The sequence below is a fragment of the Erythranthe guttata genome, chromosome 6 (assembly GCF_056151865.1).
Source record: "Erythranthe guttata isolate IM_541 chromosome 6, IM_541, whole genome shotgun sequence".
NCBI classification, from domain to species: domain Eukaryota; kingdom Viridiplantae; phylum Streptophyta; class Magnoliopsida; order Lamiales; family Phrymaceae; genus Erythranthe; species Erythranthe guttata.
The window spans coordinates 11,649,399-11,721,487 of NC_142538.1; the positions used below are offsets into that span (position 1 = coordinate 11,649,399).

Here is a 72,089-nt window from a genome sequence, read left to right on the forward strand (position 1 = left end):
TAGAGTTTGAATGGGATAAAACGGGTACAAAAGTGATAATATTCCATATAATCTCGAAGATTCCACTAAATTTGAGGAGTTGAGGGGTGGTTATAATTATCCAAACAAGAGGGGTGTTTTGTAATTTTACCATACCTCAGGGGGTGTTTGTAATTTACCCTATATTTTATTATTTTTATACTTTATTCTTCTCTGATCACTTTATAAAACAAGAATAAAAAATTATTAATTTTCTTTCACTCATCTCTCTCTCTCCTCTCTCTCTCTCCCTTCTTTCTTCTTTCTTCTTTCTTCTTTCTTTACTCCTCTCGTTTTTCACGCACACCCCCCCCCCCCATCGCCTTCTGTTTTTCCGTCCTTCTCTTCTCTTCCTCCTTGTTTATTCTTAATTCTTCCCATTTCCACCCAAACATTACTTTATTTTCCCACTTATTTTTTCATTTTTTTTTTCATTTTCATTTTCATCTTCTTCGTTTTCTTTTCTTTGGTGGATAGCTATGGCAGCTAACACTTGGATTGTGTCACATTCTACCTAGATCCGTTCACCAGCAACATTTTCGACAAGATTCAGTAACCCACGACTTAGATCCGACGATGCCATTTTTTTTAGCTAAAAACCGGTTTTTCGTGTTGGACCGTTGGTTTCCGGGTTACCCGGTTCTTACCGGTTGAACCGGATTTTTAGTGATTAACCCGGTTTTTTGAGCATTTTGGGTTTTAACATCTAACCGGATCGGACATGGCGGCGGTTCGCGGTTGAACCGGTCGGACCGGCCGGTCCGGTCCGGTTTTCAAAACATTGGTCCTTTTGGATAGTACATGTCGATGCCAATGTTTAACGTGTTAGAATTGGTCTTCTTTAGCACCATATGACTTCCTTGAAGTTCCTTTCGTAGCATTTCTAAGATGGGTTCAAAGATCCTCATCGATGGCTGAAAACAAATATTATTATTATTGTTATTGTTATTGTTATTGTTATTGTTATTGTTATTGTTGTTGTTGTTGTTGTTGTTGTTGTTGTTGTTGTTGTTGTTGTTGTTCTTATTATTATTATTATTATTATTATTATTATTATTATTATTATTATTATTATTATTATTATTATTATTATTATTATTATTATTATTATTATTATTATTATTATTATTATTATTATTATTATTATTATTATTATTATTATTATTATTATTATTATTATTATTATTATTATTATTATTATTATTATTATTATTATTATTATTATTATTATTATTATTATTATTATTATTATTATTATTATTATTATTATTATTATTATTATTATTATTATTATTATTATTATTATTATTATTATTATTATTATTATTATTATTATTATTATTATTATTATTATTATTATTATTATTATTATTATTATTATTATTATTATTATTATTATTATTATTATTATTATTATTATTATTATTATTATTATTATTATTATTATTATTATTATTATTATTATTATTATTATTATTATTATTATTATTATTATTATTATTATTATTATTATTATTATTATTATTATTATTATTATTATTATTATTATTATTATTATTATTATTATTATTATTATTATTATTATTATTATTATTATTATTATTATTATTATTATTATTATTATTATTATTATTATTATTATTATTATTATTATTATTATTATTATTATTATTATTATTATTATTATTATTATTATTATTATTATTATTATTATTATTATTATTATTATTATTATTATTATTATTATTATTATTATTATTATTATTATTATTATTATTATTATTATTATTATTATTATTATTATTATTATTATTATTATTATTATTATTATTATTATTATTATTATTATTATTATTATTATTATTATTATTATTATTATTATTATTATTATTATTATTATTATTATTATTATTATTATTATTATTATTATTATTATTATTATTATTATTATTATTATTATTATTATTATTATTATTATTATTATTATTATTATTATTATTATTATTATTATTATTATTATTATTATTATTATTATTATTATTATTATTATTATTATTATTATTATTATTATTATTATTATTATTATTATTATTATTATTATTATTATTATTATTATTATTATTATTATTATTATTATTATTATTATTATTATTATTATTATTATTATTATTATTATTATTATTATTATTATTATTATTATTATTATTATTATTATTATTATTATTATTATTATTATTATTATTATTATTATTATTATTATTATTATTATTATTATTATTATTATTATTATTATTATTATTATTATTATTATTATTATTATTATTATTATTATTATTATTATTATTATTATTATTATTATTATTATTATTATTATTATTATTATTATTATTATTATTATTATTATTATTATTATTATTATTATTATTATTATTATTATTATTATTATTATTATTATTATTATTATTATTATTATTATTATTATTATTATTATTATTATTATTATTATTATTATTATTATTATTATTATTATTATTATTATTATTATTATTATTATTATTATTATTATTATTATTATTATTATTATTATTATTATTATTATTATTATTATTATTATTATTATTATTATTATTATTATTATTATTATTATTATTATTATTATTATTATTATTATTATTATTATTATTATTATTATTATTATTATTATTATTATTATTATTATTATTATTATTATTATTATTATTATTATTATTATTATTATTATTATTATTATTATTATTATTATTATTATTATTATTATTATTATTATTATTATTATTATTATTATTATTATTATTATTATTATTATTATTATTATTATTATTATGATTATTATTATTATGATTATTATTATTATTATTATTATTATTATTATTATTATTATTATTATTATGATGATTATTATTATGATGATTATTATTATTATTATTATTATTATTATTATGATTATTATTATGATTATTACTATTATTATTACTATTATTATTACTATTATTATTACTATTATTATTATTATTATTATTATTATTATTATTATTATTATTATTATTATTATTATTATTATTATTATTATTATTATTATTATTATTATTATTATTATTATTATTATTATTATTATTATTATTATTATTATTATTATTATTATTATTATTATTATTATTATTATTTCGCCAAAATCAATAATAGATGACCGATGCCCCTTTTATATAGTACAAGTAGGGGTGGGTTTGGTAGGGCAACCGTACCAAACCCCTCGAATCACTACCAATACCGAAATTTCGGTATTATGAAATCCATTACCATTGCCCTACCAAAAACTTCGGTATACCGATTTCGGTATACCAAAAGTTCGGTACGGTACGGTATGGTATTGGTAATTACCAATTTATATTATCTATTATTTAAGTCTAAATTAAATATCATTTTTTTCAAAGCAATTCAAGGTATACATGTTTAAAACGTACAAAACTAATTTTTAAAATATAAGTGTCCTAAATATATGTTCTAAATTTACCTAATGTAAAATATTTCTTAAATAAAATTATAACATAAAAACTTTTAACATCAATTATATATAATAAATGAATTATTAAAATAAAATTTTATTTATTAATAATATTTCGGTACGGTAGGGCATTACCATTTTAATAATGTGAAGTGCCGTTGCCCTACCAAAATATTTCGGTATGGTACGGTAGGGTACGGTAATACTTCGGTAGAGATTTTTCGGTAGAGAATCGGTACGGTTCGGTAGGGCAACGGGTTGGTAGGGCAATTTGGTAAAAAAAACCCACCCCTAAGTACAAGGGCTTGATGAAGGGACAAGGGACCCGTGGTCCCCACCCGTCGCCCGAGGATTTCAATCTCATAAAACTTGATAATGCGCTCGCCAACTTGCTGCTTGCCAACAGCTAAGAGCGTTAACGCCCCTTTTATATAGTACAAGGGCTTGTGAAGGGACAAGGGACCCGTGGTCCCCACCCGTCGCCCATGAATTCTTAATCTCATAAAACTTGATAATGCGCTCGCCAACTTGATGTTGGCCAGCAGCTAAGAGCGTTATGGCATGCCACTTCGCCTTGTCTGAATCATCATCAGGATATGGATAAAGTTCCTAAGCTCGTACTTTTATCGCTTAAGTGCTTGGATGTTGGATTTTTGTTGGATGATTACAAATGAGGACCCTACCCCTATTTATACTAGACCACCTCCTTAGTGGACGGTGGATATCTATTTGATCTAACGGCTAGGAGTTGTTCATTAGAACACTCCAAAGAATTCCTACAAAATATCTACAATGGGAAGGTTCTAGAATATTTTCTAGAATCCTCCAAAAATCTCTACTTCTCCCTACACATTTGGGCCAACTTGGGCCTAACCCTATTTGGATTAAGTTTTTGGGCTTCCTTAACCTCCCAACCCAAGGGATACTGGCAAAGGGTTGGGCCAAAACTGGCGGGCCGTGATATCCTCCCCCACCTAATCAGGCAACGTCTTCATTGCCTCGAACAAGTGAAGACGATCTTGAAATTGCCACAAGTATTCCTTAGTCTCCCACGTTGCCTCGGACTCGGGTAGTCCCTTCCATTTGATGAGGTATTGGATACTCGGGGGAACACCACTACGTCGCTTCAGTTGTCGGCCGAGCACTTCCTCGATCTCCTTATCATATGACTTAGTCATTATGGGTGGTGCTCGGTGTGACTCTCCTATGCTTGGGTCTTCCTTGTCTTCGTGATAAGGCTTCAACATACTCACATGGAAGATCAGGTGGACTTTTAAAGAACTTGGAAGTTCTAGGCGATACGAAACTTTGCCGCCTTTGGCGATCATCGGGAATGGTCCCTCGTACCTCCGCACAAAGCCCTTGTGCATGCTACGCAATGCCTTGAACTGTTGGGGCAAGACTTTCACCATTACTTGCGCCCCAACGTCGAATTCCCGTGGTCGTCGTTTGTCGTCCGCCCATTTCTTCATACGTTGCCTAGCCTTCACAAGGCATGCTCGAGCTAAGTTGGCTTGTTCATCCCACGACTTAGCCATCTTCAATGCTCCGGAACTTCTTCCATCGGTTGTCGTAGCCAAAGTGTGTGGCGTAAGAGGTTGTTGTCCCGTTGCAAGCTCGAATGGATTCCTCCTCGTGGCTTCACTCCGCTGCAAGTTGTAAGAAAATTGAGCCACGTCAAGGAGCTTCGCCCAATCCTTTTGATTGGCTCCCACGAAGTTCCGTAAGTAGTACTCGAGTAGGGCGTTCACCCTCTCCGTTTGCCCGTCGGTTTGGGGGTGAAAACTCATCGAGAAGCAAAGCTCGGACCCTAAAAGCTTGAAAAGTTCCGTCCATAATCGCCCCGTGAAGCGTGCGTCTTGATCGCTTATGATGCTCCTCGGTAGTCCCCAATACTTGACGACGTTCTTGAAAAAGAACTGGGCTGCCTCCTCCGCGGTGCAATCCCTCGGGCAAGCTATGAACGTTCCATATTTTGAAAAGCGATCTATCACCACCATGATAGATCCGAACCCCTCGGACGTCGGCAAGGCACTAATGAAGTCCATCGAGATTGACTTCCATGGTCGCTCGGGGATTGGGAGTAGCTCAAGTAACCTTGCCAGTTGTTTATTCTGCACCTTGTCTTGTTGGCACGCAAGACAAGTCTTTACGTACACATCGACACTGTCCTGTATGTGAGGCCAAAAGTAGGTCGTCTCAAAAATGTTGATTTTCAAAAATACTTTACCAAACACGGCATCCTAAATCGTTTTTCGTGTCCCCACACCTCTCGTCAAAACGGACACGCAGAACGGATGATCCACACTATAACCAATATGATTCAATCCCTCATCTTTCATGCTTATGTTCCTCCTACTTATTAGGTTGAAGCCCTTCATATGGCCACCCACCTACTCAATATTTTACCTACCAAAACCACACAAAACCGGACCCCTCACAAAGCTTTTTACCTCACCAAACCTACATACTCCCATCTTCGAGTGTTCGACTGTCTCTGTTATCCCAACCTCACTGCCACCACACCACATAAACTAACCCCCCATTCTACTCCTTGTGTTTATCTCGGTCACCCTTCTTCTTGCAAAGGCTATTGTTGCCTTGATAGATCAATTGGCCGAATCATAAATTCTCGTCATGTCACCTTCGACGAAACTCACTTTCCTTTTGCTGAGTCAACAACACCCACAAACACACTCCCTATCTCTGACTTGGAGAAAAACACACCCTCACTGTTCCTCCTCCCTCAGCCTCCGTCTAACTGTTGCAACAGTTCATCCAACTGTTCCAACAGTGCACCACCATGTTCCAATAGTTCGTCCAATAGTCCTCCAACACCTGCTTCACCTGTGGCACCACCTCCCGTCCACGACCAGCTCACAGCCCCTTCTCCTACTCCCACATCTCCTTCTCCTACTCCCACACCTCCCCCTGCTCACCCTATGGTGACTCGCAGTAAAGCGGGCATCCACAAACCCAAAGTCCCATTCTCTCTTGTTGTGTCTTCTTCCTCCTCCATCCTCACCAACTATGGTCAAGCTCTTCTTGACCAAAATTGACGAAACACCACGATTGAGGAATATTATTCTTTAATTAAAAAAAATTCTTGGAATTTTGTTCCCCGCCCCCCATTCACTAATGTTATTTCTGGTAAGTGGATATACAAACAGAAACTCAAGTTTGATGGCTCCCTTGAGCGATACAAAGCATGGTGGGTTGTTCGCGGTTTTCACCAGCATGCTGGTATTGAATTTGACGAGACTTTTAGCCCAGTTGTCAAACGAGCCACTGTTAGTGTTGGGTTTCGGGCACGCGTACGCAGCGGAAAACAAAAATTTATGCGAATTAAACAACTTTAAAACACATAAGCACATGCCCGATAATTAAATCAATTAATTGCGTACCTTTGCGCTTCCAGCGAAATTAAAAACAACATACATTGCGTACCTTTGCGCTTCCAGCGAAATTAAAACAACATACATGCTTAATAACTTAATCGAAATTAAATCAATTAGCATGCTCGCGTTTAAATCAAATAATCATGCTCGCAATAATAAAACCAATTTCATGTAGTCACATAAAATCATACAAGTTTCTTATTAAAACGAACATGCATATATTAATTTAAACGTAACCGAATCGAATGACAATTGATTCGAAACATTACCTCTTGAAGCGTGAGGTAGGCGCACTAAGCAAAGCTAGATTGCCACGGAAACCAATCCGTGCAATCCGAGGCAGAAACGGCGATGATCCGAGCTACGGCAGCGCATGTGATTCACGCGCAGAGAAGATGGCTAGCTGCTCTTCCCACTCCTATTGATCCAACATGTTTGCTGATCTGAAATTACAGCCTTGCTCCGACTTCAGTATCTCCATGCGTATTTACTGGATGAACAATTCCTTCTGGACGATGGTAGATTTATGAGTCGTGAAGCTGCTGTCAAAATTTCACGTCCATCGGATGACCGGTTGATTTATGGCGAATTTTCTCGCTGGGCAGCGCAGAAAATCCGAGAGCAGTTTTTCGGAATTGCCTTCTCGCATCTTCGATTCTTCGATCTTCCTCCTCTTGGATTTCACCTCGTATACTTCGATCTACTAAACACGTGGCACTAGACACGTAATAGTCAGAATAACGGAAGAAAAGAAAGAAGGAAAGGAATACCGAAAGAGATCGGCCAACGGGTGGCCGATTCCGGCGAATTTCCGGCGACGGCGCGGTGGTGGTGGCCGTGGGAGAGGGTGGCTGATCGAGAGAGGCAGCGGCTAGGGTTATGAACGTGTGTTCTCTTAGTTGTGTTTTTGTGCAAGGCCTATAAATCATGTATTTATAGTCCCTTGCATAAAACCCTAGCGGGCTTAAGTTGGACCGGGCCCAACAGCTTAAGTCCGTTAGTACTTTCTCATGCTCGTCTCTCTTAATTCAATGACCGAAAAATTGCAACGATTACATTTTCGGAATCATTATAATTTCCTCGTCATTACGAGTGCCATCTTTCTTTTTCCAACTTTCCAAAAGTGGAAACCCTAGTTCAGTGCACTTTCTAAATTTGGAAACTTCCCGATTTAGAAAGTTCACTAACACTTTCGCCTATTCTTTTCCTTTTCTTATTCTCATTCATAATTCCAAATTACGAACGTTGGACTCAATCACATTGACTTCCAATCATGCAAAGATAAACTACTTTATCTCTGACCGTTTATTCAAAGATCTCATGTGCACGAGCAGTGTGACCCTCGATGGTTCAGGTGTAAGCTAGCCGTGGGCCCACAACCCTTTGTGGTCAAAACTCGTCCCCTTAGAGTTACGATTAAGATGAAGCTCGTTTCACCTTAATCACCCAACGAATCAAGATTGGCGTCTAGCAACTACGCGTCATGATTCCCTAGATACAAATGAAGTGCCTGCAAGAACCTTCAGATATAGTTAACGTACAGTACGGTCCCTTCGATGCATATGTCCCGATCGAACTAGAGGCATTGGTTCATCGAGACCTCTTTATATGTTCGATGACGGTGCGATCGTTCTAAGTATTGTAATCGTCACGTGTATGACTTAGAGAATCGAATCCTCTAATCATCACTTAGTCAGCTCTGGCCAGAGACTTAGAATGATTACTAACTATCAGAACACACAGGACATCCAAGACTATTCTAGCGATCGAATCCCCGACTACAATGCACAGACCTCCCACTAGATTTCGGACTGCACGAACACTGGCCCTTGGGATGGTCCTCGGTGGAACTCAGGGACAGGTCACGATACAGCTGGTCCTCTAGTGAAGTCACGGTGATGTCTAGGTCATAAGGACTAATGGTGTACAACTATACCATAGATATCTCTACTCGATTATTGGGAACCACTTAGAGATTTCTAGGGTGAGGGAGTTCAGTGAACTCGTCAACTTACGAGCACCCACTTATGCATGCCGATATCACAATACTGTTTACTGATGAGATGCAGTACACATACACTAAGTGCTAGTCTTAATGGGAAAGGCCGATATCCTCATTAGTGGCGTAACCCTTCGACTAGGAACACGTTTAACAGTTATAATACTTGAGTAAATATCTCACGATCCTAACGATCAATTACTAGTACTTGTAATAACTGTAAGGACTATATCTATGCTTGTGACAAAGGGACAAAGATATAGAATGCCAAGGTGTTTTATCATTAATACGAATAAAGGTTCGTTTATTACCATAATAAATATGAAAGACCACAGCCACAAGTTGGCTTGTTGGTCACCTACTCTAACAGTTAGAACAGTTCTCAGTATTGCTCTCTCACGATCATGGCCGATACACCAACTCGATGTGAGAAATGCCTTCTTACATGGCACTATCTCTGAAACTGTCTGCTGCGAGAAACCTCCCGGATTTGTCGATCCATCTCACCCCACTCACGTGTGTCGTGTCAACAAAGCCCTATACGATCTCAGGCAGGCACCCCGTGCTTGTTATAAGCGTTTTGCCTCTTACATTACCACCATGGGCTTCACAGAATGCTAGTTTGACACTTCACTCTTTGTGTACTGTCGCAACAGCTCCCACGCCTTTCTTCTAATGTATGTCGATGACATTGTACTTACGGCCTCCACACCAGAATTGCTCTGCTCTATCATTGATGCCCTTAATCAGGAGTTCGCAATGAAGGATCTTGGCGATTTTCACTACTTTCTCGGCATCTCAGTCACTCGCTCTTCGAATGGGCTATTTCTCTCTCAACGCAAGTACGCCGACAAGATACTAGAGAGTGCACACATGGCTTCCTGCAAACCTTGTCTCACGCCGGCTGACACAAAGAGCAAGTTTTCTTCGACCACTTGACCCCCGGTTGCTGACCCTACCCTCTAACGCAGCCTTGCCGGTGCACTACAATACCTCACTTTTACTCGTCCTGACATTTGCTATGTTGTGCAAAAAAATTGTTTATTCATGCATGATCCGAGGGAACCTCATATGGCTGCTCTCAAGCGTATCATTCACTTCATTCGTGGCACTCTCGACCACGGCCTTCTCCTCTCCCCCAATCCAGACCTCTCTCTTGTCACTTACTCCGACGCCGATTGGGGTGGCTGTCCTGATACTCATCGTTCGACATCGGGCTATTGCGTTTTCATCGACAACAACCTCATTTCTTGGTCTTCCAAACGACAGGTCACCATTTCTCGATCTAGTGCAAAGGCTGAATATCGAGCTGTCGCAAACGCCGTCACCGAAACGACTTGGTTACTCAACCTACTTTCTGAGTTGCTCTGCCCGCTTTCGATAGCCACCATTGTCTATTGTGACAACGTCAGTGTGGTCTACCTATCCAGCAATCCTATTCAACACTCTCGTACGAAACATGTGGAAATTTATATCCACTTTGTCCGAGACAAAGTTGCTTTGTGACACGTTCGAGTTCTTCACGTCCCATCCGCTTTGCCGATATCTTCACGAAAAGACTCCCTACTCAACTGTTTCAATAGTTTGTCTCCAGTCTTCACGTCCTCTCCTTTTCCGCTTCGACTGTTGGGGTGTATTAGCATATATATTATTGATTATTATTATTATTATTATTATTATTATTATTATTATTATTATTATTTATTATAGATATATCTTGTAATATGTGCATGTATATCTCTTAGTTACCTTATGTAGTAGGTTATGGTTTCTTACTTGTAACTATATATATGAATAATATACGTGAGAGACATAATTCTCTCTTTCTCTCCAACTATGTTTCTCCTATATTGTGTTCCAAAATAGTCACTAAAATGCATAGTTATGTTCGTTCCCTAGAATACATAAAACAAAAGTAATATTGAGTATTGGAATGTTAAGCATCTCTGCTACACATAGATGCAGCCAAATTGAAAATCCGATCCAAAACAGAGCCGTCTTGAGTGTTCTTCAAGTATTGAAGGAGGGCAACCATCTTCGTCGTTCACTGCTTGAGTCTTACGATTTCTAACGGTGAGTGGATCGGGAATGATGACTAGCGGTGGTCTGTGTGAGCAAGAAGAAGGAATAAGGGTAGTTTCATCTCCTAAATTATTAGAGTATATAGGATTGTCCTGATTTTTAAGGAAATTAGTGTAGAGGGGGTGTATAGCAAATTGCCCCTTATATAATAAAGTTTATTTGAGGTATTCCCAAGACTTTTTATATTTTTTAGTAAAACCCATTAGTTGTAAGTTTCATTTGATAAATTGGACAATTTGCTACAGGTCCATCTATATTATAATTTATGGTAATAGATTCAAGTCAAAATCTCCATGTTTTAATAAAGTAATTATATAATTTATTGTGACAAAATACCCTTAATCAAATCAAATCAATTCCCGCCAAAATTTTCACTACTTAAACAAATTTCCCCAAACCTTTCTATTCCAAATTTTAACAAAAAACAAATTAATTCGTAAAAAAAGGGGGAAAATTGACTAGACACCCCTTATTTTAGACTTATATAGGTGGAGATCAATTCTATTAGATGAATATAGGTGTAGGTACTTTAACCAATAAAATAAAATAAAATTATTAGTGTATAGACATAAATAACTCTCAATTAATATTTATATGTAAATAGTTATTTTACAAATTGAGGGAACTATTGGAGATCAGACACGTGTACGCAGCAGAAAACAAAATTTTATTTTATTTATATAAACAAACACGTGCACAGTAAATACTATTAATTGCGTACCTTTTCGCTTTCAATCACCGACAAACATGCTCGCATATATAATTAATTTAAATGACATAAATTAAATCATCATAGCATGCTCGCAAAATTAAATCAAATAATTAACATGCTCAACGAACGATTCACATAAACATATAATCGAACATATAGATACATGTGATTCAATAATCAATTAACATACATTAATCTCAATTAATATAAATTAATTAATACATGTATATTAATTAGGGAAAACAATATTTTACCCTTGAAGCATGAATCGAACGAAGACTCGAGAAGATGGCTAGCTGCTCATTCCCACTTCTACTGATCCAACCTGTTTGCTAATCTGAAATTACAGTCCTGCTCCGACTTCAATATCTCTATGGTTATTTACTAAATGGACAATTCCTTCTGGAATATTGTATAGTTATGAGTCTTGAATCTTCTGTCAACATTTCACGTCGATCCGATCATCGGTCTATTTATGGCGAATTTTCTCGACAGACTGCGCAGAAAATCCGAGAGCAGTTTTTCAGAATTGCCTTCTCGCATCACCGGCTTGTGGCGGCGCGTGGAAGCGCGTGGGGACGGCCCTGGTAACGGCGTTGATGGCATAATAATATTCTTCCTCTTAGGTTTCACCTGGTATATTCAATCCACTATCCACGCAACACTAGATAGTGTGATAGGCTAAGTACAAAGAAGAAGAACAAAGGGAAAAGGAAGATGCCGATGCGGCGGCGGCGCGGCTAGTGGCGGAGGTAGGGTTTCGGCTACAAGGTGGACGGCCATGACGAGAGAAACTAGGGTTTCAAGATTACGTTTTGCAATGTTTCGTCTGTCTTTCACATGGCATATAAATCCTATTTATATGCTCCTTATGAAAACCCTAACGACCTTAAGTTGGGCTAGGCCCAAAAGCTTAAGTCCACTCTCTTTCTCGGCTCGTTTCTAACAAACGAATGCTCGTAAAAATATAACAATTATATTTTGATAACGAGCACAAATTCTCGTCGATACGAGTACCACTTTGCAATTTACCAATTTCCGAAATTGGAAACCCTAATTTAGGACTTGCCAAATTGGGAAACTTCCCAAAATAGAAAGTTCACTAAATTTTCGTTGGAATCTTTTCCTCTACTTATTCTCATCTATAATTAACAATTACGAATTTTGGACTCAATCATATTAACTTCCAATTAAACTAAGATTAACTAATTAATCTTAGCTCGTTGCATTAAGGATCTCAAGTACACGAGCAGTGTGACCCTCAATGGTTCAGGTGTAAGCTAGCCGTGGGCCCACAACCCATTGTGGTTTAAACTCGTCCCTAGAGTTACAATTAAGTTGAATCTAGTTTCAACTTTACTACCCAACGAATCAAGATTGGTGTCTAGCAACTACGCGCCATGATTCCCTAGATACAAATGAAGTGCCTGCAAGAACCTTGTGATATAGTTAACGTACAGTACGATCCCTTCGATACATATATCCCGATTAAACTAGAGGCATTGGTTCGTTGAGACCTCTTTATGAGTTCAATAACTGTGTGGACGTTCTTGATTACATAATCCGTTTGTGTTTGACTTAAAGAAACACATTTCTCTAATCACGACACTTTCAGTTGTGGCCACAGACTTCATGGATTATAAATCGCAAGAACACACATGATATCCATGACTAATCAAGCGATCGAATCTCCTACTACACTGCACAGACCTCCCACTAGATTTCAGACTGCACGAACACTGGCCCTTAGGGCGGTCCTCGGTGGAACTCAGGGATAGGTCACGATACAGCTGGTCCTCTAGTGAAGTCACGGTGATGTCTGGGTCTTAAGGATTAATGGTGTACAACTATATCATAGAAATCTCTACTCGATTATTGGGAACCACTTAGAGATTTCTAGGATGAGGGAGTTCAGTGAACTCATCAACTTATGAGCACCCACTTATGTATGCCGATGTCACAACATCGTTGACTGATGAAACGCAGTACACACACACTAAGTGCTAGTCTCGAATGCGAAAGACCGAAATCCTCATTAGTGGCGTAACCCGTTGACTAGGAACCACGTTTAACAGTTACTATACTTAAATAAATAATCTCACGATTCTACTAGATATATTTATTGTAATGAAGTAACTGTAAGGACTACATCTATGCTTATGCAAGGGACAAAGATATAGAATGCCAAATGGGGCTTTTTATCATTAATACGAAATAGATTATTTACGAGTAGCGTGAGGAAACACAACAATTAGTTGGCTATTCGGTCACCTACTCTAACAGGAACAAATTACACAACTCTCTCTCTCTCTCACTCACAGTATTGCATTTTTTTTATTTGCTTTTTCTAACTAGTTATACTTCAGCAAACCTTAAAAAAAACAAAAAAAAACAAAAAAAAAAAAAAAAACTAACAACAAAACAAATTTGCAACATTTAATAGAAAACTGCAAATTACAATTTATAACTTAAAACAACACAAACAATAAATAACAAAGCAAAGAATAAACAACAAACAATAAACGGCAAATACGAACAATAAACACAAACATAATAGACACAAACACAAACAATAAACAACACTAACCTAGTGTATTTTTTACTCGAGCAATATGAAATAGTTTTAAAACACGAAATACAAAATTAAAAAGATGTTATAACAAATACCAAAAAGCTAATTTTTATCAAGTAGCAAATTAGTACGTTAATTATAAAATACTTCAAGATACAACTTCTCTGAAAATATTTAATGTGGTGTTCTTTGAATTTATGTCGGTTGAAGATGTGAACAAGTGAAACGAGGTTTGAGCAAATATTGTGGGATTGAAGGATATTCTGTAATAACTTGATCTGTGAGGACTTTGTTTGTAGTTTGATTTGCTCTTGTTTTTCCTCATTCGGAAGACGTTGAAGAGTCAATATTAGTTGACATTTGACATTCCATTTTTTTTATCTTTTTATATTTCCGGTGGTGGGTCGTCGGAGCTCCGGCTAGCTGACTCAACGTTAGTTTACTTCAACATTAGTTGACATCTCTTTTTTTTGTCTTTTTTTATTCCAGCGACAGTTCGTCGGAGCTCCGATTAGCTGACTCAACATTAGTTAACTACAACATTATTTGACATATAATTTTTTTTTCTTTTATCTCTTTTTTTTTATCTTTTTTTTTCCGGCGGCGAGTCGGAGCTCCGATTGTTGACTCGGTATTAGCTGGATTTTGAAATTAGCTGAATGTCAACTAATATTGAAGTTAACTAATGTTGAGTGAACTAATTAACCAGAGATCAGACGACCCGTCGCAGAAAAAAAAATGTCTACCAATGTTAACCAGAGCTATGACGACCCACCACCGAAAAAAATTGAAAAAAAAATGGATTGTAAATTAATTGAAGTTTAGCTAATGTTGAGTCAGCAAATCAGGACTGCAATCACCCAGTCGATCGCTGAAAAAAAAAAAAAAAAGAAAAAAAAAACATGACCGGTTAGATCGGACCGGACCGGGTCGGACCGGCCTGGTCGACGGGAGGGATGGGATGGCGCTGGGTTGGGCTTATCTCAAATAGAAATAGGTAGGGATGATTTGGGAATTTTATATTTTTATGGGTTTATTTGAAATGAAAATTAAAAGGTGTGTTAATTTGTAGTGAAACTTGGATAAGCAGACCCATGTTAAATTCACCGTATATAATATGTATCGCAAAATGAGTTTTTTAGTCCTATGAGTTTGCTAGTTGGAAGTTTTAGTCCATCATGTTTCAAAATCAGAATTTTATTCCTGTATGTTTCAAAAGTTGAGAATTTTGGTCATATGACCTGCTATAACATGTTAGGCAATAATTGGTTGAATGAGTTGGCATTTAATTTATAAAAAAATATAGATTAAAAATAAACTAGATGATGTGGCTGAAGAGTTGGACGATTTTGGAATGAAATAAAATATACCATCAATTTTTTTTTTATGAATGAAATAAGCATTTTGTAGGCTCTAGATAGGGGTGAGTTCGGGACGGGATTTCGGGATTTCGGGAATTCGGGATTTTCGGGATCGGGATTTCGGGATTCGGGATAGAAATTTTAAATCCCAATCCCGTCCCAAACTATTAAATCCCGATTATATCGGTATCCCTAAATATTTCGGGAATCGGGATTGGGATCGGGAAATCCCATATTTTGCCTATAAACTAAGAAATATTACATCTTTTTTCCATTAGTATTATTTTATACACTGAACCAATTACTTGAATATATTATATACATACTATTGTTCTTGCCTTATTTATTTTTACCACAAAACTTGGAACAAATAAAATTTTAAAAATTTAAAAATAAGTTGAAACAATATATTTTATATTGTATTTCTCATCTCCTTTACACTATATATATATATATATATATATATATATATATATATATATATATATATATATATATATATATATATATATATATATATATATATATATATATATATATATATATATATATATATATATATATATATATATATATATATATATATATATATATATATATATATATATATATATATATATATATATATATATATATATGTGTGTGTGTGTGTGTGTGTGTATTTTTTTATTAGTTTTTTTTTTCTTTTTTTCCTAATTCGGGATTAAAATATCCCGATCGGGATTGAACTAATTCCCTAATACCGATCCCGTATTTTTTCCTAATCCCAATCCCGAATCCCGTAATCCCGAATTCCCGAAGTTTTAGTCCCAAATAGTAAAATTCCGATCGGGACGGGACGGGATCCCGAATCCCGATCCCAAATGTCCAGCCCTAGCACTAGAATGTTTTTTTTGTACATTTAATTTAATAGACTTTTGAATACACTTTATTATTATTTTTTAATTCGTAAATGTGTTTTTGGTTTTTTTTTTTTTTGATAATTAATGTGTTTTTGGTTTTTTTATCCTAATTATGAATGTGCATATCATTTAACTTTACAACAAATTTTAATATAAAGTTTTTTTCTCGTGTTTTTGTTGAATTTGTTGTTGGTTCAATTTCATTGTGATCGTTAAGTATAGATTTGTAAAAATGAAAATATTTAAATAAATATGAATTTAATTACTATTTTTACCAAATAAAAATTAAGAAATATTAATTAAACATTAGTTATTATTATTTTCTTCATAAAAAAAAATATAATGGTATATTATAATCAATTCGAGGTTTTTGATTGCAAAAATGTAACAAAATATAAAATATATAAACATTTTCCTTTATTTTGGTGTTTTTTACATCGGGGATCAAACTTCTCTCCAAAATCATCCAACTCATTAACCACATCACCTAATTTATTTTTAATCTATTTATTTTTATAAATTAAATGCCCAACTCATTCATCAACCATTACATTACCTGCTATAGCATGTCACAGGACCAAAATTCCCAATTTTTATAACTTGCAGGACTAAAATCCTAATTTTGAAACATGATGGACTAAAACTCTCAACTAATAAACTTAAGGGACTAGAAAAACTCATTTTTCCTAATATGTATTGGGGATCGAGAATATCTTAGGAGATGATATTTGGCATTGGTCTGCACCATCCATTTTGCGAGTTAATCTTTTCCAACTTGCAATTCCACAAGCTCCTCATTTACACCCCCCTCTCTCTCTCTCTCTCCAATTGTTTGTCTCTCTTCGAAAGAATTTTGATGGTTGGCCCTTAAATACTGATTCAGCCGAATCCGTTGATATTGTTTTGACCAAATTCTTCCTTCATACCGGGTTCTGCAGAATAAGACCAGAAAAAGAAAAACCGGGCTGATGCCGGAGTTAGCACTCCGACAGTCAAATTAGTAGGTTTCTTTAATATAAGATGTTTTTGCTAATTAACAAGTTATTTTGAATTATGGAGGCGTGCCTTTCCTTATCTGACCTTTTACTATTTATAGAAAAAGTCCGGATATGAACCCGGATTTTACTCCAATTTAACCCGTCTAATCAACTTATTCCGGACTCCAAACAAAGATTCAATTGAGCTTAACTTGTCTCTTCGAGGAATAGTGTTGTGTGCTACATATTCCCAAGACTGTATATTCCCTGACATTCCTGACACATGAGGAGACATGCGTTAAATGCGAGGCGGCTATGTCGGACCTCTCGCCTGCGAGAAGTCAAACTCTTCCTCCTCGCTAGCGAGGGGCCGTCCTCCTCTCGCATCTATGTTGGGCCTTGCAGGAGTCTTCTTGTTGGGCCCTTGTTGGGCCATCCCTTAACGGGCCAAGATACTGATTTTACCGAATCAACTAGTCCCCCACTCGCGAGGAACAAGCTAAAGTTTTTCACGAGTAGGCTCATGAAATCTCGAAACAAGGGTCCACTGGAAATATTATTATATTATTTTATTATTTATTTTCTCCATCTTTTTTTTATATATAGAGGGGTCGATTGCGCTTCCCCAAGCCGCGGCTCCTCCCTCGATGTGACATCCGTCTTTTCGCATTAAATGCGACGCGTGGGCTGCCCTAGGTATCTGTGCATCCGTCCTTTCGTTTACCCACTCCTCCCTTTATAAAAACCTCTCTCCTTCTTCTTCCTCATTCCTTTCCTCTCCTCTTCTTCTTGGCATTTTCTTCTTTTTTTCTGCTCCTCCGGCGTGCGCTGTCCTATTTCCAGCGTACGTTATCCCATTTCCGGCGATTCTCCCAGCTTCCCCCCCTCTTCCAGGTACTTTTATTCCTTGCTTTGGCTTCTTTATTATTCACTTTTTTCTCCAAGTACCTATGACTTCTTCTTCTTCTTCTTCTTCTTCTGGGGAGAACCCTCCCCCATCCCCCGCGGTTGCCTTACCACGCGCCGTCGTACCGAAGAAAAACAAGAAGACGGTGACTTCAAAGGTCCGAGGTAAAGCTCCCTCTCGCAGGACCGAGGAGATAGACGGGACTCCCGCAGTTCCGTTATCCATGGGTCGCGGGATCTTGCGTGAACCCAAATCGAGAGAACCTACCCTACATATTCCCTCCACTCCTGTCAAGTCAATTTTGACTTCCGATGATATAGCCGATCTACTTCTGCGACAGGGTTTAGATGTGTTATACGATATAGCCCTTCCAGATTCTTTCCAAGATTCCCTACATCCTCCACTCGGTTTTACCACCTGGTATCTGGACCAATTTCTCGCGGGCTTATCCCTACCCATACATCCTTTCTTTCTCGAGGTGGCGAGTAAATATAAAGTCCCCCTTAACCAATTTCTCCCCAACTCTATTAAGTTTATGTCCGCCTTTTTTATGATTTGTCTCGTAGCAGGCCTTGACCCTACTAGTGATATGTTTCACTCTGCATTTGTTATAAATCATTCCCCTTCAGGTTTTTTTCACTTGACCTCTCGCCCCAAGCTGGGCCTTTTTAGCGGATTATCAAATAAAGTCCAGAATTGGCCTCGAAGATTTTTCTTTGTTCGGCCCTCTTTTCCCGAGGTTTTTCCCACCTCTTTTCTATTAGATTCACCGACGCCCGAGGTGGTGTCCCAGGGATGCAAGCCGCTTCTTTCTCTTTTATCGGCTTGCGCCCCTACCGAGCTGTGGGATGTTGAAAAATTGATCGCCACTCCCTCTCTCTTTACTCAATCAGGCCTGTGGGCCATGTCATGTTCTGACCCACGCCCACTTGGTACTTTAATTCCCCCGCGTTCTGCTCTCTCTATATAGCTTTTCACTATTCATTTATTATCATTATCTTTTTCTTTATCTCACTTATTCTTTTGCTCAGGCGAGACGATGCGAGAGGCTATGAAGGCCGCCCATGCCAAACAACGTGCACAAGCCTCTGCTCGTCAGGTTTCCGAATCCACCAGCCATGCACCCTCCACTACTCGCCAATCTTCCCCGAATAAGGCTGTGACTAGCGCTGCTCCGGGTGCTCTATCCTCAGTCCCCCCGATGGCCGTTTGGGAACCGGTGATCAAACTGGGCAGCGAGAACACGGCTCCTCAGGCTGTACCCGACCTTTTCGATCTCGGCCGAAAGAACTCCCTCGGGTTTGGGTGGCTCCAACCCGGTGTTTTTGCCGGAGAACGAGGGGACTTCTCTCGCTTCGAAGCGCTCTCGCATCCGCGAGGGTGGCTTTTTATCCTCCTACCACCCTAACATTCATCTGGAGGACTTGTCACTTCATTTTGATCTTCTGAGGTGTGCCGAAGACGCTCAGGCTCTCGAGCGATTATCTCATGAGCAAAAGCATGCACGCCTACTATTTCATGCATCTCAGGTAATTTTCATGCTTTTATATACTGTATTATCATTATTATTTTTTCTTATATATGCTCGCTTTCTCAAATTTCGATTTTATCACCTACGTGAATGTACTATTGGCCCACGGTTTTGGTGCTGAAGACTCTTCTCGCCAAACGAGGTTAACCGTCTGAGGCGCACGAGAGGTTAACATGGAGGTAGAGTGCATACGTGCGGTGGCACACGAGAGGGCCAAGGGGCTCTATGAAACGCTCTGCTCGCCCAGCGGGCATCATTTTCTGTTCAAGTATCGCGAGGCTCTGATCAATAATTATCCCCTGTCGATGCATTTTGCCTCCAAAGCTGCCTCCATAGGAGTTGGCTATTTCGAAAGTGGGATTCGTCTGTACGTGGAGAAGAATGGCTATCCCGATCCTTCCGAGGAAATCGGTTATCTGCTCGATCAGCTCGGCGACGAGATCCCCGGATGGGAGGGCAATCCTGCAGAACCTATCAATCATGATTGGTGGTCCCGAGTTTTAGAGGGTATGCTCGCTTCGTTGAATCGTTATGCCTCCCATGCTCCCTCTACCGTGGCACTTATGGATTCTGCCCATCCCCTTACTTCGGACTTGCCATCTTCTTCAGCATCCTCTCTCGCAGCCTCGAATCATGTAGCGCTTGTTTATGAGAATTTGACTCCTGCTCTTGCGAACGCCGCTCCCAATTCATGATTTTCTATTATTTTGTTTGTTATTCATGTTTAAAACATTCAAACTTATGTGGTTTTGTACTCGTAACTTTAATCTACTGCTTTCTTATTTTTCTTTTGCGCTTTATGGGATGCTATAGTTCAGCCTTTCATTGCATTATGCTTACTTTCGAATTCTCGCGTTTCTTTTTATCGTTTGATATCCGATTGATCGAATTTTCTTTCGAGTGTTCTAATTTTATTTGTGATTTTTCAAAGTCAAGGATCTTTTTAGAACTCAAGCTCGCTTCGTCTTTTCGTGCGATCTTTGGGTTATGGAGAGGATTTTTCTCGAGCTCGAGCTCTCGTTTCCTTTTTCGTATGGTCCTCGAGTTCTGGCGAGGATTCTTCTCGAGCTCGTGCTCTTTTATTTTTCGCACAATCCTCGAGTTCTGTCGAGGATCTTTCTTGAGCTCGTGCACTGTTCTATTTTTTGCATGATCCTCGAGTTCTGTCGAGGATCTCTCTTGAGCTTGTGCTCTTTCATTTTCTTCATGATCCTCGAGTTCTGTCGAGGATCTTTCTTGAGCTCGTGCTCTGCTTTATTTTTTGCATGATCCTCGAGTTCTGTCGAGGATCTTTCTTGAGCTCGTGCTCTTTAATTTTTCGCATGATCCTCGAGTTCTTTCGAAAATCTTTCTCGAGCTCGTGCTCTGCTTTATCTTTTCATGATCCTCGAGTTCTGTCGAGGATCTTTCTTGAGCACGTGCTCTTTCATTTTTCGCATGATCCTTGAGTTCTGTCGAGGATCTTTCTTGAGCTCGTGCTCTGCTTTATTTTTTGAATGATCCTCGAGTTCTGTCGAGGATCTTTCTTGAGCTCGTGCTCAATTTTCCGCATGATCCTCGAGTTATGTCGAGGATCTTTCTCGGGCTCGTACCCTTATAATATTTTTATTAATGCAAAAATATGTCCAAAAAAGAGGCTTTCAGTTCGTATTGCGTTGTTACGAGGAAAATTGTTCACCTTTCCCATGCGAGGTGAACGGCAATATCAGCCCTAACCATTTATACAGAATATCTACGGATTCTAAGTGCGGGGTATTGCTTTCGTGTTCCTCTATATCATACAAAATATTTTTTCAAATGACAGAAATTCCAAGCGCGTTCCACATGCTTTCCTAACATATCACTCAACGTATAAGCTCCGCCTGTAAGGACCTTTTCCACTTTGTATGGTCCTTCCCATTTCTCCATTAGCTTGCCCACCTGCTTTAATGCGTCCGCCTGCCTTAGAACCAAATCTCCTACTTGGAATACCCTTGCTTTAATTCTTTTATCATATGCGGCCTTAACCCTTGCTTTATTTGAGCCTGGCCTCCTCTCGCCTTTCAATTATTAGGTCCAGGTTTTCTCGTAAACGCTCGCTGTTGGACGTTTGTTGGAAATTCATAATCCTGCTCGAGGGCATTCCTATCTCGACTGAAGCTACTGCTTCAGATCCGTAAACAAGCGAAAAAAGGGATTTCTCCCGTTGACTCCTTTCGTGTCATTTGATATGCCCATAGAATTGCGTGCAATTCCTCTACCCAGTTTCCTTTTGCTTTTTATAATCGCTTTTTTATTCCTTCGTGTAGTATGCGGTTAATTGCCTCAACTTGGCCATTGATCTGCGGGTGCGCCACGGCTGCGAACCATTGTTATATTCCTAAACCCTCGCACCAGTCTTGTATCTTTTTCGAGTTGAATTGTGTACCATTGTCCGAGATGAGGTTTTTTGGCAATCCATAGCGACAACAAATATTCTGTCGTAAGAACTTCATGATTTTTGTTTATGTTATCTTCGCCACTACCACTACCTCTAGCTATTTGCTAAAATAGTCCACCGCCACTATCAAAACCTTCATTTGCCCGCTAACGAGCGACAAGGGTCCCACTATATTATGCCCCATTGTGCGAACAAATGAGGTGATGTGATGACCGTCATTTCCTCGCCTGGGACATGTATTAATGGTCCATGCTTTTGATTTCTTGACAAACTACATCGCATCCTTCCTTATGGTCGGCCAGAAGTACCCGCTCCTCAGCACTCGTATAATTAGAGCCCTCCCCCGGCATGATCACCGCAGCATCCCTCGTGGATCTCTCGCAAAACATACTGGCCTTCTTGCGTACCCAAACATTGCAGGTAAGGTCTCGTATAGCCTCTTTTGTATAATATGTCTCCATCGAGACAAAAATGTCTTGCTCGCTGGCTCAACCTTGCCCTATCTCGTGAGCTCTCCTGATTTTTACCTAGCAAATAATTCTTTATTTCCGTGCACCAGTCTTGGGTCTCCATCATCCCCAAGATTTGGTGTCCACCGCTCAAGGATAGCTCTCCTATGATTATTTGCACTTTCCGTGACTCACAGCCTATGTCCATGCTTCCTATTTTTGCGAGGAAGTCCGCTCTTGCATTCTCCTCTCTCGGAATTTGGGTCAGGTCGATTTTTTCGAATTCCTAAATAAGGACTCGCACTACCTCGCAATAGCTATTCATCCTACCGCTTTTAATTTCGAACTCGCCTTTTATTTGCTGGACTACTAACTGAGAATCCGAGAAGATGGTCACTTTTCTGGCACCTGCTAATGCAGCCAATTTCATACCATGTATTACTACCTCATATTCTACTTCGTCTTGGAAGCTCGAAAGAGCAATTTAATTGCATATTCTACTCCCTCGCACTCGCCTTTTTTTGCAGTACCACTCGCTCCACTCCCCATCGAGTTGGATGAGCCATCAGTGAATAGTCTCCATTCTGCCTTTTCATTGATTCTCGTGGTTTCTTGTAGGAAATCTGCCAGAGCCTGCCCTTAAATCGCTAACCGCGGCTCGTAGGATGATTAGTTCGGACTATACCTGTGTGCGAGAGGAAATAAGGCCGTAGTTTTCTTGCCGTGGTTACCAGTGCCAGACCGATTTTCTCGATTTTGGTATATCGCTCTTCAGGTCAACGCAAAAGTCTGCTCGCATAATATATTGGACTTTGCTTTCCTTTCTCCTCTCGGATGAGCCGAGCTCACTGAATATTCGCCCACGGATAAATGCACATACAACTTTTCTCCTGCATTCGGTTTGGTTAATAGTGTAACACCCCACGTGTTCAAAACACGATAATAAAACCTCTAGTCACGTAAATGCTAGATTTTCCAAAAACTTAGGGCTATACGTGAATTATTGATATCCGAATTATTAGATATCAAATTTATTACGTGACCTTATGTGCCTATGTGTTTCGGTAATTATGCATGCATATTAGGAATTATCATAATATATAATATATATATATATATATGTATGTGTGTGCCGTGTATGTGTGTGTGTGTAATTAGGGGTGGATTATTAAATAATTTGAAATTAAGTAAATGATTATCCTAAAGCCTAGCCTAACCCCTACTAAACCATTCCTACACTCCACCTCTAGCATGCTCCATAAGAAGGTCAAGAGTCTCTCCCTCCCCCTCATTTCGGCTGCACCAAGCCCCTCTTCTTCTCCCTTGTTCTTTCCTCCGAAACCACCATTGATAGCAGCTCCTCCAAGCTCGAACCACCCCCCGATTCAGCAAGATATTCCCCAAACCAAAAATGAGAATTCCCTATCTCACCCTTGCCCTTGAATTCTCCAAGAACACTATAAATACATGGTGCCCCTTCACAAATGAAAACACTTCCCACCTAGAAATCTATACGGTGTCTTTCCACATTAAGGTAGCTTGGCTGGATTTGCAAGCTTGAAGAAGGTAAGAATCCGCCATTCCAAGTTCTTCCACCTCTTCTTTCTTCTTCGTTTTTCCCCCTCTAACTTTCGGTTTTTCTTTGAAGGCTCCCAAGAACCTTCCCCTTTTCATCTAGCCTTTTTCCTTTCTGTTTTTTTAAGGTAAGGAATCGAAATCCTTGCTGCAAATGGAGGTATCAAGTATTAAGGATAAAATTTCGAAATTAATTAAAAGACACCCCTAATTCTTGTTTGTGTTGATTCTTGCATTTATTTGTTCCTTTTTGTTGGTTCATATGATTTATGTTATTGCATGTATGATCAGAGGTCTTAAATGGTAGATTTGAGTTGATTACCTTCAAAGAATTTTCAGTTATTTCGAAAATTGTGAAGAAATTGAATTTGAAAAAGTTTTGGGGTTGCATGTATAAATCGGCATATTTTCGGGCCAGATCTGCAATTTGTGAGAAGTCAGATTCATATAAGTTTTCAAAAATGATTTTTAGCATTTATTGAACTGAAATTTCAGATTTAGGGAAATTTTTAAGAAAAGAGTAATTTTTGAACTTCTAGTGGCCTTGCATGTATGGATCTAAAAGTTTTGGGGTGGAAAATGGAATTTTCAAAGTTGTTGCATAAATTAAATTTTTAACTTCGTTTTCTGCATATTTTGAATAAAGATTTCGGATTTTTGGGGATTTTTCATGAAAAGTGGATTTTGAAATTATAGTGTTGTTGTATGTGTTATTGGAAAGAGTTTTGGGGTAAATCTGTAATTTTCGAGAAAATGGGTCCAATTAGAATTCCAGGTCTGTTTTCCAGCATTTAGTAAAAGGAAAATATTCAGTTTTAAAGGGGTTTTACCAGAAAATGGAACTTGTGAATTTCTAGAGGTCTTGCATGTATAGATCTAGAGAATCTAGGGTGAGTTATGTAATTTCTGGAAATTCGGCATCAAATCATTCTAACTGAGTTTTCTGCATTAAAATTGAATTTCAGTTAAGTCAAGGGTTGATTTTGTGAAATTATGAATTTTGAACTTTAGATCATATTGCATGTGTGAGTTTTAAACTTTGGAGGGCAGAACTGTAATTTTCAGAAGTTCAGGGGTGTTGTGCTGAATAACCGAAACCTCCTACCCTAGCATGTTTTCCCTTAAATCCTAGAATCAATTAGCAATAAGATTGGTTTTGAATGTTTTGAGTATTATTTTGGGGTAAGTATGCTTTAATGTGCTTTTCGATAAAAGCCAAGTTTGTGTGAAACATGTGTTTAATGGTCACTTGATTGATATTTGTGATGTTTTGTGACTTTTATATTTCTTATGGGTTATTGTGGAATATTTATACCTTTATGTACTCAATCGAAATTCTAAGTACTTCAGCCGTGCCATTTGTGTAATTAAATAAAATAAATTGGGGAATTAATGAAATACTTAGAAAAGACGAGAAAGGATACGGGGGGCCGGTATTCCAACCATAGATACTACAGTTGGGTGGTTTGATTCCACCAAAACGGGCTCAGAATAAATTTCTCGTGTTCTAAGTAAAGGAGTTGATTTCTCATCGGATCCGATAAAAAGAAGAATTCTTATGTTTCTATAGCTAAGGAATTATATGTACTCTAAATGTAAGTTATGTCAATTGTTGTGATGCTTGTGTTATTATTATATAGTATATGTAGTATAACTATATTTTAAATTCTCGGTATCTTTCGATAACCTTACTGAGCTTTGTTAGCTCATATAGATATTCTCCGTTTGCAGGTACTAGTACTACTCACTCCACCGGATTGGACTAGTCGACGTTTCGAGAGGCCGATTCCGGGTTTTTGGTTCGTATGGAGGATCTACTTATAATGCTTGTAGTACTATCTTTTGTGTACATTGTCCTTAGGACAATTACGATTTCTATAGTAGCTCATGTGTATTATTATCCGTGGTGAAGGAGACTAAGTTCTCCGAATGTGGGCCCCTTTTTGTTAAACTATGGTCCATTTATTAATATGTAGTTTTAATTATGGACTTTAACCTTTTTCTATGCTTTATCAAGGTGACACCACTTAAAAGTCTATATTACGAAATCATTGGGTAAATAGACGTATGCTCCACCATCCCACTAAATCATCCCGCCGAAACCTTTTCCGAAGCCGACTCCGTCTTTAAATTCTCAAAAAAAAAAAAAATAATACTAAGGTGTAATCGATTCCCTAAACCCCTTGGAGTCTACCCACATACCCAATTACTTAAATAATACCTTTAAAGCTTCCGTGCATGGCAAACCCTCTCGGGTTGCTATATGTAGGGGTGGGTTTGGTAGGGCAACCGTACCAAACCCCTCGAATCACTACCAATACCGAAATTTCGGTATTATGAAATCCATTACCATTGCCCTACCAAAAACTTCGGTATACCGATTTCGGTATACCAAAAGTTCGGTACGGTACGGTATGGTATTGGTAATTACCAATTTATATTATCTATTATTTAAGTCTAAATTAAATATCATTTTTTTCAAAGCAATTCAAGGTATACATGTTTAAAACGTACAAAACTAATTTTTAAAATATAAGTGTCCTAAATATATGTTCTAAATTTACCTAATGTAAAATATTTCTTAAATAAAATTATAACATAAAAACTTTTAACATCAATTATATATAATAAATGAATTATTAAAATAAAATTTTATTTATTAATAATATTTCGGTACGGTAGGGCATTACCATTTTAATAATGTGAAGTGCCGTTGCCCTACCAAAATATTTCGGTATGGTACGGTAGGGTACGGTAATACTTCGGTAGAGAATCGGTACGGTTCGGTAGGGCAACGGGTTGGTAGGGCAATTTGGTAAAAAAAACCCACCCCTAGCTATATGAATACTAGGGGGTGTCACAGACATGGTATCAGAGCAAAATTTGTAGAAACTTTATACGAGCATCGAACCGGAATTCGGAAACCTCGAAGCGAGAAAGACTCAGTCGGTCCGGTAAATATGTGCTTACTTATGTTTCATTTTTTTTTATTATTGATCTAAAATTTTCGCAACACACATTAAGACATGGCAGGAAGACCATCTCGGAACACCGCCACCGCCAATAATCTCCCGGACACCGCTAACATTATTCTCGGTCTATCAAACCTCATCCGCGAACAAGCGCAAAATCATCACGACCAGATCCAACAACTCCTTCAAAGCCAACGCACCCCACCTACGCCTCAGCCAAATCCCCAAAGCCTATACGAACGTTTCCTCCGTATGAAGCCCTCCGAGTTCCACGGTGATCCCGACCCGGTCGTAGCCGAAGAGTGGATCAAATCCTTGGAGGTGATCTTTGATTACATGCAAATGGATGACCGTGAACGAGTGCACTGTGCCCTCTTTCTACTTCGCAACGAAGCCCGGAACTGGTGGGAAGGAGCTAAGGAAGGTATTGAACTCGAGAACTTGTCATTGGAAGCATTCAAGGTTCAGTTCTTCGAGAAATACTTTTCCAAGGACGTCCGGGCCAACAAACTCAAGGAATTCTTGGAGCTCCGCCAAGGGGATCTTACCATGACCGAATACGTTCGGTTATTCGAGCGAGGATGCCTGTACGCCCCATTCATCGCCAAGGACGTTGAGGAAAAGAAAAATCACTTCACAAGGGGTTTACAACCCGAAATTCGAAGGGACATCCGCATGTCCGATGCCACTACCTTTCGCCAAATGGTGGACAAGGCACTGACGGCTGCTCAAGACGAAAATGAAATTCAGCAAGGGAAGCGATCCCAACCACCCACACTACGACCATGGAAGAAGGCCAACTTTGGGAATCATAAATTCAAAGGAAAGAAGGTCCAGAGTCCAAACCCTAGACCGGTAACACCAACGACCAAGCCAACTTGCTCAAACTGCGGAAAGGCTCACTTTGGAATCTGCGTAAAGGACACCGAATTGTGTTTTCGATGCAAAAAGCCAGGCCATAAGGCGAGAGACTGCCCCAGCGCTCAAACTCGAGTCCCCGGCCGCGCGTTTGCCATGACCCGAGAGCAAGTACGTCAAGATCCGACGATGATCGCAGGTACCGTCATTATTCTTGGAGAACCCGTGTATGCTTTGATTGATTCTGGTTCTACACACTCCTTTATTTCCACCAATGTGTGCATACGTCTTGGATTAGTACCAACTCGAGTAAGCCACGAATATCGCATCTCTATGCCCTCGGGCGAAGAAATGATCACCGACAAAATAGTGAAGGATTGCCCCATTCAAATTAAATCTCAACCCATGAGGTTCGATCTCATCGTACTAGCAATCGAAAACTTTGACCTCATAATGGATTGGTTGACCAAATTCAAGGCCCAAATCAACTGCGCCCTAAAGACCGTAAGCTTTTCTCTTCCAAATCACACCCTACTGGAATTTCAAAGCGACGCCGAGATTCTAATTCCCATAATATCCGCAATCAAAGCCACCAAACTCATCAACAAAGGACATATCGGCTACCTAGTCGACCTTCTGGAGACTAGCTCAAAACCTCAACCGGTGATGTCCGAACTTCCCGTTGTCCAAGAATTTCCCGACGTTTTCCCCGATGACCTACCCGGGCTACCGCCCGATCGCGAAATCGAATTCGAAATTCATCTTATTCCGGGAACAGAACCAATCTCAAAGGCTCCGTACCGCATGGCTCCGGTGGAACTCAAAGAATTGAAGAATCAAGTTCAAGAGTTACTTGATAAGGGTTACATCCGCCCCAGTCACTCCCCATGGGGAGCCCCGGTACTATTCGTTAAGAAGAAAGACGGATCTTTCCGCCTTTGCATCGACTATCGAGAGTTGAATAAGGTGACCATAAAGAATAAATATCCGCTACCCCGCACGACGATCTATTTGACCAACTCCAAGGGTCGTCCGTCTTCTCCAAAATCGACCTTCGGTCAGGATACCACCAGCTTAAGATCAAAGACACCGATATTCCAAAGACTGCCTTCCGAACACGATACGGCCATTATGAATTCATAGTAATGCCGTTTGGGTTAACCAACGCACCAGCCGCTTTCATGGACCTTATGAATCGAGTTTTTCATCAGTACCTCGACAAGTTTGTCATCGTCTTTATCGATGATATCCTTATATACTCCAAGACCCAAGAAGAACATGCCTCCCAATTACGAATAGTACTTCAAACACTCCGAGATCATCAACTCTACGCCAAGTTCAGTAAATGTGAATTTTGGCTACCCCGAGTCACTTTTCTTGGCCACATCATCTCCGCCGAAGGACTTTCTGTCGACCCCAGCAAAATAGAAGCAATCTCAACATGGCCAACCCCAAAGAACGTAAAGGAAATACGGAGTTTCCTTGGTTTAGCCGGATACTATCGCAAATTCGTTCAAGATTTTTCGAAAATCGCATCGCCCCTCACTCAACTCACGAAAAAAGGAGTCACTTACCGATGGACCCCAGACCGCGAGGCTAGCTTCCAAGAACTAAAGAAGCGTTTAACCACCGCTCCGATTCTTTCACTACCAGAAGGATCCGGAGGATTTGTGATCTATAGCGACGCATCCAAACTCGGACTAGGTGCTGTACTTATGCAAAACGGAAAAGTGATAGCTTACGTGTCCCGGCAGCTCAAGGAATACGAGAAAAATTACCCAACTCACGATCTGGAGCTCGCAGCAGTAGTCTTTGCACTTAAAATCTGGCGTCACTACCTATACGGCGATAAGTGCACCGTTTACACCGACCACAAAAGCCTGAAGTATTTCTTCACACAGAAGGAATTAAACATGAGGCAGCGAAGATGGCTCGATCTGGTTAAAGACTATGACTGCGAATTTCTATATCACCCCGGGAAGGCGAATGTCGTAGCAGATGCTCTTAGCCGGAAATCAATAAACGCCCTAGTAGTTGAATCAGATTTCCGAAACCGCGTGAGGACAGCTCAAGATCAGGACCCCCAACTTCAGAAAATTCGCACAAATCCCGAAGCAAACCCTAATTTCCGAATTTCCAAAGACGGATTTCTCCTATTCCAAAACCGCACTTGCATTCCCGACGATGCCGAAATTAAACGGCTCATATTAGCAGAGGCACATCAGACCACATATACATGTCACCCCGGATCAACCAAAATGTACCAAGACCTGAAGAAACTATATTGGTGGCCGAGAATGAAAAGCGATATAGCTCGATTCGTTGCCCAATGTCTCACCTGCCAACAAATCAAGACTGAACACCAACGACCCGGAGGATTACTTCAATCGAACCAAATTCCCGAATGGAAATGGGAAGTGATAACGATGGACTTTGTTCAAGGATTCCCAAGGACCCGGCACGGTTCCGACTCGATTTGGGTAATCATCGATCGGCTAACCAAATCAGCCCATTTTCTTCCAATCCGCAAGACGTTTAGCTTAGATAGACTCGCAGAACTCTATATGCGAGAAATCGTCCGACTCCATGGAATTCCGACGGCTATTATTTCGGATCGAGACCCACGGTTCACCTCAAAGTTCTGGAAAAGTTTGCACGGAACTCTTGGAACCAAGTTATCATTCAACACAGCCTTTCATCCCCAAACTGATGGCCAGTCGGAACGCACGATTAAAACCCTAGAGGACCTACTTCGAGCCTGTATACTCGACTTTGGAGGCAACTGGGAATCTCGACTACCGTTGATCGAATTTGCGTATAATAATAGCTTCCAAACATCAATCGGAATGGCGCCCTACGAAGCACTTTATGGACGAAAGTGCCGATCTCCCCTTTATTGGGATGAAGTTGGAGAGAGAAAACTTCTTGGACCCAATTTAGTTCAACAAACGGTGAATCTAGTTCGAGACATCCGAGAAAACATGCGAGTCGCACAAAACCGACAACAAAGCTACGCTAATAATAGGAGGCGAGATTTGGAATTCGAAGTCGGAAGTTTAGTATTCCTAAAAGTAGCCCCTTTTAAAGGGATTTTGCGATTCGGAAACCGAGGCAAACTATCTCCGCGATATATCGGACCGTTCGAAATACTCGAAAGGATAGGCAGTCGCGCTTACCGTCTAGCACTTCCGCCTAACCTATCCCGAATCCATAACGTATTCCACGTCTCCATGCTTCGCAAATACATTCCTAGCCCCGAACACGTTCTCAAGGCCGAACCTATTGAGCTAAATCCGAACCTTTCCTACGAAGAAAAACCCCTCCGAATTCTCGACTCCAAAACCAAGACACTCCGAAACCGCGAGATTCACCTAGTCAAAGTGCAGTGGCACAACCACACACCCGAAGAAGCTACATGGGAACGCGAATCAGAAATGAGGAGTCTCTATCCCGAATTATTCGGGACAGGTAACAAATTTTGGGGACAAAATTTTAAAGGGGGGAAGATTGTAACACCCCACGTGTTCAAAACACGATAATAAAACCTCTAGTCACGTAAATGCTAGATTTTCCAAAAACTTAGGGCTATACGTGAATTATTGATATCCGAATTATTAGATATCAAATTTATTACGTGACCTTATGTGCCTATGTGTTTCGGTAATTATGCATGCATATTAGGAATTATCATAATATATAATATATATATATATATATATATATATATATATGTATGTGTGTGCCGTGTATGTGTGTGTGTGTAATTAGGGGTGGATTATTAAATAATTTGAAATTAAGTAAATGATTATCCTAAAGCCTAGCCTAACCCCTACTAAACCATTCCTACACTCCACCTCTAGCATGCTCCATAAGAAGGTCAAGAGTCTCTCCCTCCCCCTCATTTCGGCTGCACCAAGCCCCTCTTCTTCTCCCTTGTTCTTTCCTCCGAAACCACCATTGATAGCAGCTCCTCCAAGCTCGAACCACCCCCCGATTCAGCAAGATATTCCCCAAACCAAAAATGAGAATTCCCTATCTCACCCTTGCCCTTGAATTCTCCAAGAACACTATAAATACATGGTGCCCCTTCACAAATGAAAACACTTCCCACCTAGAAATCTATACGGTGTCTTTCCACATTAAGGTAGCTTGGCTGGATTTGCAAGCTTGAAGAAGGTAAGAATCCGCCATTCCAAGTTCTTCCACCTCTTCTTTCTTCTTCGTTTTTCCCCCTCTAACTTTCGGTTTTTCTTTGAAGGCTCCCAAGAACCTTCCCCTTTTCATCTAGCCTTTTTCCTTTCTGTTTTTTTAAGGTAAGGAATCGAAATCCTTGCTGCAAATGGAGGTATCAAGTATTAAGGATAAAATTTCGAAATTAATTAAAAGACACCCCTAATTCTTGTTTGTGTTGATTCTTGCATTTATTTGTTCCTTTTTGTTGGTTCATATGATTTATGTTATTGCATGTATGATCAGAGGTCTTAAATGGTAGATTTGAGTTGATTACCTTCAAAGAATTTTCAGTTATTTCGAAAATTGTGAAGAAATTGAATTTGAAAAAGTTTTGGGGTTGCATGTATAAATCGGCATATTTTCGGGCCAGATCTGCAATTTGTGAGAAGTCAGATTCATATAAGTTTTCAAAAATGATTTTTAGCATTTATTGAACTGAAATTTCAGATTTAGGGAAATTTTTAAGAAAAGAGTAATTTTTGAACTTCTAGTGGCCTTGCATGTATGGATCTAAAAGTTTTGGGGTGGAAAATGGAATTTTCAAAGTTGTTGCATAAATTAAATTTTTAACTTCGTTTTCTGCATATTTTGAATAAAGATTTCGGATTTTTGGGGATTTTTCATGAAAAGTGGATTTTGAAATTATAGTGTTGTTGTATGTGTTATTGGAAAGAGTTTTGGGGTAAATCTGTAATTTTCGAGAAAATGGGTCCAATTAGAATTCCAGGTCTGTTTTCCAGCATTTAGTAAAAGGAAAATATTCAGTTTTAAAGGGGTTTTACCAGAAAATGGAACTTGTGAATTTCTAGAGGTCTTGCATGTATAGATCTAGAGAATCTAGGGTGAGTTATGTAATTTCTGGAAATTCGGCATCAAATCATTCTAACTGAGTTTTCTGCATTAAAATTGAATTTCAGTTAAGTCAAGGGTTGATTTTGTGAAATTATGAATTTTGAACTTTAGATCATATTGCATGTGTGAGTTTTAAACTTTGGAGGGCAGAACTGTAATTTTCAGAAGTTCAGGGGTGTTGTGCTGAATAACCGAAACCTCCTACCCTAGCATGTTTTCCCTTAAATCCTAGAATCAATTAGCAATAAGATTGGTTTTGAATGTTTTGAGTATTATTTTGGGGTAAGTATGCTTTAATGTGCTTTTCGATAAAAGCCAAGTTTGTGTGAAACATGTGTTTAATGGTCACTTGATTGATATTTGTGATGTTTTGTGACTTTTATATTTCTTATGGGTTATTGTGGAATATTTATACCTTTATGTACTCAATCGAAATTCTAAGTACTTCAGCCGTGCCATTTGTGTAATTAAATAAAATAAATTGGGGAATTAATGAAATACTTAGAAAAGACGAGAAAGGATACGGGGGGCCGGTATTCCAACCATAGATACTACAGTTGGGTGGTTTGATTCCACCAAAACGGGCTCAGAATAAATTTCTCGTGTTCTAAGTAAAGGAGTTGATTTCTCATCGGATCCGATAAAAAGAAGAATTCTTATGTTTCTATAGCTAAGGAATTATATGTACTCTAAATGTAAGTTATGTCAATTGTTGTGATGCTTGTGTTATTATTATATAGTATATGTAGTATAACTATATTTTAAATTCTCGGTATCTTTCGATAACCTTACTGAGCTTTGTTAGCTCATATAGATATTCTCCGTTTGCAGGTACTAGTACTACTCACTCCACCGGATTGGACTAGTCGACGTTTCGAGAGGCCGATTCCGGGTTTTTGGTTCGTATGGAGGATCTACTTATAATGCTTGTAGTACTATCTTTTGTGTACATTGTCCTTAGGACAATTACGATTTCTATAGTAGCTCATGTGTATTATTATCCGTGGTGAAGGAGACTAAGTTCTCCGAATGTGGGCCCCTTTTTGTTAAACTATGGTCCATTTATTAATATGTAGTTTTAATTATGGACTTTAACCTTTTTCTATGCTTTATCAAGGTGACACCACTTAAAAGTCTATATTACGAAATCATTGGGTAAATAGACGTATGCTCCACCATCCCACTAAATCATCCCGCCGAAACCTTTTCCGAAGCCGACTCCGTCTTTAAATTCTCAAAAAAAAAAAAAATAATACTAAGGTGTAATCGATTCCCTAAACCCCTTGGAGTCTACCCACATACCCAATTACTTAAATAATACCTTTAAAGCTTCCGTGCATGGCAAACCCTCTCGGGTTGCTATATGAATACTAGGGGGTGTCACAAATAGTGTTAATCGAGAAAGAAGCGTCTTCAGTTGGGCAAAAGCGACTTCTGATTCTTCGGTCCACGTGAACTTGGCATCCTTTCTCTGAATTTTGAAGAAGCGGTAATTGGTTTCCCCGGATCTTGATATAAACTTGCTTAGTGCCGTGATCCTTCCCGCCAGCGTTTGAACTTCTTTAATGCTTCTCGGAGCCTTCATGTCTATAACGGCTGGCACCTTCTTTGGGTTCGCCTCCACTCCTCTTTCAGTAACCATGTAACCGAGGAACTTGCCTGTCCTGACTCCGAAGGCACATTTATTTGGGTTGAGCTTCATTCTGTACTGTCGTAAGGTGCGAAAAGTTTCTTGGAGATCTTTTAGATGTGTGTTCGCTTCCTTACTTTTTACCAGCATGTCATCCACATATATCTCCAACTTCTTCCTAACTGTGCTCGAAACATCCGATCCACCAATCGCTGATAAGTTGCGCCCGCATTTTTCAAGCCAAAGGGCATCACTGTGTAGCAGTAGGTGCATGTCGACATGATGAAGCTTACTTTGGCGTGATCCTCTCGATCTAGAGGTATCTGATGATAGCCTTGGGATGCGTCCATCATACTCAGCATCTCACAACCTGGCGTTGAATCTACAAGCTGGTCGATTCGAGGAAGTGGGTAATAATCTTTCGGACATGCTTTGTTCGGGTCCCTAAAGTCGATACACATCCTCCATTTACCGACCCTTTTTTTTACTAAGACATCATTGAACAACCAAGTAGGAAATCTTATCTCGCGAATTTGACCCGCACTCAGCAACTTTTGCACTTCCTCATGTATTATTCTATCTTTTTCAGCTCCAAAATGCCTTCTTTTGGGTTTTACCGGCCTGGTCCCGGGCTTGACATTCAACTTGTGAACAGCCAATAGGTTGTCAATCCCGACCAAATCATTTGGCGAGAAGGCAAACACATCCTGGTTGTGTCGCAAGAATTCTACCAACTGTTTTGCCATCGTGGCATCCATGTCTCTCCCAATTCTGGTAGTGCGAGTAGTATCCTTCTCGCACAGTTGCGCCGTCATTAACTCATCCATGGGCCGCACATGACTATCCTCCTTCTCAGGGTCGACCCCGGGGCGAGGCTCATGTCTTTCCATCGTGTCGGCTCGCCCAATGTTGATGCTATCTATTCTACCAGTTCGTCTTAATGCGTCATAATAGCACCTCCTCGCTGTCTCTTGATCTCCTCGCACTTCCCCGATCTGATCTCCAACTGGGAAATTTAGTTTCATATGATAGGTTGATACCACGGCTCGGAATAAATTCATGGAAGGCCGACCAAGTATCATATTGTAAGTAGAGGGGACGTCCAATACTAGGAATTTTATTGACCTGATAGCCCGCACGGGTTCCATCCCCAGCGAGATGGGGAGGCAAACATCTCATATAGCTTGGACCGTCTTGCCCAAGAACACCATCAAGCTGGTCTCTACGTACTTCAGTTCGAAATTCATATTCATCTGCTTGAAGCAGCTGCAGTAAATGACATCCGCAGAACTTCCTGTGTCTACTAGGATTCATGCAATGTCAAAATTGGCTACCATGGCCGTGATCACCAAGGAATCTGTATGAGGATGTTGTATCCCCTCCTCATCTAGTATTCCGAACATGATGAGAGGAACATGCGACACCCTTTGTACCTCGGCGAGCTGTGATTCCATTTCATAGAGGAGTTGTAGATTCGTGCGACTCACCAGATCAGCTGGTTCTACTTCTTCAAAGAGCTCCTCCGTTTCCCTTAACTGCCTCAGATGAGCTCTTCGGGCCCTGTTCAAATCCCCTCCCGAAGGTCCTCCATATATCATGTGGATGAAACCTCCCACCGGGGATGGTCATTCCTCTCGCTTGGCTGCTCCCGACCGTTCTCTGGACAATTGCTATTGGGCCGGACATGTGGGGCCGGTGCACTCGCCGGAGTCTGTCCTGGCTTTACGAACTCAGGTAGGTTCTTCGCTCGAATTAGTCTTTCTATCTCGTCCCTTAGATGCTGACACTCATTTGTGGTATGACCATAGTCATTATGGAAACAACAGAAACTTCCCGTGGATGGGTTTTTCTTGGGAATCTCGGAGTAGGTGTGAGGCCATTTTAATTTCGGGTGGTTTTCGATAGCCATCAGGCTCTCGGCAGGAGGTGCGACAAGCGACACGTAGTTCTCAAACCGGGGACCTACTCGCTTCTCCACAGGCCCCTCTTTTCTGATCGAAGGGGTGGGTCTCTGGATTTTTTCTTCTTGTCTTTCTTTCCTCCTATCAATTCCTTTCACATCAGCGGCTTTGCTCTGCTATGCTTCCTCCGCGTTCATGTATCGCTCAGCCTTTTTCAATAGATCATTGAACGAGAGGGGGGGGGGTTTGGATAAAGAGGTAAATAAATCTCCTACTCGCAACCCTTGCGCTAGGGCGTTGATCAAAACTTCTTCAGAAGTTATTGGTACCTCTAATGTAGCTGTTATAAAACACTTGATGAAACTTCGTAGATGTTCTCCCTCCCTCTGCTTGACCGCGAATAGAGTCAAGGTGCTCCTCTTCTGTTTCTTCGAGCTCGCGAAATGGTCGAGAAATACAGAGGCGAGCTGCTCAAAACTACCTATCGAGGAGAGTCGGAGCTAGCTGAACCATGGTTGAGTTGGTCCCGCTAGAGTCGTAGTGAACACTCTGTACTTTACCCCATCCAAAAAGCGATGCAGGTCAGACGTGTTATTAAATCTGCAAATATGCTCGTTGGGGTCCGTAGTTCCCAAATATTCGTTTGTGACTGGTCGAAACGACCCAGGGAGCTCGTCATTTAGTATCTTCGTTGTGAACGGGCTTCTCCTCACCTGAGCATGACCCTGCGGTTCTGTCGCAGCGAGAGCCACATTTAGTGTCTCTTGCTCCAAAGGAGGATCTTCCTCTGACCCTGTGTACTTCAGACGCCTCTTCGTGGGCGGTAGCCCCTCTTGTTCTCTCCTTTTACTCGATAATCCACCTTGAGCTACTGCCGTCAGGAGGGCTTGGAGTGATTCCATGGTAAGAGAGACCGTAGGGCCGGTTGTTGAAGCATCTGGAGTGTGTAAAAGATCTCCTCGCTGGACGGAGGTACCTCCTAGATAAACTCCCTGTGTATCAGGGTAGGGCGTTGGGCTAATTTCTGGATCTGATGGACCAAGTTGACCAATTTTCTCCACGGGGGTATTCATTATTAGATTTATCTTGGGTAGTATAGTAAGGAAAAGAAAAGGATAATAGTTTAAAAAAAAGGGGTTTGGTTATCTCAACGTTCCTATACTCAGAGTGTTCCCACAGACAGCGCCATTTGATTCAGCCGAATCCGTTGATATTGTTTTGACCAAATTCTTCCTTCATACCGGGTTCTACAGAATAAGACCAGGAAAAAAAAATCGGGCTGATGCCGGAGTTAGCACTCCGACGGCCAAATTAGTAGGTTTCTTTAATATAAGATCTTTTTGCTAATTAACAATTTATTTTTTATTATGGAGGCGTGTCTTTGCTTATCTGACCTTCTACTATTTATAGAAAAAGTCCGGATATGAACTCGAATTTTACTCCAATTTAGCCCGTCTAATCCAATTATTCTGGACTCCAAACAAAGATTCAATTGAGCTTAACTTGTCTCTTTAAGGAACAGTGTTGTGTGGTACATATTCCCAAGACTATATGTTCCCTGATATTCCTGACACATGAGGAGACATGCATTAAATGCGAGGCGGCTATGTCGGACCTCTCGCTTGCGAGAAGTTAAGCTCTTCCTCCTCGCCAGCGAGGGGCCGTCCTCCTCTCGCATCTATGTTGTGCCTTGCGGGAGTCTTCTTGTTGGGCCCTTGTTGGGCCATCCTTTAACGGGCCAAGATACTGATTTTACTGAATCAAATACAATCTCCCAATTCACTAATGGTTGTTCCGTTGAATTTTGTCATCACATTCAATCCCACTGTATGTCTTTTTTATAGCCTCCACTCGGTATCTTAATTTTCTCTTCTCGGTTAATCCGTGTTTTGTGTGTATTTTCTTTAGTATTATCCGTGTTACTCGTTGATTTTTTTAAGATGCATATTCAATTTGGTATGGTTGAATATGTTGTTGTTTGTTGTGAACTCGTTCTCCCTGATTAGATGTCTGCTAACTAAGTGATTTTTGTCCGTTCTTTATTCTTTATGAAAAAATTGACATGTGTATCTCTTTCTTTATTTGTACTTGGTTTCCAACTATTCACTCAATAATTTTTTTGTTGCCCTTTTACCTTAGGACCTCGTTTGGTTGGAAAGATTATGCATGATTAACTAAATAGTTGGACTTTGTTTGATGTTTGGTATCCTCAATAACTTGTCGGGTCGACCCGCAAAGATTACGTTATCATGGCTTATCCGGCCTTCTAAGCATGTTTTTTGTTGGTTCTTCCAAGGTCCAATACAATAATTGGGTTTCAATAGATTATTTAGTCTTATCTTGGCTAATGTTATCTTGGCAACCAAACGAGGCATAGTAAGAAAAGGAACCACCTGTCAAATTCTATCTGAATCCTTGTCTGAGTCTTATACTTTGACCTTGAATCTGTGATGCTACTGTAGTTTATATTATTTTAGAAATTCCTGACCATATTCTTGAATTCTCTCAGACTAGCAGCACATCTTATTTGTTGTTAGTTTTGGATTAGCAACCTCTGCTTTCCGCTATGTTGATGGAAAAATTAGCCAACGGAAATTTATTTTTGCGCTTGATGTAATCCGATTGCTCGATTATGGTGCTACATTACATGTATGATAATACTAAAGAGGCACACATAAACCGTTGAAACTATTTGAAATTATAATATATGAACATTATTTTATATTTTTAGATGTGAAATGCCTAGAAAATTCTTGTATATATATTCTCAACGAGTCGGGGTAAATCCTTTAACCAATCTACTACTGTTTCATTTATTATTTAATTTTAGCAACCGACGACATGTATCCGAAGAATCTCTTGCTATTGCTAAATAATGTTCTCATATACATTTATTTTATATGACAGTATCTAAGAGAACATCTTAGTTTTAGTTAGTCTGAATTGAATAATTGAGCATTCTTGTAGATTTCTTCCAGTTATTCCTTTCGATTTATACCATCTAGATACTTGGCCTAACATACTGAATCTTCGTTAAACGACACACGCAATTCCAGGAATAGTAATAACTAACTATTATCCAGTGAAATTCCCCAACATTCTGAATAAACATTAACTCGAATATTCCGAGCGACAATCTGATTTATTTTTTGGCTTTAATGATTAATGCATGCATGCATGTTGCATGTAAATTACTACCAGCAGGCGAGGAGAGCTAATAATAGGATATTATTAGTCAAGGTCCCTACCCTAACTTCTCTGTGAGCAAATTCTCAACCAGGGTAAATAGATACAGTAGAGTCAAGGAACAAAACAGACATAAAAGCACTCACAAAAGTCATCAAAGACATCAAACCGATAGCTGAAGTCAAAACTGTAACAAGAAATAGTATAAGATGTCCAACACAAAAAAACTTGCAAAAACAAATGCACAAGCAATGCAAATTATAGTAATGAGAATGTACAATGAGAAGAGTCAAGAAATATCACCCATTTCCTTCTCGTTCTATCCAAGGTCGTACGCGAGGATCATTAGGTGAATGACTGCCCTGATTTGGTGGTCTAGACGAACAAATAGGTTCCGTAGAAGATTGAGGCTCAGAATAATCATTTGATGCTCCTTCAGTTGCAGGTCCTTCATTGTGATGCACCTCATTTGGTATATGAGTTTCCACGTCCGAATGAATTTTCAAATTTTCTGGTGCTAAATTTGTATCGTCATCCAACTCGTCATGGAGGACTAAATGTGTTTTCTCACGTCTATCTTTATTTCAAGATGAAAAACGTGTATAGTGCATTTGTTGAGCTTGACTTGCCAATAAAAATGGATTATTTGTGTTCAACTTCCTTGTATTATTAACTTCCACTACGCCAAAACGTGGGTAGGCCTTAACCATTCTATCGGAAATATAAAACCACTCACAATTAAATAAAACAACCTTATTTGTTGTTCCATAGTAGTCCAACACAATCACTTCTTCTAAGAGCCCATAATAATCCGTCTCATTCTCACTCCATGAGCTACCTAACACACAAACACTACTATTTGTTGTTGCTTTATGACGGCCATAGTCCATTGTGTGAAACTTATACCCATTCACAAAGTAACCTTTGTGATATTTGACCCAACAACTCGGCCCTTGAGCTATGAATTTAATGTGTTCATCAACATTATTTTGTTGATTCATTACCTGTTAAAATTACATAAATATTAACAAACATATCACATATATTAAATCGTATGCAAATAAATAATTGAATTTCATAGCTTACATAAATTTTCAACCACCTTGGAAAGTTCTTATCACATAATAAGCTAAGTGCGTTATCAGTCAATATTTAATTTTGTCTCATCATCAAATATACAGCAAATGCTTGAAGAATATGATGAGATGATAATTTAAATATTATGTTTTTTTTTAAATATTTTTAATTGAGCACTTATTTGACAAATGGGTTGAGTTCATCATAATTTAACAATATATATCTATGAGTTGCGCGTAATTCATTTTCTTCGAACAACTGAATAGGTTGTTGAGGCCAAAATGCTCTTCCCGGGCTTGTGAAAATGGAAAGACGCCCCCTAGGATCTACCTCACCACCGTCATCCTTACGTAGAACTTGATTCAACTTTGTCTCTACATTAGGCTCAAAGTATAAAGAGCAAAATGTAGAAACTTTCTCAATACTATATGCCTCTACAATAGATCCTTAAACTCGACCCCAAATTTCACATTTTTTTTAATCAATGAAGAAACGTAAAATTGATAATTCATTAACTTGTGAATACCTTGTTAGGACAAATTAGGTTTTTTTTAAAGACATAAACAAATTTTACCTCTCAAACGTATACATCCAAGGATATTGGATGAGCCCTATGCTGAGTGAATAGGTAAAATATTCCTTGTAATCAAAGAATGCTGAAGGGCATATCTTTTCAAGCTTACAGATAATTTCGACAATGTTTTTTTCCAACTGCTCAACAGGGGTCGTCTCTTTCGAACCCATGATGGTCATTTCATTCATGGTTTCTCTCATTTATACGGTCCTAGTTCTCATATTTGGGCTGAAGCTTCAGCAATTGTCGATGGTTTGCAGATGTCTACGGAAATGGGTTTCGATCACATCATTATTGTATCGAATGCCAAGCTTGTGGTGGATATGATTTACCAAAGATTTGTTGTTGCTTGAGATTTAAACTATGTTATTCCGGGTATACGGCGGCACCTTTCGGCGAATCGACGAGTGCTTCATACGCTCAGGGAAGGCAACTACGGACTCGGCAGATTATTTAGCCAAATTGTCTCATGGACATCGTATGAAGATCAGATTTGGTAGTGAACTCCGTGCTTCGATTAAGCGGTACATATTAATGGATAGATTAGGTTATATTGTAATTTTTGTAAATGTTGCCATAGACCATCAAGTGTTTCTTCCGATTTTTTATTCCATTGTAGGGGTACTCTTTTTTCTTGTGTAGGCCTACAAGGTTTTAACGAGGACCCATTTGTTCAAAGAATGGAATAATAAAATCTTTTTTGGCCAAAAATAAAAAATAAAAAATAAAAAATAATATGCTATGAGCCCCTCAAACGAAACATAATTTAAACTAAATGACAAGTCCAAATGCAATTTTTAATTAAATCCTTGGTTTGAAATAATATATGAGCAACTTCCCTAATTTTTTTTATCTTTATCTTGCCCTTATACCCTAAATCCTATAACCTATACATTCATATCTGTCAATTCAGATTTATTTTTCTTCTCTCTCTCTCTTGTTTTCTCTCTATCTTCATTTCTCTCATCTCTCTATCGCTCTCTTTTTCTCCAGTAGTAGCACGAAGGATGCCGGTGGCGGCGCCAATGGAGGAAGCTGGAGCAGGGCGGTGGAGAGAGTCGTGGTGGAGGCGGCCACCACAGGGGGGCTGTGGTTATGGTTGGGATGTTATTGAATGCATATTTGAATTAATTGCATCTGATTTTCTTATCTTTTAAGAGATTTTGCTTGGTTTGGGTTCAAATGATAATCTAGATTTTTCCAAAGTTGGTAGGTGACTACGATCGTCGCGGCTGTGAGCGTTGGCTGCTAGGGTTGGCGATTGCTGAGAGTTGTTGGCGGCTTGGGTTTGGTAGTAAATCATAGTATACCGTAATACACCATAGTATACCATAATATAAGTACACCGTAGTATACCATAGTGTACTACAGACAAATTGAAAAATATATAAATTGACATAAAATAAAATAAAATAAAATAACAGTCTTTTTTTTTTTTTGTAATTTTCACTATTATGTAGAAAAAAAAAGTTTTTATAATAGTGTATAAAATGATAAAATGAAGAATGAAAAAAAAAAAAAAGAGACAACCCGATATTCTGTAAAAAAAAATTAAAAAAAGATGTTAGATGAAGATATAAAATATTAAATGCATAATAAATAAAACGATAAATGCAGTTTAAAATTTACTTAGGCGTATTTTGAATTTGTGAGTGAAGGTGCATTTTTTGAATAAAATTTTATAAAAGATGTTAAACAAATCTTTAGATGAGCTTATCATGTAGTTCTAATAAATTTTATCACGGCACCTGTATCCCTTTTATTGATTTATTATTTATTTATGGTATTATGGTTTATCGGTAAAGAAATTGTAAACATTTGGAAACACGATATAAAATGAATATCTTAGGAGATCATATTTGGCACTAGTCTGCACCATCCATTTGCGAGTTAGCCTTTTCCTCCAATTCGCAAATTCCACAAGCTCCTCTTTTACACTTTCTCTCACTTCCGTTCCATTACTCTCTCTCTCTCTCTCTTGGAAAGAAGAATTTTGATGGTTGGCCCTTAAAACACAATCTTCAAACTCATTCATGGCTGTTTCTTTGAATGCAGTCATCTCCTTCAATCCCACCGTATGTCTCTTTTCTCTACTCTTCCTCCACTCCGTATCTTAATTTTAATTTTCTGTTTATTTTCTTAAGGATTTATCTTAGTTGTTCGTTCCCTTTTAGATGCATATAATTTTTTAGATTTTTTATTTATTTATCTTGCTCCACTCAAGTTGCTGTTCTTTATTCTTTACTTAAAATTGAATGATTTCTTTATTCGCACTTGAATAAGTATTTCATTTTTTATTAAATATGGGTGTGTATGGTATCTGAACTCTGTGGTGTGTTTTCGGATGACCTTGAATCCGTGATATATATATATATATATATATGGTACTGAACTTTATATGATATTAGAAATTCCTGAAAGAAAGCTCGAATTTTAATTTTGCGAGTGGACTGGCTCCTAAACATTCTTGAATGCTCCGTATTATGCTTTACAATTTTTATTTTCAATATGATACGGGTCGGGTTGAGTCATTCAGAATATATTTCTTTGAGCAGTGAAAAATCTCTCTCGGAGTAGCCCATCGTATTTGTTGTTAGTTTTAGGTTTAGTACACGAGTCTCTGCAGGATTAGCAACCTCGTAATTTTAGGTATATTTTCATCATGGTTCGGTTTTGCGGTGTTGTCCTCTTTGATTTAATGAGTTCATAAAACTCCAGGACAACAAAGTTAGTAAGTAATTCCAAGGGAAATTTATTTTTGCACTTGATGTAATTCGATTGCTTTAATGAGGGTGGTAGATTACATGTATGATAATACTAAAAGGGTACACATAAATCGTTGTAACTATTTGGAATTACAAGATATGAAGATTATTCTTTATTCTTTATTCAAGTTCTCTTTAAATCCTTTAACCAATCCACTGTTTCATTTTATATTTAATGTTAGCCACTGACGACATGTATCCGAAGAATCTCTTGCTATTGCTAAATAATGTCTTCATAAACTTTTATTTTCTTTTAGTTTTAGTTAGGCTGAATTGAATAATAGAGCATTCTTGTAGATTTCTTCTACCAATTCCTTTCGATTTAGACCATCTGTAATACTTGGCCTGAAAATACTTGGCCTGAAATACTGAATCTTCGTGGAACTCATAATATACTTGGCATAAACGACGCACGCAATTCCAGGGTTAGTAACTAACTATTATCAAGTGAATTCTGAATAAACATTAACTCGAATATAACGAAACTCATCTGAACGACACTTTGATTTTCTTTGTTTTGAGGATAATATATATGCGTGGATGTTGCAGGTAAACTACCAGCAGGTGAGGAGAGCTAATAATAGGATATTATTAGTCAAGGTCCCTACTCCGACTTCTCTGTGGGCCCCACTTGGATTAATACAATCCGCACCAATTCGGAAAAGATCAAGATTCTACGTTTTAGCTGCTGCTGATAATAATGTTGCCATAGAGACTACTGATAATGACTCTAAATCTATTGAAACCGATGACGGAAATGCTTTATTAATCCCAGCTAGTAGTGATGAAGTTGCGCCTGAGGAGACTAATGAAGGGGCATTATCGGACACATCAAACTCGACCCCGAAAAGAGGACCGTTAACCGCAAGAGAGAGACTTAGGGCAGCGAGGGTACTGAACCGATACACGGATCCAAAGCCATCGAAAGCAGAGCTTGGTAGCAAACTAATGGAGTCCCTAAGAGAAACCGACAAGGGTAAAAGACGCCCGAGTCTTCCGGAAGCACCTACAAATATGTTGGACGACAACAAAAGAGGAAAGCCGGAAAAAGGTTGGACTATCAACATATCTGCTGGTATGGATGTCATTGTCGTTGTCTTTTCTTTTGTCTTTATTAGCTCTGCCATGTTTGCTACTACTTACTTAGTTTGGAAACTCGGTGCCATTCATTTCAACGAGTTGTAGAAGGCTCTATTTGTATATTTTTGCCTTTTTTTTTTGGGCTTTTGGATAATCAATCTTATTGTTAGCAATCTGGCTTTTGTATGTCTACAGGATTTTTACTATTTTTTTTTTTGCGATCAGAAAATTATGTACCGCGCTTTGCTATTCTTATAGATATCCGGAATACATACTTGTATGTTTGTATTACCATTATTTGCAATTAGGCATTGTGTGCATCGCTGATGGGGTCGCCGATTGGATCGAATTCATTGACATGATTTTCATTTAAAGCATAACTCTGATCTGTTAGCGGACTTTTGTTTAGGGATGATCCATACAATATCTATAAAATTCAGGTTTGTGGTTATGGTTTCGTTGAGACAATTGATGTTTTGCTCAAAATCTAATTTCTTGAATTATTCCATTTATATCTTTACTTATCTTTCATTTTTGGACGTAAGCCGTTGGTATCATAGAAATAACCGTATGGTAGTTTCACCCAATATTTTTTTGTTGAACTTTCTATTTTGTCTCTTGACCAAATTTCATTTTTTTTACGGACCGAGAGCAAACATAAAGAAGAGAGAGAGAGAGAGAAGTAACAAGATACTTTCAACTCTAATGGAGCTATTTAATGGGGTTATGAAATGAGCGTTGTATTTTGATAATTCACCTACTGGATGTAAAGAAAATGTTAGAAATTGAGTTCTAAAAAATTTAACCACATAAACATCCAATCATAATTGTAACATTACACATAGCAATTACAAATAGGGTAAATTACAAATACCCTCCTGGGGTATGGTCAATTTACAAAAAAACCCCTTTTGTTTGGATAATTACATCTACCTCTCAACTATGTTTTTTTTCTTACACCTCCACCCTTATGGTGTCAAATTCAACATAATCATCTAGATTTCGTGGAATAAGCTCTAGTTTGTACTCGTTTTGAGTAAAAATACAGTTTCTAGTGCACCACAATCTAATATATACAAGCCAAAACGAATGGGTGATCGGGGGGGGGGGGGGGGGGGGGGGGTGTTTGGATAAGTTAAATAGTTTATTTTGGATCGGGTAATGGGTTTAAGTTTCTAGAACCGAATGGGTGATCGGAAAACGAGTCTTATTGGAACCGACCCGTATAAATATATTATGTTTTATAATTAATATATATATATATATATATATATATATATATATATATATATATATATATATATATATATATATATATATATATATATAAATTAATTTATGATTTAATTTATAAAACTTTCAATTTTCATTGTTTTCATTCTCATTTACCCATTTTTTACGATTTTATTTTTTGGGACTTGCTTTTTACGGTTTGAAAATTTCTATTTACCGTTCAAAACTTCCAAAACACTCTCTCTCTAGAAAAAAACCTCTCAAATGCTTTAGATGTGAATTTGATTAAAAATCATTCTTATCGGTGTGATATACGAACACAAATGAGCTCATCGGATGAAGATCAGGATACCCGACATAACGAGGTAAAAATTCCATCTTTTCGATCGAAAAAACTGGGCAAAACGCGTAAAAGCCCAACTTGAGCGCTCATTCATGCTGTGCACCCCCAAGTTGGGCGTGCAGTTGGCTGATCCACGCCCATTTCGGGCGCACAACAGCCAACTGCACGCCCAACTTGGGCGTGCAAGCTGCATTTGGGCGCCCGAGTTGGGCGTCCAGTGCAAAAACGATTTTTTTTTTCGCACATACACCCACGAACGCTCAAGACGGGCGCCCACGGCATGTACGAACGCCCAGAACGTACGGGCGTTCCTACACGCCGTGGGCGCCCGTCTTAGGCGTTCGTGGGTGTATGTTTGGGGGTTCTTGGGTTTTTTTGGAGGTTTTGGGGTTTTAGAGAGATAAAGGGTTTTCTATTATGAACGGTAAATAACAAATTTTCAAACCGTAAAAAACATTTCACTATTTTTTTGAATTTCATTTCTCATAAGTAAAATCTATCACTTGTCGACCATCGCTAGCCGTCTTGCCCTTTGAACTTGAATATCATTAATTATATAATTTTATTATTCACTTTATATCACTTGTATAAGTATTTTAAAATTTTGTATTTTAATTTTTATATTATTTTGTTAAAATATAGAAGCAAAATATTATAAAAGTTAAAAATGATAATTTTTTTTTTAATATTAACGGGTTTAGCGGGTTTGGAGGGTCAGAACCATTTAATTCAGGTATAGGTTGGGGCGGGTCTGGGTCTAAGCTGAACAGGGTTAGAGCGGGGATGGGTTTTATATATTTTTCACTGGTTGGGTCTCGAGTTTAGGAAAACCCGACCCAGAACCGCATCGTTGTCATTCCTAGAGTGGCTTGCATGTTTATACAGAGTGATTTTGATAATTTCAAAAAAAAAATGGTATTTTTATTCTATACACTTTTCTTTCCGTAAATGTTATTTAACAAAGTATTTTTCAACAAAATGACCGATCTACATTGTTGGGTGGTCTTGCTGTCTAAAAAAATTGGTTTTTGTAGCATATTTAATAGTGTCAATTTATTCGTGGTTTTAATTGCAAAAGAGTGGCTTTGGTTGTCAGCAAATTTACTCAGAAAACTTCGACCGCCATTGTGGTGTGGGTCTCGATGTTGATGAATAAGTTTTTTTTTGATAAGTGATGAAGAAGTATGTTGATGATGAGATTTTCTCAAGTTAGTGGGGCGTGATTTTTGGGCAGTATTTATGGAGGAAATTTCAGTGTGAGGAGTGGGATTTGCATATATTATATGATCGAGAATGTGCCATTTGAGGATTTCCAACTATCCAACCCAACAAACTCTCAATACGATCTTATATACATATCAAGATTATATTATTGAGGACAAGGATATACGGAGCGGATGGGAATGATAGGGATAATAATTCTTAAGTCAATGGAAATAAATTAGTCAAATTAAATTAGGGGTTAGTAGTTGGGTTATTAGAGTTACTTCTTGCATTTTGGGGTTTAAAGCACGGGTTAATTGCAAATACCACCCCTGTGAAATCTCTAATTTTCAAATACCCCCTGTCAAAAAAAAATTCGCAAATACCACCTTGTGTAATACTTTTCGAAGCTCACCGCACCCATTACCATTTTAATGGTTGACCGAAGGTAAAAAGACAAGTGTACCCCTAAGTAGTATAACATAAAATTATATTAATTTAAGAGGCTAAATTGGAATTTTGTTAAACTTTTAAAATTTAATTTAGGGGACTAAATTGCAATTTTCCAAAACCCATTCATTTTTCTGCAATTATGCCCAGCCGCAGCCCCAAATCCCCACTTTTCCTCTCAATTTTCACCATACTTATCATTCACCGTCGCCGCTCACCACGAACCACCACACCCATCCATATTTGGCACATGTTCTTTCATGTCCCGCTATTCCTTGGTCGAGAAGCACAACAATAACACCTTTTCATTTTACCCCAAGCCGAAGCTTCTTATTTTGTTGATCTTGCCCAGCGTTCCATCAATTGTGTGGGCTTCTTCAAGCTCCGATTTTTTTGGTGGCGGCGTAGAAGCTCGCAGCTTGCTCGATTTTGTTGATTTCTGATAAAGGGTCTGTAGATGGTTGTGTATTGCGTTTTTGCAGGTCTAAAAATGGTGGCGGGTCCGGCGATGTTGTTGTTGAAGTATGAGGGATAATTGGAGTGGGGATGGGCCGAGGTTTGCACTCGCTTCTCCCAATTGGGGGCGCCCCATTTCGCGGCGGAGGTGAAGCAGTGGGCAGCAGGGGACGATGAAGAATGGGGACGATGAAGAATGAAGAAGATGGAAGGAAAATGAGCTGGGGACATTTTTGATATTTCACAGTCGAAAATTGAGAAGAAATCGCAGCAGTAGCGCGTGAGAGACACGATTTGCTCTCAGGGGTCTCAATGCCTTGACTTTGTTTACACAGGGGGGTATGAGCGAATTGTTTTTTGATAGGGGGGTATTTGACAATTAGAGATTTCACAGGGGTGGTATTTGCAATTAACTCTTTAAAGCACACAAACAACTTCTTGTATCAGTTGCAACGGCCAAAGCGGAATGCAACACATCCATCCCACATGCTTTAACTGCAAACATTATAGTGTTACAACTCATTACTCTCTCACCAAACACTACCCATTTATAATTTAATTATTTTACCTCTATATTTCAACATCTTCTTACCAACTAATTAACAGTTTTTCTTTCACTTATTTATTATTTTCTTTTATCCTTAAAGGCTTAAATTCAAATTATGTTACGAATTGGGGAAGAAATTTGGGCGTGTGCTGCATAATTTGAACCTATAATTATATCCTAATGGTAGTTTGTTGGTAGCATCTTAATATTTATTTCTCCCCACCCCAAGATATTCTATATCCATCAATTAAATTTAGCCGTGATTGATCAATTTAATTGGTCTCTTATTCCACGAGTTAAACCAATTATTATTATTATTATTATTATTATTATTATTATTATTATTATTATTATTATTATAAAATAACCGACATGTACGGTGTGCAGTGTGCAATGAAGAAGTTGTTGCGATGAAGAGTTGAAAAATACAAAAAACTAACTGCCATAGTTTGTGGGTCGTATTCTGAACCGTTTTGCATAACGTCTTTCGTATTTTCCTGACCGAATCCGTTACGTATTAATATCACTTCCTATTTACTGCTAAATAATAATACTGGCTATAATATATGATCACATTCTTTCTTTTATATTTAAATAAAATAAGATTTCCAATTCCTCATTTAATTAATTAAATATTAATATATTTAAAAAAGAAAAATTGGTGACACACAAAACTGACAAACCAACAAAATTGAAATGGTTTGTGTCATGTGCGAGCAGTTTAAGGCTCATGCCCAACAACTCCTCCCTCAAAACAGTTACAACATTATCATGCATCAAAACCCCCTCCTCTTTCATATCTCTATATATTATATATATATTATAGAGAGAGAAAGAGAAAGAGAGAGAGAGAGAGAGAGAGAGAGAGAGAGAGAGAGAAAATGGAGGAAATTGGAGAGAAGATTAAAGGATCTTGGAACCCACAAGAAGACGCTGCACTAATAGCGCTGGTGGAGGAGCACGGCCCCCGCAACTGGTCCCTTATTAGCAACGGCATCCCTGGGAGGTCCGGCAAATCTTGCCGGCTGCGGTGGTGCAATCAGCTGAGCCCGTCGGTGAAGCACCGCCCCTTCACGGCGGCGGAGGACGCCTTGATTTTGCAGGCGCATACCGTACACGGGAACAGATGGGCTACCATCGCCCGACTCTTGCCTGGGAGGACCGACAACGCCATTAAGAATCACTGGAACTCCACTCTCAGGAGAAAGCGAAATGTTCGTGGCGGCGACGCGGCGGCGATGCGGCGGAGTTCGGATGAGTCGGGGAGCGGGTCGTCTGAGTCGGCGTTGAAGAGGCAGTGCTCGCGTGTGTCGCAGGAGCAGAATAGTTACAGTGGGGGTCGTGATGATTTGATTTTAGAGGAAGGGGATATGGCGACGGGTGATGGGCTGACCCTCACACTTTTGCCGCCGGGAGGGAGAGCGCTAGAGTCACCCGACGGTGAGAAAGAGGTGAGAAAGGAAGAGATTCGGATCTTTGACGATGGAAGTTCGACGGTTGAGATTGAAAACACGTGTTTGGTGAAGATTATGCAGAGGATCATAGCACAGGAGGTCCGTACTTATTTCGAGAAGTTACGGGCTGAGGGTGACCATGATATTGGGCCCGAGTTTGAGTCACAAGTCCGAAGAAGCATCTAGTTTTATTAGCAAAATTGCAAATTGAGAATGGTTTTTTTTATGTATTTGTGCACTTTTGCTTACTTTGTTCTTTTTTCTTTTTTTTTTTTTTTTAAATAGTTCTCTTCCGTTACTTCTTCTTAAATCGTTTTCTTTTTAATTTTTTTAATTATTATTTTTTTTATTTTGACAGTTTGCTAAATTGGATTATTAATAGGATTTGTCTAGGGTAAGGATCCCACCAACACGACTTATATGAGATACTCTTAAACAGCACGACATGTCCCAATAACATAACCTATTTTTTCTTGATTTATCTATTTGTCGTAAAATACCCTTTGTCAACTATTTTAACACAAAAATCGGAAATTATAAATTTCTAATGAAATGTCTATGTTACCCTTTATATTTTGGGATAATTGGCTATACCCCTTATTTCAATCTTATATGGGTAGGAGTCTAATCTGTTAGATTGATATCGATATAGGCCATTTGAACAAAAAAATCAATTAAATGAAATAAAATTAATTTGTATATGGACATAAACACCCTTGAACAATAAATAATTTATATATGGAAGTCTTTAATTACATAAATTGTGAGAATAAATCCCATGTATCACATCGTAAAATTTAGAAAACTCATCCTATGAGACGTGGTTGAAAAAAAAAAACTCATCCTGAGAGGAAGTTTATGAGAAGTAGTTGATTCATCTTTGACAACACTCTTATTCTGTTTTGCAAAATCTCTGATATAGATTTCGAGATTGAAATTCGAATTAAGAATTTTGATTTAGTTTGGCAGGCATTAAATTAAATTTTGTGATTTTTTTAGGGTTGATGATGTAAGATTGAAGGAGAAGATGACCATAGAGAATGTGATTGAGCCCGATTCACATATTTTCTCTTGATTCTTCAGTATCATCAAGATTTCATTTAGTTTTCTTTTTTCGTGCAAACCAAACAAGTACAAAATGGCTCGCTCGTTCTCCGCCGCTATATTCATTTCTTCTTTCAACGCCAAAGCAGTTTTGTATCTAGAGGCTCAAGGGCATCGACTAAATCTAATTATCTTGAGATGAAAATTGTTTTTGTTGTTTGCTATATTTTTTACACTTTGTTGTTATATATTTATTTTGTTGTTGTTGGTATTGTACTATTTGCACTTTTCTTTTTATTCTTGCAATTTACGTATATAATGTGTTTTTTGCTCGAATATATTTTTACACTTTTGCTTCTTTTATTTATTATTGTAAGTTGTTTTTTTTTCATACTTGACTGTTACAGTTAATCTCTGTTATGTAAATATCAAACTTTAAACATCCATTCATAATACAAGCATCAAACAGTAAAATATCATTTTATAATACCCATATCAAGTAACAAACCTCAAGTTTTTTTTTTTTTTTTTTTTTTTTATGTTGATTTGCACTTTTTTCGATGTTCGTGGATTTTTGTTTTGCGTTTTGCGTTTTGCTGTTTCAGCAAACTATATTTTACTGAGTTAACTGCAACAACCTCCCCTGTGTTAATCTTAAAGACCAAAAAATCCCCTGTGATAAAAAAAGTGACCCATACCCCCTGTAATATATAGTCAAAGTCGTTTCCCCCCTCCAGATCGTATGTGTCGTTCACGCGCTATTTGTGCGACTACTCCCCCGAATTATGCACGATTTTGTGCAAAAGGACATGATTGCCCATCTGGTATTTACTTCTTAGTAAAGAGGGCATATTCCCTCTTACAATCCGAAATTAGGGTTTATATTTCCTCTCACAAACCGAAATTAGGGGTCAATCGAGCTCATGTCTTCCTCTTCGTCCAACACCGCTGCAAAGAGAAGAAATATGAAGATGCATATGGATTTGCGTTACGCAACACCTCCGTTTTGTTATTGCGGACAAAGGTCTTCTCTGAAGATTGTTGAATCAACAACAAAACCGTCAATTGGTAGGTTGTATCATAACTGCGAAATTCGAAGGTGTAAATTTTTTGAATGGTGCGATCCGATTCGAGCTACGTGGGAACCCGTTGGGATTCCTGTCAAATATCCAGGTTGGGAAGATGTAGTGCAGGATAAAGTTGAGGAGGAGAAGGATGAAACAATTTCGAGATGCACAAGTGTTCATAAATTGAGTGCAAAAGATTGTGGTAACAATTTTCAAATTTCCTGGGTTATATGCGCATTGTTGTTTTTTATGGTGATGGTACTTTTACAGAAGATTTAGAACATTTAGAGGCAGTGATGGATATTGTAGTTATTGATGGACTAACTAGTACATGTTATGTTTGTCTTGTTTGTATGCAATGTTCCACTTGCATCAATTTCTAATGAAAATATAGTTGGGTTTGTTCTAATTTCATTTTTTAATTTTTTATGCTGTTGTTTGCTAAATATTCTTACTGGAAAAAAAAGATTCAACATAATCTTACATAAACAACTCAGAAAAAAAAATGGCAAGATCAATCCTAAATTTTCACTTTCCCCAAACCTGTTTTACTTCAAACAACAACAATAATGTCAAATAAATATATTGAGAACATTCAAACAAAGTGAGTTTTACTAATGTCTTCATGAGAATCTAAAAACATGCAAAATAAGCATTCACAATGGCTGAATGTTACTAATACAGTCATTAATAAGCCATGTTACATTAGAAGTTTCAAAAGTGTTGTTTATCAAAAAGACTTCATAATAAGCAATAACAAAAAATGAATTATCATCATCACTTGCTTTCTAAATCTTCCACATCTTCTTCTTCTTGGACCTATCTTTGATGTTTTGCACTTCAGAAATCTGGACATTCGTTTTTCTTTTGGGATTGGTTGAACTAGCACCACCTTCTACAGTTGATGAGGCGTCTCTTGGAGGAGCAAAAGCAGTAGTTGATGAGGCCTCTTTCTCATGTCCAAGCAGAGCTGCATTCCTTCTCCCCTGGTAAACCTACAATGAATAGAAAGTAAGTTAAATTCAAGTAACTAACTATTTACAAATCAAGAAAACTACATTTTACCCTTGATGGTTGAGCTGCATTTGTATTCACAATCATTGACTCTTGAGAAGGAATTGGTGGAAGTGCAGTACATCCAGATCTTATAAACTGAGGAGCACTTGGAGTTCTTGACTTCACTACCAATGAAGGGGCAGGAGATGCAGTATGGCCAGTTGTTTGTGCTCTTGGAGGTGTTGGAGGGGCAGAAGATGCAGTATGGCCAGTTGCTTGTGCTCTTGGAGCTGTTGGAGGGGCAAAAGATGCATTAGGGCCATTTCTTTGTGTACTTGGAGCTGCTGGTACTCTTGGAGCTGCTGGAGGTACAGAAGATGCAGTAGGGTCATTTTTTGTGCATTAGGGCCATTTCTTTGTGCACTTGGTGCTGCTGGTGCTCTTGGAGATCTTGGATTCTTGCATGTGTTACTATTATGGCATCTTTACATGCAATTATTACATTTATGGGTCAAACCCTTTCTGAATGAGGGCCTCTGCAGCTCCTCAGGTGCTTTTCTTCTCATTCTTTTAGGTCTCCCCCTCTTTATCTTTGGAGTTGGTGCTGCAAGTGGTTCATAAGCAGTCTTCAAGTAATCTCTCTGCCATGGAACAACATGTATCATATGTTCAAATCTCTTCAAATACATGTCTTTTTTGTAGCAGTTGTTCACATAATCCTCCAACTTGTATCTCCTCTCTACAATGCATGCCCATGCATGAGCACATAGGAACCCACACAGCTGAAATATGCCATATGAACAAGTCTTATCAGTCAACTTCACAATGTATGTATCCATGTAGTGTTGAACCTCAAAGTCATCCCTCCCACACCAAGTAGGAAAGCAATTTCTTGCTGTCTTCTAGAACTTGTTGATTTTTCTTAAGATGTTTGGACAAATTGTGCCTTCATACTTCTCATCCCAGTTCTTTTTGTTTGGTGTCTAGTTGTCAATCTTCTCTTAATCCATTCAAAAAATATGATTATAGGCTTCTCCCCTGCTTGAAGTATCATGTTGTTGAAAGATTCACACAAATTATTGACTAGCACATCTGATTTGCAACTTGTGGTGAAGTGTGATCTGGTCCAATGACAAGGTGGGATGTTCCTTAACCATTCTGCTGCAGTTCTATCAATCTTTTGAATCTCAGTCATATGCATTGCAAATGTATTCTTGTTTCCAATTGATGCAACTTTCCATAACAGTGTCTTCAAATCTTCAGATGACTACTTACTTCTGAAATTCTGGTATATATGTCTCACACATAACCTGTGAGCACAACCAGGTGCTAGTTCTTTCAATGTCTCAAGCAACCCCTTATGTCTATCAGAAGTGAAAGTCCATTTGGTTTTTTCTACACCACCAATATCTTCAAGTAATGCACTAATAAACCAAGTCCATGTCTTCATATTCTTTTGTTTTTCAGTTGTTGGCATGGTATTGTTTGCACTTTTGATTTTTATGTTTGCAGTTTGCATATACAATGTGTTTGTTGCTCGAATATATTTGTTCATGTTGCTGTTATATATGATTTAATTCTTTGGTATAATATTATTTACACTTTTAATGCCATATATTTGTTTCTGTTGTTGTTATTGTATTATTTAAACTTTGCCTTTTCTTTTTGTAGTTTGCATATAAATTACAATAGCAAAATGCAAACTGTAACAGTGGAATGAAGACTAAAGTCATGTGATAATTTTGTGGCAGCAGTATATAGAATAACAAAAGTCGAATATGTTGTTTTTTTTAACAATTTACTGAATTTATATTATGAATTGGCAAGCATATCCCAATGCACAAAATAACTGCATGAATTTTAAATATATTACAAAATAGTTCATAACAAAATTCAACAATAATAAAATGAAAATAAAAAATAAAGTTCTGCTAAATATAAGTAAATGTCATAAAAATATTCTAATTAAACTCAACGGTATCCTCGTCGCCCAAGAACTGATAATTAAAAGTTTTTCGAGTTCGATGATCTCCATTTTCTGCAGTTTTTCTCACTAATGGTTGTTGCATGCACAACTGCCTTGCAATATGCAAGACCAAAACAAAATATCGCAATCGAGATCTGAAATGATGTAACAAAAAAACAAAACAACCGTCAAACTATTGTAACTCAAATAATAGAATCCAAACAAAAAATAATGTCAAAACAAAAAATGAAGACTTTCCTAGAAAAAAAATTTACCTGGGATTAAAACATCTAAATCTGCATCGTTCACTTGTGTTAAAAAAAAATCCACTACATTCCTTCAATGAATTGCCATTAAAGACATTTTTAAAAAATGCAATAGCAAATTACTTGTACGTTTCGATTTTGCACTATCATCTAGGATGTGTTTTAGTTGTCGGCGATTTGCAGAAGTTATAGAATTTCGATCGTTCTCGAGAACAACGGTAAGGTTACGAAGACTGCATTGAAGAAGAGGAGGCGAGGAGAAGTGTTGCTGTTTCGAGAGATTAACAATGGAAGAATGCAATTTGGGGAGAATTTGCAATTGACGTTTTGCGGCACAATTTTTGCTAAAACCGATTTTGGTGGAGAATTTTAGGAATATATGAATTTAAGAGTGCAATTTTCCTATTTTTACTAATGGGCAAATCAGCCATAAAAAGATTTAGGCGGTTATAGCAATGTTTCCTATTTTTAATCTAATTATGGAGGGGCTACAGAAAATTGCCCTTATAGTTTATATACAATTTAAATCTATTTATTACTGATTTTTTTAAAGTGAGTCATACTCTTATACTCAAACGTATTAAAAACTGATCGATATTATTTTCTAATAATTGATTTATCTCCTAATCTCTCTCCAAATCAAATATGTTCTCCATCTTCATCTTCCAAATCTAGGTTTACGGTTTCACATCAATTAATTTATTTATCAATTATTTTCGATCCATTAATTTAATCTTAGTTTGCTACATATTTGAAGTGGCGCATCGTTACACGATATCTTCAAAATAAGCTTATTCAAGAATTAGGTATGTTACTTGTAGTTCAATAATTAGGGTTTTTGTCGAAATCCGTAATATTTTCTCACTTTATTTACAATTACACCCCTAAAAGTTAGGTATAATTACAACTACACCCCTAAAGGTTGTATAATTCAATGCTTCCCTAAATGTTTGATTTGTATTTTAATTTAACCTAAATGTAATACATGATACTTGTACCGTAGTAAAATATTTATTTTTATGGCAAATTTAAATTACACCCCCACAATACATTATTAACTCTCATTACATGTAGAACCCAATGCATTTTCACCAACGTTAATTACTTGAAGTTCAGTTTATGCCCAATCAACTTTTCCCTTTTTTCTTTTTCTTTTTTTTTTTTTTTTTGTTTTTTTTTTTTTTTTGGAACCAACTCAACTCTATTTGATCTATTAGAAAGTAATGATATGTGGGGAATGAGCAATAAGAATTTAGATTTTGACGGCCTAAGCACTCAGAAAAGATTGGGGATTTTGAAAAGCAGTCAACGACGGCGCTTTGGCTGAGGCGAATGGGCTAACTAAATCTTGTGGCCCGTGCACAAATGTGGGCCTTCTGTTTTAAGTTTTGGGCCCAATGCAAGTCAAATTTGAGCATGTAATTTCAAGATTTTGGCCCAATCGAGCTGAATTTGGGTCTGCAATTTAAGGTTTTGGGCCCAATGAGAGTTAAATTTGTGCCTCCATTTTGAAGTTTTAGGCCCAGTGAGTTGAATTAGCCACCAATTTGAAGTCTTGGGCCCAATGCAGGTCGAATTTGGGACAACAAATTGAAGCTTTGGGCCCAGTGCAGGTCGAATTCGGGCCTGCAATTTGAAGTTTTGGGCCCAATGCAGGTCGAATTTGGACCTGCAAATTAAAGTTTTGGGCCCAAAGAAGGTTGGGCCTGAATTTTGAAGTTTTGGGCCCAATGCAGCTCGAGTTTGGGCCAGCAAATTGAAGTTTTGGGCCCAAAGAAGGTCGAATTTAGGCTTGTAATTTGAAGTTTTGGGCCTAATGCAAGTTGAATTTGGGCCTGCAATTTGAAGTTTTGGGCCCAAGGCAGGTCGAATTTGAGCCTGCAATTTGAAGTTTTTGGCCCAAAGATCGAGTTGGAACCTGGGGCCAGGCCGCCAGCACAAGCACTGTATCGGATGGGTCCTTCGGAATTGGCTGAACTTAGAAGGTAATTGGACGATTTGCTGAGTGCGGGTCTCGTGCAACCTTCCAAAGCTCCTTATGGGTCGCCGGTTCTGTTCCAGAAGAAACAGGACGGTTCAATGAGGATGTGTGTAGACTATCGGGCATTGAATAAGGTCAAAAATAAGTATCCTATTCCTAATGCGCTGGATCTTTTTGACAAGTTGGCAAGGGCACAGTTTTATACAAAGATTGATCTCTGGGCTGGATATTGGCAAGTTCGTGTGGCACAAGGTGATGAGGCAAAGACAACTTGTGTGGCGAGATACGGGTCGTACGAGTGCTTGGTTATGCCTTTCGGCTTAACCAATGCTCCCACAACTTTTTGCAACCTCATGAATGATGTGATGTATGAGTTTTTTGATCGTTTTGTGGTGGTATATCTTGATGATATCGTGGTTTATTCTGAATCGTTGGGCGAGCATGTTGGGCATCTGCGGGCTGTATTCTTGAAGTTGAGGGAGTACAAGTTGTATGCCAAGAAGGAGAAGTGTGATTTCTGTCGGGAGGAGTGATACGATATATATTTAATATATCGTATATTTATTCATTAGTTATTATTTAATTATTTAATATATATTATTTAAGTATTAATTTAGTTAGAGCCGTAGGTTTAATGATTATAGAATAGATCTTACGTTACGTAGGAAATATTTATGATACACAAGAGATCGCATCAATTGGTATCAGAGCGAAGTTGCGATAACACCAACGCTTCGTTAGCAAAGCAGAGATTATATCAAAGCTAAGCTGGAGCAAAGTTGAGATCACATCAAAACTTTGTGAAAATCATGATGTCCGAAACAAGACGGTTAGAGCGATTGGAGAAATCCGTAGAGAGATTACGGATTGATTTTCAGAAATTGCTCGAACAAAGTCACAGACGACGTCAACACCAACACAAAAGTCGAAGGGACCGCCGCCCATTACCGCCAACGCCACCGCCGCTGCCGCTGCCGAGCCTATCGCCGGAGGAAGAGGAAGAGGACGACGATGAATTTTTCAAAGAGCCACCGCCGCCGCCGCTGCCGAGCCTATCGCCGGAAGAAGAGGAAGAGGACGACGATGACTTTTTCGAAGAACTCCAATTTTTTGTGAGTTCGCCAGAAGAAGAGGAATCAGATTCAACTGAGATGAAGTGGGACGAAGAGCCGAAAGAAGAAGAATCGGAGTCAACCGAGATAAAGTGGGACGAAGACGAGAAATTAACCAGAGAGGAGAGCGAAGAGTTACTATGGATATTGGGAGATTTCCATGGTGTTCAAAAGAAAGGAGAAGAAGAACCGATGGTCAGTTTGGAGGAGACAAAATCTACAAAGACGATTGAAAAAGTTTATTTATCGGGAAAAAGATTGGATATTTTCGCTAAAGTAGCCTTTGGAATTTCGATGGATCAGCATGAACAATGTATTAAAAAGCTCGGTCGTTCATCGTGTTTTTCGGAGTCAATCGTGAAGCAAGTCAATGAAGTCAAACATAGGTGGAAACGCAAAGGAGAGGGATCAAATTGACTCGAACCTTGAGGACAAGGTTCATTTCAAGAGGGGTGGTTTGATACGATATATATTTAATATATCGTATATTTATTCATTAGTTATTATTTAATTATTTAATATATATTATTTAAGTATTAATTTAGTTAGAGCCGTAGGTTTAATGATTATAGGATAGATATTAAGTATTTTATTAGTTTAGGTAATTATCTTTCCTAGTTAGATTAGGATTCTAGGGTTTTATTCTCTTTAAATAGTCGTACTGTGCTAGGGTTTTAGAATGCAGAGAGAAATATTATAGAATAGATCTTACGTTACGTAGGAAATATTTATGATACACAAGAGATCGCATCAAGGAGATCTCATTCCTTGGCCACATTATTAGCCAAAGAAAGATATGAAGATGGTACGGGCTGTGACTGATTGGCCCGCTCCTTCGAAAGTGGCTGAGTTGCGTTCGTTTTTGGGTTTGGCAAACTACTATCGAAGGTTTATCAAAGGGTATTCAAAGATCGTGAATCCTTTGACGGATCTTTTGAAGAAGGATCAGAAGTGGGAATGAACTTCAGATTGTGATGGTTCGTTTGAAAAATTGAAGGGTATCTTCGGAACCAGTGCTGAAGTTGCTAGAGTTCGACAAGCCGTTTGAGTTGCAAACGGATGCTTCTGACCGTGCTATTGTGGGTGTGTTGGTGCAAGACAAGCATCCCGTTGCCTTTGAAAGTAGAAAGCTGAAATATGCTAAGATGCGGTACAGTAGTCATGAGAAGGAAATGACGGCAGTGGTGCGTTGTTTGGATGCTTGGAAGCATTACTTGTTGGGTACGAAGTTTATGGTTGTCACCGACAATGTGGCAAACACATACTTCAAGACTCAAAAGCAATTGTCGCCGAAACAAGCAAGATGGCAAGAATTGTTGGGTGAATTTGATTTCGAGTGGGTACATCGACCGGGAAAGCATAACTGTTGGGAGCTAAATACCTAACACGCAAGTGCACGTATCGCAAACAAGTAGTAAAAGTGGACTCGTGAGAGTCGGATGTCGATCCCACAGGGAATACGTAAATTATCTAATCCTAAGTACCAAATTCTAACAACTATGATTTTTATCCAGCCTACGCAAGGTTGTCAATTTATTCAACTAAATAATTAAACTAATTATGAAAGCAAATAAACACGAGAAAATATCAATATAAAACGGACCTAGGATTTTATCTTCCCCCTATGCAAGAATTGCTCACCCAAAACCCCTCAATTATGAAATATATGATTCATGATTATTAACCCGAGACACAAATTTACTCATAACCCGCTGTCGCTTGTATTATGAGTCTATTATTCATAAACGGTTCACTATATGTCTATGCAAACAAATTATGAATAAAGCATTAACTAACAAGTCTCGTAAATGGCTACCTAAGGTGATATCTGTATGTCTACGATACCACATGCAATTGACACACTCATCCGGTGAAAACTACTCGAAGGTTCTTCAACTAACCGTCTAATTATCAAAATAGCTCTGTCGAGTCAATCCCAATAATCACATATAAAGCACATAAATTGATCAAGTTCATGCACTAACAATCATAACAAGTAGAAGAAATAATTATAAAATCATAATCTCATAATCTCAAGAAAACGGGTTCACCATCCCCACATAGGGTTCCAACAAAATCCTAGATTAAAAACTTAGCTACTCATGACGAAAAACATAATAAACGTAATAAAAGTCATAGATTAAGAAAAGATAGGTGAAAGAAGAATTATGATGAAGATTTGTCAATTCTCCGTCTTCGATTCTTCGTTCTCTCGCTCCTCTCGCTCCAAGATTGTGTCAAAAGTCTCCTGTGATTCGTGCTTGGTTTGGGCTTAAATAGTTGTCCCAACTTGGTAGATGATTCTAGGTTTCCTTGTGTGTTTAAAAGTCCAAAATTGCCTCCAACGTGATTTGGCACGGCCGCGCGAAAATCAGTGCAATTCTCGCACGGCCGCGCGAGAATCCCCGAACCTTCTGCCCAAATTCAGCATTTGGCACGGCCGTGCCAAAAATAGGCTAATTTTGGCACGGCCGTGCGGGCCTGTTTTCAGCCAATTTCAGCATTTTTTGATTATTTCACTTTTGGCCCATATTTTCTCCAAAATTGCAGTTTTGACCCCAAACTTTTCCAATACTTCAATTTGTACCTAGAATACAATAAATCAACTTTTTAAGCACCAATTATCGTAAATTCACACAAAAAGCTCAAATAAAAAGATACGACAAAGTGTAAAAATATACACTTAACACACCCCCAAACTTGATCTTTTGTTTGTCCTCAAGCAAAAACTAGGAACCTTCAAATCAACACTTTCAACAAATGCTTCTCTTCACATAGATTAATGGTCAATTTCATGTTTTCAGAACTTGCAATTATCATGACAATTCTCAAAAATTTACAAGCTCGTAATTCAAAGATACGTATTCACTCACCATTGCTAAAAACCACAAACCATGCTATCGCTTCAAGTATCCCATATTTGTAAATTAAAAATTGAGAAAATTTATACTTACATATTAATATTCAACTCCAAATACTCACCAAATTTCTTTACTCGGCTAGTATCAAATAATTGAGCTATTGGGATCATTGGGACTTTTTTGCTTTCAAATGTTGGGCTTTTTGGTTCAAGGTAGGAGATATGGGTATAGGTGGGTATGCTTCTTGAATTGAGATGATTACGCCAAATTTTGATAGATAGGCGTTTGAAACAATGAATTCACCTCTAAGGACTTTTAATAAACTCGATTCTTAAGAGTTCAAAAGTCTCCACTTTTGCTCTTAAGACAATGGATCGGGCTTTCAAAACAATTCAACAACTAATCCTTACCTCCCCTTCTAGTCTCTTCTTCTTCTTTTTCTTTCTCTTTTTTTATTATTATTTTTTTATTTTTTTATTTTTTTCTCTTTTTTTTTTTTTTTTTTTTTTTTTTTTTTTTTTTTTTTTCCGAAGAAGAAGAAGGACCTTATAAAAAATTTCGACCGAACTCCAAGGGTTAATTTTTAAAAAATCTCCACTTATTCTACCTTATACACATTGGCTAAAAGAAAGAACACCGTTTCTCCAAGGCTCAATCAAGGTTCGACTGATAAAAATTTAAAGGTAGGCTTGAAAGGCTCAAACGGTTCAAAGATGGCCCAAATCACTTCCCAAATTGCTCAACGATTTAATATTTCACTTTGTAAATTCATAAGATAAGTTCTAAAACCGAATAGCATATGATATAACATAAATTAACTCAAATTTTAAAACACAAAACTTTCAACCAAAGCAACGCATAATTCGAGATTCCTAACAATGACTCCTTCTTACGACACTTTGAATCAAAAGCTCACCAAAATTCGATCAAAATCAAGATAAAACAAGCAATTTCATCATTAAACATCGACCATCTTTCATCATCATGATTCATCGACGCATTTATCTCAAGCAATTTTTTTACTTTTTTTTTTTTATTTTTTATTTATTTATTTTTTTTTTCGAAAGCAATAACTAAACTAAAAAAAAAAATTCTAAGGCATGCAAACTAAAAATTAAAGCACATAAAACAAGTAATTTTCCACCCCCAAACTTAAAATTTACATTGCCCTCAATGTAATTAACACGAAGTTTAAGGATAGAATACACCTGACTTAGTCGAAGGTCCTTCCAAGGGATGCACTCTTTGATGTTCGTTTGCTCGACCTTTAACGTCCGATCCCTTAGTGTTTGATTTTCGACCTGAAAATTAAAACAAGATTAAATTATTAGTTTGCGCATGCACAAATACTAAGAAAAATAAAAACAAAGAAAAATAACGAAAATCGATAAATGCTCGGGTTGCCTCCCGAGGAGCGCTAAGTTTTAAGTCTTCAGCCAGACTTTCCTTCTTGAAATTGTTATGTCCAATCCAAAGCCTTGTAGATTGCGCATCCACCCATGAGCTCTATCACTTCAATTTCCACCAAGGCCTGGATAGCATTGCAATATGTTACGATACACCTTAGCTTGTAGTCTTTTTTTGTGGTAATCAATCGGTACGAAGCCAAGATAGGATGTTCATCGGCCGCTCCCTCAAATCGGTATACAAAAATCTCCAGTCTACGTATAACCTCCACCTCGAACACATTAGCTTTCTCATCGACCACTATTGATGTCTTCAAATCCACATTTAGATCAACGACATGGTCCACAACTAGAATATCTTCAATCATTACATCCATCTCCTTCTTCTCTTGTTCTGAGGTACCTTCGTGGTTTAGCTCGATTGCCTTCTCAGATTCATCATGTTCAAGTGTCTTCGTAATTTCTATTTCTCGCATATCGACACTATTTTCTGGACATGGAAATTGTTTCTCACCGCAGACTTCACCCAAATTTTCTTTGATATAACCATTGCCGATTTCGTCTGGAATATTTTCAAGCGACTCAGATTTTAATTTGAGTGTCATCTCTTCCAATTGTATCTCCATGTTTCGAAATGATGCTTGAGTGGACTTCATGAATTCGCCAATGATGGATACCAAATCAGGTTGGTCATCAGTGGTCTGCTGCTGCTGCATTGGATAATAATTTTGAAAATCATCAAATTGTGGCTCTCTATGTTGAAACTCGTTCAAATCTTGATCTTGAAAGCTTTGCTCGTATAAGTTGTGGGTGTAAGTGTTCCGATAACCTCCGTTGGTAATTTCGTCGAAATTCGTCGCTATTGGTGATACCCAACATTGACCGGAATAATGATTTCCACCACATGCTGAACAAAACGGAGGCATATCATAGGTGTTTTGGAGGTATTCGTCAGATGTAAGCCATTCATATCCCGTTTGAGGTGCCCGAACATTGTAACCAGACATGAAACAAAAACAACAAAAAATAAAAATTAAAAATAAAAATAAAAATAAAAATTAAATGGCTGAAGTAAGAAAAATTGCTCAAATTTGATATTAGAATAAATAGATAATTTAGCCGTATTCCCCGGCAACGGCGCCAAAAACTTGTTGGGAGCTAAATACCTAACACGCAAGTGCACGTATCGCAAACAAGTAGTAAAAGTGGACTCGTGAGAGTCGGATGTCGATCCCACAGGGAATACGTAAATTATCTAATCCTAAGTACCAAATTCTAACAACTATGATTTTTATCCAGCCTACGCAAGGTTGTCAATTTATTCAACTAAATAATTAAACTAATTATGAAAGCAAATAAACACGAGAAAATATCAATATAAAACGGACCTAGGATTTTATCTTCCCCCTATGCAAGAATTGCTCACCCAAAACCCCTCAATTATGAAATATATGATTCATGATTATTGTTGGGTTTCGGGCACGCATACGCAGCGGAAAACAAAAATTTATGCGATTTAAACGACTTTAAAACACATAAGAACATGCCCGATAAATTAAATTCAATTAATTGCGTACCTTTGCGCTTCCAGCGAAATTAACACAACATACATGCTAATAAATTTAACCGAATTTAAATCAATTAACATGCTCGCGTTTTAAATCAAATAACATGCTCGTAACGATTTAATCGATTACACATAATCACATAAAATCATACAAACACAAGCACGAAATCATAGTTTAAACTAAACCCTAAACGAAACTAGGGTTTCGTATATTTACCTCTTGACGCGTGAGGTAGGAGCGATTAGCACTTCGTGATTACTACGGAAACCAATCCGTAGAATCGGGGCAGCAGCGGTGCGTGGGCAGCAGCGGCGCGTGAGGTCACGGCGGCGCGTGTGGTGTACGCGCGGCTTCGGGGCGGCGCGTGGGGCAGCGTGCGGCTTCGGCTCGTGCGTTGCTCCTCGATTCTTCGATCTACAGTCTTCCTCCTCTCGGATTTCACCTCGTATACTTTGATCTACTAAATCGTGGCACTAGACACGAAGTAGTTAGAATAAAACGGAAAGAAAATAAAAGGAGAAAGAATACCGAACAAGAACCGCCGACGAACGGCCGGTTCCGGCGACGGAGCGGCGACGGTGGTGCGGTGGTGGCCGCGCGGGAGAGGGGGCGAGAGAGAGAGGGTCGGCCGCTTAGGGTTAGGGTTTGTGTTTTTTGTGCAAGGGCTATAAATCATGTATTTATAGTCCCTTGTATAAAACCCTAGCGGGCTTAAGTTGGACTGGACCCAACTGCTTAAGCTCGTTAGTTTCTTTACTCGCTCGTATCTCTCAATTCAATGATCGAAAAATTGTAACGATTACATTTTCCGAGTCATTATAATTTCCTCGTCATTACGAGTGCCATCTCTTATTTTCCAACTTTCCAAAAGTGGAAACCCTAATTCAGTGCACTTTCTAAATTTGGAAATTTCCCGATTTAGAAAGTCCACTAAGATGTTCGCCTATTCTTTTCCTTTTCTTATTCTCATTCGTAATTCCAAATTACGAATGTTGGATTCAATCATATTGACTTCCAATCATGCAAAGATAAACTATTTTATCTCTGACCGTTTATTCAAAGATCTCATGTGCACGAGCAGTGTGACCCTCGATGGTTCAGGTGTAAGCTAGCCGTGGGCCCACAACCCTTTGTGGTCAAAACTCGTCCCCTTCGAGTTACGATTAAGATGAAGCTCGTTTCACCTTAATCACCCAACGAATCAAGATTGGCGTCTAGCAACTACGCGTCATGATTCCCTAGATACAAATGAAGTGCCTGCAAGAACCTTCAGATATAGTTAACGTACAGTACGGTCCCTTCGATACATATGTCCCGATCGAACTAGAGGCATTGGTTCATCGAGACCTCTTTATATGTTCGATGACGGTGCGATCGTTCCAAGTGTTGTAATCCTTACGTGCATGACTTAGAGAATCGAATTCTCTAATCATCACTTAGTCAGCTCTGGCCAGAGACTTAGAATGATTACAAACTTTCAGAACACACAGGACATCCAAGACTATTCTAGCGATCGAATCCCCGACTACAATGCACAGACCTCCCACTAGATTTCGGACTGCACGAACACTGGCCCTTGGGATGGTCCTCGGTGGAACTCAGGGACAGGTCACGATACAGCTGGTCCTCTAGTGAAGTCACGGTGATGTCTAGGTCATAAGGACTAATGGTGTACAACTATACCATAGATATCTCTACTCGATTATTGGGAACCACTTAGAGATTTCTAGGGTGAGGGAGTTCAGTGAACTCGTCAACTTACGAGCACCCACTTATGCATGCCGATATCACAATACCGTTTACTGATGAGATGCAGTACACATACACTAAGTGCTAGTCTTAATGGGAAAGGCCGATATCCTCATTAGTGGCGTAACCCTTCGACTAGGAACACGTTTAACAGTTATAATACTTAAGTAAATATCTCACGATCCTAACGATCAATTACTAGTACTTGTAATAACTGTAAGGACTATATCTATGCTTGTGACAAAGGGACAAAGATATAGAATGCCAAGATGTTTTATCATTAATACGAATGAAGGTTCGTTTATTACAATAATAAATACGAAAGACCACAGCCACATGTTGGCTTGTTGGTCACCTACTCTAACAATTATTAACCCGAGACACAAATTTACTCATAACCCGCTGTCGCGTGTATTATGAGTCTATTATTCATAAACGGTTCACTATATGTCTATGCAAACAAATTATGAATAAAGCATTAACTAACAAGTCTCGTAAATGGCTACCTAAGGTGATATCTGTATGTCTATGATATCACATGCAATTGACACACTCATCCGGTGAAAACTACTCGAAGGTTCTTCAACTAACCGTCTAATTATCAAAATAGCTCTGTCGAGTCAATCCCAATAATCACATATAAAGCACATAAATTGATCAAGTTCATGCACTAACAAGCATAACAAGTAGAAGAAATAATCATAAAATCATAATCTCATAATCTCAAGAAAACGGTTTCACCATCCCCACATAGGGTTCCAACAAAATCCTAGATTAAAAACTTAGCTACTCATGACGAAAAACATAATAAACGTAATAAAAGTCATAGATTAAGAAAAGATAGGTGAAAGAAGAATTATGATGAAGATTTGTCAATTCTCCGTCTTCGATTCTTCGTTCTCTCGCTCCAAGATTGTGTCAAAAGTCTCCTGTGATTCGTGCTTGGTTTGGGCTTAAATAGTTGTCCCAACTTGGTAGATGATTCTAGGTTTCCTTGTGTGTTTAAAAGTCCAAAATTGCCTCCAACGTGATTTGGCACGGCCGCGCGAAAATCAGTGCAATTCTCGCACGGCCGCGCGAGAATCGCCAAACCTTCTGCCCAAATTCAGCATTTGGCACGGCCGTGCCAAAAATAGGCTAATTTTGGCACGGCCGTGCGGGCCTGTTTTCAGCCAATTTCAGCATTTTTTGATTATTTCACTTTTGGCCCATATTTTCTCCAAAATTGCAGTTTCGACCCCAAACTTTTCCAATACTTCAATTTGTACCTAGAATACAATAAATCAACTTTTTAAGCACCAATTATCGTAAATTCACACAAAAAGCTCAAATAAAAAGATACGATAAAGTGTAAAAATATACACTTAACACACCCCCAAACTTGATCTTTTGTTTGTCCTCAAGCAAAAACTAGGAACCTTCAAATCAACACTTTCAACAAATGCTTCTCTTCACATAGATTAATGGTCAATTTCATGTTTTCAGAACTTGCAATTATCATGACAATTCTCAAAAATTTACAAGCTCGTAATTCAAAGATACGTATTCACTCACCATTGCTAAAAACCACAAACCATGCTATCGCTTCAAGTATCCCATATTTGTAAATTAAAAATTGAGAAAATTTATACTTACATATTAATATTCAACTCCAAATACTCACCAAATTTCTTTACTCGGCTAGTATCAAATAATTGAGCTATTGGGATCATTGGGACTTTTTTGCTTTCAAATGTTGGGCTTTTTGGTTCAAGGTAGGAGATATGGGTATAGGTGGGTATGCTTCTTGAATTGAGATGATTACGCCAAATTTTGATAGATAGGCGTTTGAAACAATGAATTCACCTCTAAGGACTTTTAATAAACTCGATTCTTAAGAGTTCAAAAGTCTCCACTTTTGCTCTTAAGACAATGGATCGGGCTTTCAAAACAATTCAACAACTAGTCCTTACCTCCCCTTCTAGTCTCTTCTTCTTCTTTTTCTTTCTCTTTTTTTATTATTATTTTTTTATTTTTTATTTTTTATTTTTTTCTCTTTTTTTTTTTTTTTTTTTTTTTTTTTCCGAAGAAGAAGAAGGACCTTATAAAAAATTTCGACCGAACTCCAAGGGTTAATTTTTAAAAAATCTCCACTTATTCTACCTTATACACATTGGCTAAAAGAAAGAACACCGTTTCTCCAAGGCTCAATCAAGGTTCGACTGATAAAAATTTAAAGGTAGGCTTGAAAGGCTCAAACGGTTCAAAGATGGCCCAAATCACTTCCCAAATTGCTCAACGATTTAATATTTCACTTTGTAAATTCATAAGATAAGTTCTAAAACCGAATAGCATATGATATAACATAAATTAACTCAAATTTTAAAACACAAAACTTTCAACCAAAGCAACGCATAATTCGAGATTCCTAACAATGACTCCTTCTTACGACACTTTGAATCAAAAGCTCACCAAAATTCGATCAAAATCAAGATAAAACAAGCAATTTCATCATTAAACATCGACCATCTTTCATCATCATGATTCATCGAAGCATTTATCTCAAGCAATTTTTTTACTTTTTTTTTTTTATTTTTTATTTATTTATTTTTTTTTCGAAAGCAATAACTAAACTAAAAAAAAAAATTCTAAGGCATGCAAACTAAAAATTAAAGCACATAAAACAAGTAATTTTCCACCCCCAAACTTAAAATTTACATTGCCCTCAATGTAATTAACACGAAGTTTAAGGATAGAATACACCTGACTTAGTCGAAGGTCCTTCCAAGGGATGCACTCTTTGATGTTCGTTTGCTCGACCTTTAACGTCCGATCCCTTAGTGTTTGATTTTCGACCTGAAAATTAAAACAAGATTAAATTATTAGTTTGCGCATGCACAAATACTAAGAAAAATAAAAACAAAGAAAAATAACGAAAATACCTAACACGCAAGTGCACGTATCGCAAACAAGTAGTAAAAGTGGACTCGTGAGAGTCGGATGTCGATCCCACAGGGAATACGTAAATTATCTAATCCTAAGTACCAAATTCTAACAACTATGATTTTTATCCAAGGTTGTCAATTTATTCAACTAAATAATTAAACTAATTATGAAAGCAAATAAACACGAGAAAATATCAATATAAAACGGACCTAGGATTTTATCTTCCCCCTATGCAAGAATTGCTCACCCAAAACCCCTCAATTATGAAATATATGATTCATGATTATTAACCCGAGACACAAATTTACTCATAACCCGCTGTCGCGTGTATTATGAGTCTATTATTCATAAACGGTTCACTATATGTCTATGCAAACAAATTATGAATAAAGCATTAACTAACAAGTCTCGTAAATGGCTACCTAAGGTGATATCTGTATGTCTACGATACCACATGCAATTGACACACTCATCCGGTGAAAACTACTCGAAGGTTCTTCAACTAACCGTCTGATTATCAAAATAGCTCTGTCGAGTCAATCCCAATAATCACATATAAAGCATATAAATTGATCAAGTTCATGCACTAACAATCATAACAAGTAGAAGAAATAATCATAAAATCATAATCTCATAATCTCAAGAAAACGGGTTCACCATCCCCACATAGGGTTCCAACAAAATCCTAGATTAAAAACTTAGCTACTCATGACGAAAAACATAATAAACGTAATAAAAGTCATAGATTAAGAAAAGATAGGTGAAAGAAGAATTATGATGAAGATTTGTCAATTCTCCGTCTTCGATTCTTCGTTCTCTCGCTCCTCTCGCTCCAAGATTGTGTCAAAAGTCTCCTGTGATTCGTGCTTGGTTTGGGCTTAAATAGTTGTCCCAACTTGGTAGATGATTCTAGGTTTCCTTGTGTGTTTAAAAGTCCAAAATTGCCTCCAACGTGATTTGGCACGGCCGCGCGAAAATCAGTGCAATTCTCGCACGGCCGCGCGAGAATCGCCGAACCTTCTGCCCAAATTCAGCATTTGGCACGGCCGTGCCAAAAATAGGCTAATTTTGGCACGGCCGTGCGGGCCTGTTTTCAGCCAATTTCAGCATTTTTTGATTATTTCACTTTTGGCCCATATTTTCTCCAAAATTGCAGTTTTGACCCCAAACTTTTCCAATACTTCAATTTGTACCTAGAATACAATAAATCAACTTTTTAAGCACCAATTATCGTAAATTCACACAAAAAGCTCAAATAAAAAGATACGACAAAGTGTAAAAATATACACTTAACACACCCCCAAACTTGATCTTTTGTTTGTCCTCAATCAAAAACTAGGAACCTTCAAATCAACACTTTCAACAAATGCTTCTCTTCACATAGATTAATGGTCAATTTCATGTTTTCAGAACTTGCAATTATCATGACAATTCTCAAAAATTTACAAGCTCGTAATTCAAAGATACGTATTCACTCACCATTGCTAAAAACCACAAACCATGCTATCGCTTCAAGTATCCCATATTTGTAAATTAAAAATTGAGAAAATTTATACTTACATATTAATATTCAACTCCAAATACTCACCAAATTTCTTTACTCGGCTAGTATCAAATAATTGAGCTATTGGGATCATTGGGACTTTTTTGCTTTCAAATGTTGGGCTTTTTGGTTCAAGGTAGGAGATATGGGTATAGGTGGGTATGCTTCTTGAATTGAGATGATTACGCCAAATTTTGATAGATAGGCGTTTGAAACAATGAATTCACCTCTAAGGACTTTTAATAAACTCGATTCTTAAGAGTTCAAAAGTCTCCACTTTTGCTCTTAAGACAATGGATCGGGCTTTCAAAACAATTCAACAACTAGTCCTTACCTCCCCTTCTAGTC

The 72,089-nt window shown here is 37.6% G+C and overlaps 3 protein-coding genes across 3 annotated transcripts; all 3 read left to right on the forward strand.

Annotated features, from left to right (window-relative positions):
- Positions 1 to 27,469: 27,469 nt before the first annotated feature.
- LOC148770157 (uncharacterized) lies at positions 27,470 to 28,901 on the forward strand. Its single transcript, XM_088819014.1, has 2 exons — positions 27,470 to 28,777; positions 28,863 to 28,901. Exons 1-2 carry the CDS (start codon positions 27,470 to 27,472, stop codon positions 28,899 to 28,901), a joined length of 1,347 nt encoding a protein of 448 aa, XP_088675140.1.
- Positions 28,902 to 43,583: 14,682 nt separating this feature from the next.
- On the forward strand, positions 43,584 to 45,862 carry LOC105951152 (uncharacterized). The gene is made up of 2 exons (XM_012974540.2): positions 43,584 to 43,801; positions 45,041 to 45,862. Exons 1-2 carry the CDS (start codon positions 43,760 to 43,762, stop codon positions 45,674 to 45,676), a joined length of 678 nt encoding a protein of 225 aa, XP_012829994.2. The 5' UTR covers positions 43,584 to 43,759; the 3' UTR covers positions 45,677 to 45,862.
- A 4,704-nt stretch (positions 45,863 to 50,566) lies between these two features.
- On the forward strand, positions 50,567 to 51,624 carry LOC105951213 (uncharacterized). Its single transcript, XM_012974600.2, has one exon. It carries the CDS (start codon positions 50,685 to 50,687, stop codon positions 51,441 to 51,443), a length of 759 nt encoding a protein of 252 aa, XP_012830054.2. The 5' UTR covers positions 50,567 to 50,684; the 3' UTR covers positions 51,444 to 51,624.
- The last annotated feature ends 20,465 nt before the right edge of the window (positions 51,625 to 72,089 follow it).

Bases quoted from the DNA above. Each gene is read 5' to 3' on its own strand.
- LOC148770157 (XM_088819014.1), top strand. From the start codon at position 27,470: ATGGCAGGAAGACCATCTCGGAACACCGCCACCGCCAATAATCTCCCG. The intron at 28,778-28,862 runs GTAAGCTTTTCT...CCGCAATCAAAG, and splicing joins TCAACTGCGCCCTAAAGACC to CCACCAAACTCATCAACAAA.
- LOC105951152 (XM_012974540.2), top strand. From the start codon at position 43,760: ATGGCTGTTTCTTTGAATGCAGTCATCTCCTTCAATCCCACC. The intron at 43,802-45,040 runs GTATGTCTCTTT...TGGATGTTGCAG, and splicing joins TCATCTCCTTCAATCCCACC to GTAAACTACCAGCAGGTGAG.
- LOC105951213 (XM_012974600.2), top strand. From the start codon at position 50,685: ATGGAGGAAATTGGAGAGAAGATTAAAGGATCTTGGAACCCACAAGAA.